At 39.1% G+C, this 72,089-nt stretch overlaps 1 protein-coding gene across 1 annotated transcript; it reads left to right on the top strand.

Moving 5' to 3' along the window:
- The first annotated feature begins 30,152 nt into the window (after nucleotides 1–30,152).
- Nucleotides 30,153–60,587, top strand: ABHD5 (abhydrolase domain containing 5, lysophosphatidic acid acyltransferase). Its single transcript, XM_034991182.1, has 7 exons — nucleotides 30,153–30,289; nucleotides 40,691–40,776; nucleotides 43,744–44,116; nucleotides 52,588–52,742; nucleotides 55,007–55,118; nucleotides 57,588–57,774; nucleotides 58,333–60,587. Exons 1-7 carry the CDS (start codon nucleotides 30,243–30,245, stop codon nucleotides 58,420–58,422), a joined length of 1,050 nt encoding a protein of 349 aa, XP_034847073.1. The 5' UTR covers nucleotides 30,153–30,242; the 3' UTR covers nucleotides 58,423–60,587.
- Nucleotides 60,588–72,089: the final 11,502 nt, after the last annotated feature.

The raw sequence follows: 72,089 nt of genomic DNA, 5'->3' as shown, positions 1-72,089 counted from the left end.
GGAAGCTCTTTATCTCTCCTTCTATTCTGAATGACAACATTGCTGGATAAAGTATTCTTGGTTGCATATTTTTCTCATTTAGCATCCTGAATATATCATGTCAGCCCTTTCTGGCCTGCCAGGTCTCTGTGGATAGGTCTGCTGCCAGCCTTATGTTTCTACCTCTGTAGGTTAAGGACTTCTTGTCCTGAGCTGCTTTCAGGATTTTCCTTTTATCTCTGAAATTTGCAGGTTTCAGTATTTTTTTTTAAAGATTTTATTTATTTATTTATTTGAGAGAGAGAGTGAGAGAGAGAGAGAGCACAAGAGGGGGGAGCAGGAGAGGGAGAAGCAGACTCCCTGCCAAGCAGGGAGCCCGATGCGGGACTCGATCCAGGGACTCCAGGATCATGACCTGAGCCGAAGGCAGTCGCTTAACCAACTGAGCCACCCTGGCACCCAGGTTTCAGTATTATATGTCCAAGTGTTGACCTATTTTTATTGATTCTGAGGGGGGTTCTCTGTGCTTCCTGGGCTTGAATGCCTATTTCCTTCTCCAGATTAGGTAAGTTCTCAGCTACAATTTGCTCCAATATACCTTCTGCCCCTCTCTCTCTTTCCTCTTCCTCTGGGACCCCAATTATTTCTAATATTGTTTTGCTTTATGATATCACTTATCTCTCAAATCCTCCCCTCATGATCCAGTAGTTGTTTATCTCTATTTTCCTCAGTTTCTTTATTCTCCATTGTTTTATCTTCTATGTCACTGATTCTTTCTTCTGTCTTATTTATCCTAGCAGTTAGATCCTCCATTTTTTAAAAATTTATTCATTTGAGAGAGAGAGAGAGAGCACGAGCAGCAGGGACAAGCAGAGGAGGAGGGAGAAGCAGACTCCCTGCTGAGCAGGGAGCCCAGTGCAGGACTTGATCCCAGGACCCAGAGATCATGACCTGAGCCAAAGGCAGATGCTAAACCATCTGAGCCACCCAGGTGCCCCTAGAGCCTCCATTTTTTATTGCATCTCAGTAATACCCTTTTTGATTTTGACCTGAATATAGTTCTTTTATTTCTCCAGAAAGAGATTCTCCAGTGTCTTCTATGCTTTTTGCAAACCCTGCTAGTATCTCTATAATCATTATTCTGAATTCTAGCTCTGTACTAATATCCATATTTATTAAATCTCTGGCAGTTAGTCCTGCCTCTTGTTCCTCCCTCTCTGGCTGAGTTTTTCATCTTGTCATTTTGTCCAAAATAGAATAGATGAACAAGAGAACAAAAATACAAAAAATATCAACCATGACCCCGAGAAAATATACACTAAACAAATCAAAAGAGATCAGACACCAAAAAATAAAACAAAACAAAAAAACGAAAGAAAAAAAAAGTCAGAGAACAGGTGGAAAGAACAGGGTAATATGCTAGGTCCTGTGTATTTTGGCCTGTTTGTTAGAAGAAACTAGACCCCAAAATTATAAAGAAATAAAAACATAGATATATACAAAAATAAAATTGAATACAATGAAAGGAAGCCAAAAATGAAGGACATATATATATAATGTAAATGTAAAAATGAAAATTAAAAAAGGCTTAAAAAGTGCACCTGGGTGGCTCAGTTGGTTAAGTGTCTGCCTTTGGTTGAGGTCATGATCTCAGGGTCCTGGGACCAAGCCCTGCATCAGGCTCTCCTCAGCAAATCTGCATCTCCCTATCACGCTCCCTCTGTGCCCGCTCTCTCTCTCAAATAAATAAAATCTTTAAAAAAAAATTTATATTTTTAAAAAAGGTTTTAAAAAGTTGGTAAAATAAAAAACTAGTTGAAAAGGAAAAAAGAAAAAAAGTAATTTTAAACGGAAAGACTAAAGAATCATGAGAAAAAACCTTGAATTCTATGTATTATTTTTCCCTAGCACTGGAGTTTTTCAGTTTTGTGTGATCTGTATCCTTGCTCTTAGCCTGATGTTCCTGTGGGTCTTCTGAGGGAGAGGCCTATTGCACTGATTTGGAGGTGACTTTGCTCAGGAGGGGTTGCATACCCTTGCCGGGGGACGTGGCTCAGGGTAAGTGGCTCCAGATTGCTCCATGTGGCTTTTGTTCCCTGAATGCTTTCTGAGCCACTTTAGAGGATGAAAATAAAAGTGGTGGCACCCTCTTCTCCAGCCCCGGAGCTGGAAGATCATGGCCCCCACTCTTCAGTGCGCCCTCAGGGAAAAGCAGTCAATCACCTTGTCTCCCTGGTTTCTGTCCCCACTCTTTGTTCACCCAGCCTGTATCCAAGCATTTTTATTTCAGGCACGTGACCCCGTGTTGAGACTCCAAACTTTGCAGACTCCTATGGTGCTCACCCAGGCCACCCAAGTCTCCAAACTCCGTAGACTCCTGCGGCATGCACCCCCTACCACTCAAGTCTCCAAACCCTTCAGATTCCTTTGGCATGCACCCACACCACTCCTCCGACAGAATGAGGAGGGTGTCACCATAGTTCTGCCTCTTGCTGGGCCGCTGCTCAAAGAGCAGTCACCCAACTGTGCTGTGGTTTGTGGTTTTTGGCAACCCTGAACTGAGAGCCCACTCCTGGCCTCGCTGTTTGCAGCCGGCTTCCCCACTCAGATGCCTGGGAACTCTTCCACATTCAGGCACCCCAATCTTCCTGTGACCCTGGAGATCCTGAGACCACACTGTCCCACCTAGGATTTTGCTCTACTTTGCCACCTTTCAGGCATAGATGTCCCCCACCAGAGCAGAACTGTAAAAGTTCTGATTTTGTGCTCCACTGTTATATCACTTTCCAGTGCTGACTTATGGAGGCTCCCTGCCCCCCCCCATTTATCTTCTGATATATCACCTCAGATTCACTTCTCCACACCTCTACCTTGCAAAAAGTGGTCACTTTTCTATTTGTAGAGTTGCAGCAATTCTTTTCTTAGATCCAGGTTGAGTTCACAAGTATTCAGAATGATTTGATAGCTATCTAGCTGAATTCAAGGGACCCGATGAGACTAGGGTCCCCTACTCCTCCACCATCTTCCTCCAAACTCCTCCATTTATCCTTAAACACAAAGTATATAGTACTTACTCCATGTACTGCTATGTGCTAAATCTAAATGTGTATTCTGGAAATTATCTCAGTTCACATTTTCCTTTGTGTTTTTTTGACTGCCTCATCTCTAATTTGTGTATGTACTGCACTTTATTTGCCCAGTGTCCTGTTGGTGAACATTTAGGTTGTTTCTAATGTTTTGCTACTACAGAAAATGTTGAGTTGCATAACCTTGTACAAACTTATGGAGGTGTACTTTCAGCTTCTTAAAAGTGGGGTTGCTGGGTCAAAGGTTAATGCATATGTAATTTTGCCAAATCCCCTTGCATAAGGTTTGTTCCATTTTGTGCTTTCACTCTCAATAGAAAATGTTATCAAACTTTTAGATTCAGCAAAGTTTTAATTTGCCTTTCTCTTATAAGGGAACATGAGCATCATTTCATATGTGTAAGAAGCAACTCATATTTCTTTTTCTCTCTTTTCCCACATTTCTCTCTGGTCATGACTCTTGTCTATATTTCTATCTCCTTTGGGGGCTTCTCCATTTTTAAGGGCTCTCTGTATACTTGCCCTCTTCTGTGAGATAACTTGCAAATGCTCTCTCCAGGTCTGTCATTTGCCTTTTGATTTGGCTTACTAGGGTGTTTTGTTTTGTTTGTTTGATAGTAAATTTTATTAACCTTTCCCCGGTTTTGTTCCTGGATTTTGAAAGGCTTTCTTCACTTCTGTGTTATAAAGTAATTCACGTGCAATACTTCTTTCGTTTCATTTGGATCTCTGATCCATTTGGAGTTTATCTCAATGTGAGGATTAGATTCACTTTTAAACTTTTCCAAGGCGCTATCTATTTGTCCCAACTTTATTTATTAAAAAGCCTATATTTTCCTCAGACAGAAATAACTTGATTGATTTATAGACACTAACTTGTCTAAAAAGACACTTTTACTGTACTGTGGAATAGATCCACTCCCTCACTGTTTGGAACAGAGAGGAACAATGCTCACAATAGTATGTATGCATTGTCCTCCACTGGCTTCTCCAGAGCCATGCTCTGTCCCACCAATGCCACTGTAAAAAGGCCTTCCTAAACCCTTTCCACTTATGCCCTTTTGCCCTCTGAATATGCCCTGTGTGTCTGGCCAGAGCCTGACTGGTGCCAACAGTATCAGAAATAAATACCAGTCTATCAGCAAAAAGGTAGACAGCACGGCTCTACTCTACCATCCCACGTAAAGCCAAAACACAGTCAATGAATTCACACCTCATTTAGAAATCCAGGGTGATATTATTTATCTTGATTAGATTTCTTTTCACACTGCAAAGCTCTGGTCTAATTTGTGATTAGTTTCACAAATTAAGCCCATCCTCAAACGTTTAAGGTTGAACCTCTCTTAGGATGTTAAAGAAAGTGATCTCTGCCTCTGAAGACTAAAAGCATTCCTAAATGTTTTGAGATGGATATTCTCTCTGGGGTGATTGCTTTGAAGTCAGACAGAAGCATGTGCAGGCTCTGGTATGTTTCCTTAAAAAAACCAAAAACCAAAAAACAAAGACAAAAAAACCCTACTCCTGTTGCTTACAGCCAGGCCCTGAGTGCTACTTCCTGGGTACATTTTTTTTACTCGGATATATCTGTACTTAGTATGTAAAAGCCTCTAGCAAAAACTTTCTTAAGTGTCTCTGACTGTTACAAATTGCTTCACTGACCAGCGGAAAACTTCCATGGGAATTTTATTATTCTACTGCTGAGTCATGTTCAAAGTATGACTTAGCTTTGTTTCAGTGAATATTGATCTTGGAAATAAATGCTAACTGCCTCACTATGACATAATATAAAAACAAAATGTTCCAGGAGTTCTGTTCCTCATGCTTGTACAAGGGACACTTCCCAGTCCCTTATTTTGGGCAGAAGTGACAGGGAGGGAGATAGAGCAAACAGTGTACAACTGCCTGGGGCTGTCCTGCTCCTTCCATACTCTCATCTTACAGCCAGTGTCACTTTGATTCTGAATTAGACTTTGAGTTAAAGGATGATTATAACAACATTATGGTGGAAGGGACCTTAGGTCATCTAATCCAGCCCCATATTTTACAGGGAGGGAACTGCAGCCCCAAAAGAACATTTTTCAGAGAGCCATGGTTGTGCTGAGTCACAGGCATCTGCTTTCTTTACATGGACCAGTATGAGTGTTTTCTTCCAGCTTGGCTCTGAAAGACTAACTTGGTGTGGGTCATCCCTGGGGGTACAATGTCTGAAAGGTAGAGACTAGCTTGTTATTAAAGGTGGGAAAGAGGGAAAGCATCTTTCCTTCCCAAAGGAGAAAATTCTCTTCCACCTTCCAACTGTTGTTGATATATCACCTTATATTTGTTGTAAGAACAGGTGTCCTTACAATGGGTGTAAGAATTCTGCCATTAGACCATAATTCTCTCAATTATTGGAGACTGGACTACTCCATATTCAAAGTATTCAAATACCCCCACTGTCTGATTTCAAACTACTTTTTAGCCATATCCCCATGGGCTTTGGAAGGAGACAGTCTGCAGAGTTTTGGCTTCTGATGCAATCACTGACCAGCAGTGTGACATATGCATAGACTTAACTTTTCTGGGTCTTGGTTTCTTCATTTATAAATGAGGATAATCACAGTTCAGAAATCAGAAGTTTATACAGATATTAAAGTATCTTAATCTACAAATAGTAGTAATACACAAACAGTAAAGCTGCCTGAGGTCATTTGCAGCTAACAAGAGATGGACCAAAAAACATGAGGAAAATCTGGAGAACGAGATGCCCAGTAGGGGTTTTGCAAAGCTCTAACACATTCCTGGGAATATAGATGCCACATGCATGCACAGGGAAGTGTGCATCTCTCACCTCTGCTTGAACTTGAGGTTCTGTACAAACAGGAAGTGAAGACTAAGACCAGCTTATAAAGTGTCTGCCCCAACACATACACAAAGCCCCTCAGGAAAAGCTGGGAGACTTATTGGATCCAGGAATATAAGAAAATCAGTAATTATTAGCCTATTACCAAGCTACCCAAGCAGGTACTTTGGGTGCCACATATCACAAAGAATACAGACTTTACAGAATTAGATCAGGAAAGTCATGAAACCAAACAGCAGCAGCAACAGGTGAACAGGAAGAACTATAGCAAATGCTGGGGATGGAGGAAAGCATCTGATTTCCTGAGTTCCCAGGTTATATTACATAAAATGTCCAGTTTTCAACAAAAAATTATGTCATCCAAACACACACACACACACACACACAGGGAAAGTATGATCTATGCACACAAAAAAGAAAAAAAGAAAAGGAGTCAATAGAAACTGTGCCTGAGGAAGCTCAGATGTTGGACTTACTAGACAAAGACTTTAATCCAACTATTACACGTATATTCAAAGAAGTAAAGGAAGCTATGTCTAAAGAAGTAAAGTATAAGAAAGATGTTTCACCAAATAAAAAATGGCAAGAAAGAAATATAAATTACAAAAAAGAATCAAACAGAATTTCTGGAGTTGCAAAGTACAATAACTAAAATGAATAAAATCACTAGATACACTCAAAATGAGTAAAGATGAACAGAGTATCAGAGACCTGAGGGAAAATATCAATCATAACAAAATACATATCATTGAAGTTTCAGAGAGAACAGAGAGGAAGGGGCAGAAAGAATATTTTCTAAAATATGGCCAAAAACATCACAAATTTGATGAAAACATTAATCTGCACAAAGTAACTCAACAAAGTTCAATTACAACAAGCTCAAAGAGGCCCACATATAGAGACATCAGAATCAAACTGTCAAAAGCCAAAGAGAGAATCTTGAAAACAGCAAGAGAGAAGGAACTCATTTACAAGAGGTCTTCAGTAATATTAGTAGTTGACTTCTCATGAGAAACCATGGAAGTCAAAAGGCAGTATGATAATATATTCAAAGTACTAAAAGAAAGACTGCCAATTCTATATCCAGAAAAATTACCTTTAAGAATGAAGGAGAAATAAGACTTTTCCAGATAAACAAAATCAGAGAGAATTAATCATTAGCAAACCTACTTTATAAGAAATGCTAAAGAGAGTCCTCAGGCTGAAATGAAAGGACACTAGGCAGAAACTTGGATCCACATGAAGAAATAAAGAGTACCAGTAAAGTAAATATATATGTAAACATAAAAGATAGTATAAATGTACTTTTGTTTATAACTCCTTTATTTTCCCATCTGATTTAAAAGACAATTGCTGAAGCAATAATTATAAAACTGTGTCAAAGGGCTTATAATGTGTAAAGATGTAATTTGACAACAATAGTACAATGAAGGAGGAGTGAATGGAGCTATTTTGGAACAAAGTTTTGTATACTACTGACATCAAGTTAGTATTAATCCATACAAGATAGTTTTAAGTTCAGTTTTAATTCCCAGGCAATCTCTAAGAAAAATAGCCCCAAAACACAGTAAAAGAAACAAAGGAATTAAAATGATATGCTATAAAATACCTATTTAAGATTAAGAATTCCTTGTATCAGTGAGATCATATGATACATGACTTTCTCTGATTGACTTATTTCGCTTAGCATAATACCCTCTAGTTCCATCCGTGTCATTGTAAATGGCAAGATTTTGGTTTTTTGATGGCTGCATAATATTCCATTTTATATATATACCACATCTTCTTTATCCATTCATCTGTTGATGGACATCTTGGCTCTTTCCATAGTTTGGCTATTGTGGACATTGCTGCCATAAACATTGGGGTGCACATACCCCTTTGGATCACTACTATGGTGAGTGCTGTGAATTGTGTAAGACTGATGAATCAAAGACCTGTACCTCTGAAACAAATAATACATTATATGTTAAAAAAAAAAAAAGAAGAAGATAGTAGGAAGGGAAAAATGAAGGGGGGAAAATCGGAGGGGGAGACAAACCATGAGAGGCTATGGACTCTGAGAAACAAACTGAGAGTTCTAGAGGGGAGGGGTATGGGGGGATGGGTTAGCCTGGTGATGGGTACTAAGGATGGCACGTATTGAATGGAGCACTGGGTGTTATACGCAAACAATGAATCATGGAACACTACATCAAAAACTAATGATGTAATGTATGGTGATTAACATAACATAATAAAATAAAATTAAAAGAAATGTAAGCTACTAGAGGTTAAGAAGTGTCGAAAAAAAAAGAAAATTAAAAAGTAAAGTAACTTCTCAACACACACACACACACAAATACCTATTTAACACAAAAGAAGGTAGTAATGGAGAACAAAAAACACATCAGACATACAGGGAAAAAAACCCAACAAAGTGGCAGATGCAAATCCTACCTTATCAGTAATTGTACTAAGTGCAAATGGAATACACATCCCAATCAAAAGGCACAAAGTGGCAGAATGGATACAAAAATAAGATTCAAGTAGATTGAAAGATACAAGTAGGGGCTAAGGAAAAAGATGAAAAAATATATACTATGCCAACAATACCCAAAAGAGAGCTGATGTAGCTAAACTAATATTAGGCAAATTAGATTTTAAGCCAAAAATTGTTATTAGTGCAAAAGAATGACATTTTATAATGATAAAGGATTCAATCCCTCAGGAAGAGATAATACTTATATATGTAGTTAACAACAGAACCACAAAATACAGAATTGAAGGAAAAAATAGAAAATTTAACAATTGTAATTGGGGATTTCAATATCTCACTTTCAATGATGAATAGATTAACAAAGCAAAAGATTAACAAGGAAATAGAAGACTTGCAGAGCACTACAAACCAATGAAACCTCACAGACATCTATAGAACACTCCACCCAACAACAGTTAATATACTTTCTTCTCAAGTACACATGAAATGTTCTCCAAGGATTAGCATATGTCAGGCCATAAAATAAGCCTCAATACATTTAAAAGAATTTAAAACATATGAAGAATGTTTTCTGATAACAAGTAATAAAATTGGAAATCAATAATAAAAGAAAAATTGGTAAATTCTCAAATATGTGGAAATTAAGCAACACACTCCTAAATAAACAATGGGGAAAAGAAAAAATCACAGGAGAAATGAGAAAATAATTTGACATTAATGAAATGAAAAAACAAGATGGCAAAACTTATGGAATAAAGCTAATGCAGGGGCGCCTGGGTGACTCAGTTGGTTAAGCATCTGCCTTCAGCTCAGGTCGTGATCCCAGGGTCCTGGGATGGAGCCCCACAGAAGCAGGGAGCCTGGTTCTCCCTCTCCCTCTGCCTGCCTGTCTGCCTACTTATGAACTCTCTCTCTCTCTGTGTCAAATAAATAAATAAAATCTTAAAAAAAAAAAGCACTAATGTTCTGACTGAAATTTATAGCTAAAAAAGAAAAAAAATCTTATATTAATAACCCAACTTTCCACTTTAAGAAATTTTAAAAAAAGACAGACTAAACCAGAAGGAAGGAAGGAAATAATAAATATTGGAGAGGAGATAAATAGATAACATAAAAATAACAGAAACTATCAAAGAAACCAAAAGTTGGCTCTTTGAAAAGATCAACAAACTGACAAACGATTACCTAGACTATACAAGAAAAAAGAGAGAAGACTCAAATTACTAATATCAAAAATAAAAGAGGAGTTATCACTGCTGACCTTTCAGAAATCAAAAAGAGAATATGGAATACTATAAATAATTATGTGATGACAAATTAGATAATCTAGATGAAATGAACAAATCACTAGAAAGACAAAAACTGACTCAAGAAGACATTAAAGATATTACTATACATAACAAGTAAAAAGATTGAATTAGTAATTTAAAAAACTTCCCTCAAAGAAAAGCCCATGCCCAGATAGCTTCACTAGTGGATTCTACCAAACCTTTAAAGAAGTTTTAGTACTAGTCCTTTACAAACTCCTCCAAAAAATATGAGCAAGAATAGCTCTCAAATATATGATTATCATGTCACCAGAACAAGACAAATAAAATTACAAGAAAAGTAGACCTCCATCCCTTATGAATGTAGATGTAAAATCCCCCAACAAAATAGTAGTAAGCGAAATGCAGTGACATATAAAAAGAAATATGCACCATTAGCAAGCGGGATTTATCCCAGGAATGCAAAGTTGGTTTAACAAATAAAGTCAATCAATGTAATATATAATATTAATAGATCAAAGAAAAAACTTACATAATCTCAATGGATGCAGAAAAAGCATTTGGCAAAAGCCAAAACCCTTTTCAAATAAAAACACTCCACAAATTAGAAATGCAAAAGGATTTCCTTAACCTGATAAAGAACATCAAAGAAACATTCACAGCTAGTATCACACTTAATGGTGAAACCCTGAATGATTTCACCCTTATCAGGAACAAGACACGGATGTTCACTCTTACAATTGCTAGTTGATACTATATTAGAAGTTCTAACCAAGGCAATTAGGCAAGAAAAAGAAATAAAAGATAACCATATTGAAATTGAGTAAGTAAAACTATCTCTATTCACAGATGACATGACATTGTAAATTGAAAATCTTATAGAATCCACAATAAAACTATTAGAACTCATACTAGTTAGGAGGATACAAGACTAATATACAAAAATCAATTGTATTTCTATACTCTAGCAATGAACAATTTGAAAAGGAAATTAACAAAACAATTCATACACAACTTAATTCAAAAAATAAAATACTTAAAAATTAATTTAATAAAAGAAATTTAATACCTGGACACTACAAACTACAAAATATCATCAAAGGAAATTAAAGACCTAAATAAATGAAACATCCCGTTTTTACATTTTATTCCCTAGATTGATCTCAGATTCAAATAATTCCTAGTAAAATTCCAGCTGCCTTTTTAACTTGTATTTGACCTAAATTTGACTTACACTTATAAGTGATCCTAAAATTCATATGGAAATGCAATGAACCCTAATGAGTCAAAACTACCTTGAAAAAGAACAAAGTTGGAGGACTCACACTTCTGGATTTCCAAACTTATTACAAAGCTATCGTAATCAAGTCAGTGTGGTACTGGCATAAAGATAGATCAATGAAATAGGATTGAGAGTCTAGATATATATACCCTTACACTTATGGCTAATTGATTTTTGGCAAGGGAACTACTGGTGAAAGAGTTGTTTTTTCAATAAATGGTGCAAGGACAACTGGATATCTACCTGCAAAAGAAAGAAGTTGGATCCCTACCTCATACCATATACAAAAATCAACTAAAAATGGATCAAAGATCTAAATACAATGTTTTTAGAAGGAATCATAGGGGTAAAACTTCATGACCTTGGATTAGGCAATAGTTTCTTAAATATGACATCAAAGCACAAGCACGAAGGGGGAAAAATAAATTTGTATTCATAAAAATTTAAGACTTCTTTGCTGCAAATGATACCATCAATAAGGCTCTCACCCAGAAGGGGAGAAAGTATTTGCAAGTCATTCATCTGATAAGAGACTTATATCTAGAATTTATAAATAATTCTTGCAACCCAACATAAAAAGACCAATAACTCAATTAAAAAATAGACAAAAGATTTGAACAGATATTTCTTCACAGAAGATATACAAATAGCTAACAAGCACATGAAAAGATGTTCAATATCATTAGTACTTAGCGAAATGCTAGTCAATACCATGATGAGATACAAGTTCACATGCTATAGGGTAGCTATAATAAAAAAAAAAAAGGACAATAACAAGCGTTTTCAAGGATGTGGTAAAATTGGAACCCTCATACATTACTGATAGGAATGCAAAATGCTGCACCTGCTTTGGAAAGTGTTTTGTTATTTTTCAAAATGTTCAACGTACAGTTGCTATATGACCCCAAAATTCCACTTCTAGGTATATACCCAAGAGAACTGAAAGAATATGTCCACACAAAAATGTGTGTGTGAATGTTAGTAGCAACATTATTCATAATACCTAAAATACTAAAAATTAGAAACAACCCAAATGTCCATCAACTGATAAATGGAAAAATAAAATATGGTATGTCCATGCATTGGAATATTATCTGGTCATAAGAAGGAATCAAGTATAGACACATGATATAATATGGATATGCTAAGTTAAATAAGCCAGATACACAAGACCAAACATTGTGAGATTGCATTTATATGAAGTATCCAGAAGAGGTACATCTATAGAGACAGAAAATAGATTAGTGGTTGTCTAAACCTGGTGAGGGGGAGATGCTAATGTTTTCTTTGGGGGATGATGAAAATGGTCTGAAATTAGATAGTGATAAACTCATGACACTGTGAATATACTAAACACTATTGAAGTGGACACTTTTAAAGGGTGAACTGTATGGCATGTGGATTGTATGTCAATAAATCCACTTTAAAAATGCATTCTCTATGTAAGTGTCCAAAGCTGATGTCTGCCTGTGAGACTAGTCCCTCATCCACTCCACTTTCAGTTAATCATGAACCCTGTCTTGCGTTGTACACACATATACTCTGACAAGTTCCCTCTAATCCACATAGATATACATCATTTGTGCCTTACACACACGTACTTGAGGATAGAGAATTTCACAAGACTTCTGGGGTTCAGAGGTGAGACAGAGGATGAATTCATCCAGTACAGTAGAACCTGGGTTGGAGGCAGGGAGGTGTTAGGGAGGTGTTAGGTAGGTAAAAAGGCCACTTATGGGTGCAAGATAAGAAAAAAAACAGGTAGTTGAAAGGAAACTGCTTTGAAAATTGAGGAAAGCCATGGAATTACTAAGCAAAATCATCAAGGATATTAAGTCTGGTGTCCTTTTTGAATGGTTAGAAAAAGAAGCAACAGGAAATTAAGCTTAAAAAAATAAGTTGCAGTAACTTTTTTTTTTTTTGTAAATCATAGAGAATCACAGAAAAAAATGCAATCAGAAATTATTTTTGCGGAAGTTAAAAACTTCAATAAAAAGCCTGTCATCAAAGAATTTCTGGGTAGGTATTACAGCAGGGCTTAGGGAAGAGTACACATGTAAGAATTAAAGTACTGGATCATTATTTTCTAGGTTTTAGACTGTTTTGAGCATTTCCCCATAGCCCTATATAATTATCTGAAGCCAGCTGTGTTCTGTTTGTGTTAATTCAGCTTCTTTTATTTCCCATCTGACAAATGCTGTGCATTAAGTCGTGTGTATTAACATTAATGTATAAATGAGCAATTTACTATGTCTGAAAGAAGTCAACCGCCTCAAATGCACTCATGGAAGTATATTTATAACAAACACCTGTGTTAATTTCCTTTCACAAGGAGTACAATAGCAACCTCCTTGAGGCAGTGCCTTTGGATAAAGTGAATAATAAAGTGCTCATCACATCATTTATTTCTTGTCCTTCTGATGTGCCAGCAAGCATGTGTTCCTTTCAATTAATATTCTGTTCCTGTACAAAAGCTGTTTGATAGTAAATGTATTTTTGGAGGGCAGTAAATTAGGTGAAATAATGGATGTGAAATCTGGATGAGGTGTAGGGTAAAAACACTATTCATAACATCTTTCAAAGGATTTTGTTCCGTAAAAGGGGCAGTCTTGGCAAAGTTGGTGCAGGCAAGATGATGAATTCCTTGAGAGCAGAGCTTTTCTCTTATTCAGCTTTGTGCGAACAGGTTTATTGAAGTCTTAACCCATTGAGTTATAAATACGAAAAACTTTTTTTTTTTTTTTTTTACTTTTTCCAATCACGCTTCATCCATTTTATGTCTGATCTTCCTTGCCTGACCTTAATAACGTCAGGGGCAGATGATATCTTGTTCCAGTCCCTTTTAGTGATTCATACTTACTCCAACACACTTCAAAACTTACTGTCATATCTTCCCTCTCACAGCACAGCCCAGAGCTGGTTGCTTTAAGATTGCTTCTTCTCTCTCTTCTGGTCCTACTCCTCTGGAGTTGGAAGGGGGCAGGAGTGATAAGGAAGGTGGCATTTCTTAGAAAACAAGCTTTCTTTTTAAAGAAGGTCTATATTTATGGAAAGACATACCATGTTCATGGGTCAGAATATTTAATATTGTTAAGATGGCAATATCCCCAAATTGATCTATAGATTCAGTGTAATCTCAGTCAGAATCCCAGCTGCTGGGTTTTTATTTTATTTTATTTTTCAGAAACTGATAAGCTGATGCTAAAATTCATATGGAAATGCAAGGGATCTATAATAGCCAACTGTCTTGAGAAAGAAGAACAAAGTTGGAAGGCTCACACTTCCTGATTTCCAAACTTCCTGCAAACATACAGTAATCAAGAGAGTGTGGTACTGACAAATAGACAGACATCTCAATCAATGGAACAGAATTGAGAGTCCAGAAATAAACCAATATATTTATAGTCAATTGGTTTTCAACAAGAATGCCAAGACAGTTCAATAGGGAAAGGATAGTCTTTTCAATAAACAATGCTCAGGCAACTGGATAGTCACAAGCAAAAGAATGAAGTTGGACCCCTATCTAAAACCACGTATAAAAATTAATCCAAAATTAATCATATATTTAAATGTAATCATTTTGAGGTGATGAAAATCTTCTATAAGTAGGTAATGGTGATGGTTGTACTACTCCATGAATATACTAAAAACCAATGAATACTACACTTTAAATGGGTGAATTTTATGGTTTGTGAATTATATCTCAATAAAACTACTTAAGAAGCATTAAATAATTGAAAAATATAGTTGGATATTTATGTAATCTAGAGTCAAAGAAGGCCTTTCTAAGCACGTTACCAAAGTAAAAAATATAACAAAAATGATTTATATACTTGATTGTAAATAATTTTTATAATTTCTCTATCAAAAATACTATTAATAAACTTTATTACACCAGAGTGTTAATAATATCCTTAATATATAAAGAGTAGTTAAAATCAGTATGAAAATTATCAATACTTTAACAGAAATGTAGATAAAGAATATGAACAATTCACAAGATAAGAAATAGAACTGGCCAACAAACACATATAAAAATATTAATATTTATTGGTAGTTAAAGAAATGCTAATTAAAACACAATGAAATGTCTCTCTCACCCAGTGGATTGGTGAAGAGTTTTAAAAAGTATAAAACCCATGGGTGTTGAATATGTGGGAAAATAGGATCTTCATACATTTCTGGTGGGAGTGTAACTCGGAATAATGAGGCTGAAAGCAATTTGGCAATATAAAACAAATGCTTAGAAATATGTTACTACTTTGAGCAATCCCCTTTCTGGAATTACATTCCAAGAAATAATGCAAGAGGTATTCAAAAGAATATGTACAGGGTTCTATATCCTTGTGAACTTTTGTGAAAAATTAGAAACAACCTAAGTGCCTAACAGTAAGAGATTAGATCTAGTCATTACAATTAATTGTTTGGGGGGATATTAAAGGGGACATTGCTACCCAGCATCTGTTCTCTCTTCATTCCTACAATCCCATGAAGCCCCAGGATTCAGGAAAAGCTGATGCCCCATCCCCTCAGACAGAATTTGGCTCAATGTGTGATTCATAGATAATCATGACAATACAGGTCAATGAGATGCAAAGAACAGTTTGCCAGGGGCTTGCGTGCAGCTTCTAGAAGTATCAAGTCTTCCCCTGGCTTTGGCACACCTGGATAGGAGCCCAGACCTTTGCAACCATCTCCAATGTCTCTAAAGATGCAGCTGACACCAGGGAAGGGCAGAGAAGAGAGGCTTACAGGAAAATGGAGCCGCCAGAGCCACCAAATTTAGTCAGCTGTGAAGCCCCTCTTCTTCTGGACTTCAATCTGTGACTATAAATTTCATTATCATTTGAGCTGGATTGAGAGGGTTTTTTGGAACTTGCCATCATAGGTCACATGTAGGTTTACTCTACCTCTTCCCCACCCCCCAAAAAGGGAGAGTACCAGTAGCAAAGGGCTTTCCCTTTATTCCCTTTATTCCTCTGTCTTTAAAATACTCGGTTTGGGTCTCCTTTCCCCCCCTGGACAACATCTCGGGCAGACACTGTAGATTTTTGGATGGGGATAGAATTCACAAGGTGTGCAGGCTTAATGGAATGAATCACATTTTTATTTTTACTGACCTCCAACTGCAATTTACCATTACCTACACCAGGAGATGTTGGAATGGTGTTCCCCTGGGTTGAGGTCTCCAACAAACAACAAGTCTTCTCATCAAAGATCTAGCAGGGGATGCTCACTGTCGTGGAAGGTGTGATAGCCAGCCAATGTCAGTTGAGTGAGAACTAGTAACACAAATCATACCAGCCAGGTGAAATATCTTTACCTTCTTCCTTATATTCTTCTCTTCCCCAATTCTGAGTATGGAAGAGCCAGAAGATGGACTGGGGAGGACAGATGATCATGCTCATGGAATTCCCACTGTTGGAACAGGCAGTGACTTCTCGGGATGGATTCCTGCCATAAACACGTGTACTGCACTGACTGAAAAAAACTGGCCTGACCTCTGACCTCACTCCATGGGCATAGCCCTTGGGTTTTTCTTCCTTATGTCACAAATGTTAACAAATACCAGTTCGCTCTAAGCAGAAGAATTAAGTGAATTACAGCCTGAGGCATCAGGGATGATGGATGTTACTTTGGTCACTGACTTTTATATATTTTTTTCAAATTAATTCCATGAGGCATAGTGATCACAGACTCTGTAATGCTCTATTTAAATTAGAAATTCTAACAATCATTTTCCTTTTACCAGGATTCAACGATCACAGAGACATTTTTGTAAATGTCACACAATGATTCCAATAAAAGGAAAGGGTTTTCACTCTTCACAGGTAACAGTTAAAGCTGAAAGGGCAAGGCCTTTCTTTCCATTTTTTTTAATCGATATTTTTGTAAATAAAACCTTAGAAGGGAATATACTCCTCTCCAAAAATAAATGAATCTTTCCATTCTGAGAATGATTTGATGCAACTCACAGAAGTGTGACAATCTGGGTTCCTTCTCCAGTCCTGCTCTTTTCCAAGGAGCTCCACTGACTTTTTGCAACCTTTGGTTTTTATTTTATTTTAATTTTTCAATATCAGGCCAGAGATGCCCAGAAATAAAGTCTAGGAATAGCAATAATCTCAGCAGTCCACCAGCCTGAAGGTGGGGACAATAATGACATAAATTGTCCATTTGCCAAACTGTGTCCATAATGCAGGGACTTCAATCTCCATTGGCCCATTTTGGATCCAAAATGGAAGTTGTGTTGTAGGAGAATACAGTAGATATTATTGGTTTGGGGCTTCTCTGCATCCATTTCTCTTTCCTATCTGCCCCTTAGTTTCCTTCATTATGATTACCCTTCAATCACTGCATAAGGTTTTGGGGGACTATCACTGAAATTCTCCTCCTTCCATGACTCCTCTGCCCAAGCTAAAGGGAAAGTAGTTGACCCACGTCAAAGCAATTCTTTGCTCCCTCCTTGGAATACAAATCTTGAGCTGAAGAATAAAGAGACTGAAAACTAGTTTAAATCCATGTGACTGGTAGCGCTTGCCCAGATTCTTCTTGCTATGAGGTGAGGATCTGTCTTTCCACAGGCTCCGGGACAGCCTCTATGCTGATCTCGTTATCCAGCCTCCCAGGTACCATATTGCCCTTGGGTTCCTTCAGGTTCATTTCTTCCTGTTTGAAATGGCTCAAGGGAGTTACTGTGATTGAAGCCAAAGAACTGAACTGATACAGAGAGCATCAGTCCTCACAAATCCCATTTTCAAAAGTAATTATGTTTTTATTTATTGTGTTGGAACATTTAAAGATTTCAACAAATTACACAGCCCTTAGTTCTTTCCTGTAAGACATGTATCCAATCTGGGCAGTCTGATGTTTCTTTCTAGGGTTATAAATAAGTATTTTGTATTTGTACTTTGAGTTTTCTTCTTTCTCTTTTGCCTACTACTCCTTCCAGGTAAAAGGACACAACTATTGCTATTTAAATAGTCCTTGGAGGGGCGCCTGGGTGGCTCAGTCGTTAAGCATCTGTCTTCAGCTTGGGTCGTGATCCCAGGGTCCTGGGATCGGGCCCCACATCAGGCTCTCTGCTCGGCGGGAAGCCTGCTTCTCCCTCTCCCACTCCCTCTGCTTGTGTTCCCTCTCTTGCTGTGTCTCTCTGTCAAATGAATGGGTAAAATCTTAAAAAATAAATAAATAAATAGTCCTTGGAAATAATATGAAATAATTACAATAGTACAAGTCATTTTGGAAATATTAGCTTTAAAAATTCCCATTTGAGAATTTGAACAATCAAGACTAATATATCTTAAATAAAGGTGTATTTTTAAAGACCATGGGAATGGATTGGTCATCAAGGCACATGAAGGGTTGTAAGCTAATAAACTATTCAAACAGCTCTAAGGTTACAAAGCAAGTCATCGAAGGAAGAGCAGTAGCATAGATCAATACACTGCGAGGTCTTTTGGCAATGGACATGAACATCTATAGGGAATTGCAATCACATGGATGAATGTTCTATGAAAGAAGCCAGACACCAAAGCTCACATTCTTTATGAATCTGTTTACGTAAGTTAAGACCAGACAAAACTAAACTATGGTGTTAGTACTTAAGGGAGCAGTTAACTTTAGAGAATTGAAGTAATGATTGAGTGGCATACGAGGGAGGTTTCAGGGATGTTGAAATGTTCCATTTCTTGACCTGGGTGATAAACACGTTAGTATTCACTTTAAAATAAAGCATTGGGATTGATGTTTGTTTTGTGCACCTTTCTGTATATGTATTTTACTGGAAAAAAAGTTTTAAAATGAAAAGTCAGTATCTTTTTTTTTTGTTCGGTTTTAAAGAAAAATCTTGGCCTTCCAGAATGGTGATTTTTAAGGCAGTTTATTACAGAGAAGTCAGTAAGTTTCTCTTTATTTACTGCTCTACTGCCTCACTTTTCATTTACCTTCCCCTCCATCAACACCTCTCTAAAAACATACTGCTTCTGCTCAGGAACAGAGTATGAGTCACTAGGAAAATCTTTAGGATTTACTATTTGGCCATAGCTCCAATTCTGAGAATTCAATCAACTAGTTTAAAGTTTATTATTTCGTTCAAATCATTATGAGTAGTTGGGTAATGGTCTCTTTGTAAGCAACAGAGGGAACTGATTGCTATATGAAATTTTTACTTTTATATTTCCCAACTTGGGGATGTTTAATTATACAACTATAAAGAGGTTCTAGCACGTGCTTTTAATTTTTTTAAAATTTATTTGGGGGAGAGAGAGAAAGAGAGACACATTGAGAGAACAAGTAGGTGAGGGGCAGAGGGAGAAGCAGACTCCCTGAGGAGCAGGGAGTCCAACGTGGGCAGGCTCCATCCTAGGACCCTGGGATTATGACCTGAGCCCAAGGCAGATGCTTAACCCACTGAGCCACCTAGGCACCCTAGCATGTGCTTTTAGTGTTACATATTTAACTGTGTTTTTTTGTTTTGTTTTGTTTTCAATACATTTAAAAAATTATATTAATGTAATTTTAAGTCATTTGTATTTTAAAGAAAATTTAATTTAAAACAACACTATGTTTCTTTCATAAATTCAGTGTTTTTTGATTCAAATCCTGATTTGTATGCTATTCAAAGTGCAAACACTGGTTTTGAATTAAACCTGTATTTTGAGCACTGAAGAATAATTCAAAAGGAAATATTTAATGTCTCCTTGTTTTCTTTCTTTCAAGAGAAAAAAAAGTGTTCCACTTGAGTAAAGGCTAAACTGCCATGATAATTCAAACAATTAGAAAGGAAAAGATTAAGATTTGCAGTTGTATGGAGATGGAAACATCTCATTCTGGATTTGGAAGATCCAATTGTTAACTAAACTCAGCAATCATTATTCTCTAAGTTGTTAAAATGGTTAAACATTTATATAAGGTACCTAAATTCTTTCTTGCTTTGGATTTCAACTGAGATTCTTTATATTTTATCTAGAGTGATAATTGCTTTCTTTTAATTTGTTTTCAACCAAATAAAGATAATCACAGTTATGCTGACAAGATATTCAGGAAACAAAAAAAAGAGGTTATAACTATATCTCTTTTAGGATTTACTATTTGACCATAACTCCAATTCTGAGAATTCAATCAACTAGTTTAAAGTTATTTTTTTCAAATCATTATGACTTAAAATTACATTAATATAATTTTATATATATATATATCTTTACATCTATGACAGATGGGTATCTGTCATAGGTATTAATCTATTATCTTTCTATCATAATCAAAGCATATTCTTAGTTTATTTTTAATTGAAATTCTGGGCCCTAAATCTGGAGATCATTCCTAGTTTCCTAATAGGTTGGGAGATTTGTGGTTAAGAGCCTAAACTTTTTAGCAGACTTTGGTGGTATTTTTAGATAATGTTTCTATGACTGGACCAACTGGATTTCCAAGTTTTCAGTTAGGGTGAAAAATAATCCATCTGATCCAATCCTCAGAAGTGGAGCTCGGCAAAAAGAGTGGATTCAGCATTCTTATAATTAAATGGCCCATGTAAATGACTGATTTACAAATTTAGTTAATAACTGAGGTCTCAGCGGTTTTGGCAATGGGAACACAGCCTCTCGCTGGTGACAGTTGCTTTATGTCTTTAAATTACACCTTTGGCTGGTAGCTCAGTGGTTACTGCTCCACACTAAGAAGGCCATCAAAACTAGTCTTGTCTAATTCATAGACAGCTATATTACTCTTTTCAACTACCCTGCAATAGATGCAAATCTATCACCATTGCTAGAAACACAACTCCAGGAGAGTGCCTTAGCAACGGGGGTATGTGGTAGGATAGCTTTTTAACAACCCATTACCACCTCATGGGACAGCCAGCACCACCACACTGGGGCTATGATACAAAGAGAGAAAATTACTCTTGGTTCTTGCTACCATTTCTCTGTATAGTTGTTGGTAAGTAATAGAACCTCTCTATTCCCTGATTTCCCATTTGTTTCATTAAAATAATATTAACTGTTAAGAATGATGGAAAGATCGGGCGCCTGGGTGGCTCAGATGGTTAAGCGTCTGCCTTCGGCTCAGGTCATGATCCCAGGGTCCTGGGATCGAGTCCCACATCGGGCTCTCTGCTCCTTGGGAGCCTGCTTCTCCCTCTGCCTCTCTCTGTCTCTCATGAATAAATAAATAAACTCTTTAAAAAAAAAAAAAGAATGATGGAAAGATCAATTGGCTTAATCAGGTAGCATTTTTAATTCCTTGCAGGTGTTACTTACACCTGAGCTGTAACTCAGTCAACAAACAGGGTTTATTTGGTCCTCACAGTGTACAGATTCCAAGATAGTTCTAAGAACTTCTGAGAATTAATAAAGGAAGTAGAGAACACATCTCTATTCTCAACTAATTATTATCCTTCAGGTGAGATAGGACCAACCGCAGTGAAAGTTGGCAGGCAGACTAGCAAAATATAACCAACTGCAGCCACTGACAAGTACTCTGATGTTTCTCCAGTGGTCTGTGACCAGACTCAGATGTGGAGAACTGGAAGCTTTGCTGGACCCCAAGGAAGGAAATCAAGGCTTACAGGATGGGCTCACTACTGAGGGTATAATTATTTTGGTAAATCATTTTAGTGTAATCTCATGCTACAGTATAATTTTTGTTTGAAAGGTTTTATTGTGCAGAATAAATTTTTATGGTAAAAAAGGATAGATTCAATCTAGTAAAACTACATGTTGGTTATCATTAAAATTATCACTTTTGTTAATATACAACTTTCCCCCTCCAAAAAAAAGAATTGCACATATGTATATAAATGATGGTTTAAATGTCTAGCTTTGACAGCAGAGAGCAATGCATATACTGCATATGCTACTGAACTTGAAAGATATTTAATAATAACTCACTTCCTTTACTGCAAGTAAAGATATTAGTCGACCCTTGAATAAATGGAGGTTAGGGGTACTGACCCCCTGCACAGTGAAAATTCATGTATAACTTTGACTCTCCCCCCAATATTTTTTAAAAGATTTTATTTGACACAGAGAGAGAGAGAGAGAGAGAGCACACAAGCAGTGGGAGAGGCAGAGGGAGAAGCAGACTCCCTGCTAAGCAGGGAGCCCAATGTGGGGATAGATCCCAGGACCTTGGGATCATGACCTGAGCCAAAGCCAAAGCATCTGCTTAACCAACTGAGCCACCCAGCACCCCTGCCTCTTCCCAAATTTGACTATGAATAATCTATTGTTGACCAGAAGCCTTACCTATAACAAATGGTCAATTAACATATATTTTGTATGTTATATGGATTACATACTTCATTCCTAGAATAAAGTAAGCTAGAGAAAAGAAAATGTTATTAAGAAAATCATAAGAGAAAATATGTTTACAGCACTATACTGTATTTATAAAAAAAAAAAAAATCCGCATGTAAGTGGGCCCACCCAGTTCAAGCCCGTGTTGCTTAAGGGTCAAGGGTCCACTAAATCAGAGACTATGCTAAGAGGGGAGGATAGCTAAGCAATATCATCAAATCTCAAAGGAGAAATTACCCAGACAAAAACCCTAAACTTAGCTATTAACTGTATCTTCATCAGCACAGCTAAAAAAGTTCTCATAAATTGATTTGCAGCATCTTAATATTAAAACAAAATAAAAATCCAGAGCAGGTTATGTTGTCCAACTGATATTCTTCAAGCTCAAATATCTGTTATGGAGCTGCAAGTAATTTCTTGTGTTGCATGTCTACCTACATTGCCTGCTCCATTACTTTCTTCTAGAGTGTCCCTTCTGCAAAATTTGCTTAATCATCTGGATTGTGCTTATGTGGGGGTTCACTTTGTGGTAATTATTATGATTCATGCTGTATACTTCAACTTAAAAGAAAATAAGTCTTAGTTGAGACTCACTTTCATGAATCCTTACCACACTTGCTTGATCTTATAATCAGATCTCTAGTTTTTAAGTGCTTAAATATGCTTATGCATATCTGTGTACCATTACAGAAAGTTATTATATCCTTGTCATCTGTTTCTTTGTGTATTTTCAGTTTACTTGAGTTTATTCACTTTCTTGTGAAACCTTCATTTCTTTGCTTGCCATCTCCTTCTTTTAAATTTAAAGTTGATTAATTAACATAGAGTGTATTATTAGTTTAGAAGGTAGAGTTTAATGATTCATCAGTTGCATAGAACACCCAGTGCTCATTACATCAAGTGCCCTCCTTAATGCCCATCACCCAGTTAACCCTTCCCCTCACCTACCTCCCCTCCAGCAACCTTCAGCTTATTTCCTAGAGTTAAGAGTCTCTTATGGTTTGTCTCCCTCTCTGATTTTGTCTTATTTTATTTTTCCCTCCCTTCCCCTATGTTCATCTGTTTTGTTTCTTAAATTCCACATGAGTGAAATCATATTGCCATCTTCTTTGTAACTCTCCTACATTAAGGTAGAGTAGGCAATGGTGCGTTGGTTAACCAGATATTAAAAAAAAAAAAAAGCCCAGATTTCAATTGCCAGTTTCTGTGGCATAAATAGTCCCCAATTTCAAAGTTCCAAGGTTTCATATCCAGCTCAAAGATTCCTGAATATTTAACAATTGACTCATGAGCTGATAAGAGCTGGCTCGAACTGTGTAGGTAAACAATAATATTACTCCTAGTTTTGCAGTGACTTAGAACAGCATTTCCACTAACTGCTCATTCACTCATACCACCACAAAATTTTTCCAGCTGCAGGCATAGACAATCAACATATTTCAGTGTGGAATCAATGACGGGTAAAAATTGTTCCCTCTGTGCATCCCTGTAGAGCTAAAGCTAAATAAGCCAATTTGCTGAATTACTTAGAACCAAGTATTTATTGCATCACAAACAGATATTTCCCACTTGTCGGAAAATGTAATAGAGCCAAGATACCAGTTGCTGTTTGTTTTCTGCCATAAGTGCTGACTAAATGGAACGGATATTCAATAAGCTGTATTAAACCTAAGGATGCATTTTCAAAATGGTGAGAGGGCGAATCAAGAGGCAACATTAATGTCAGAGGGAATTATGGGTATGAACACTTTCTGTTACTGTATAAACCTGCCCCTGCTACAAAATGTTCAGGGGCATAAATAATGACTACATAGAAGGGTTTTGCTCTTGGAAGTTCAAACAGAAAGGCAACTGACATTTTCAATGTCAACATTTTGGAGGACATTTTCCTGATTTATGAGGATGCCTGTTAGTTCAGCATGCACTGATAAGAAAAAAAAAAAAAAAAACCAACCAGAAGGAAAATAAAGGTTAAAAGATTTGAAATATGGTAGGGAAAATGTTTTAAGAAACATTGATTCTACTGAAAATAAAAATCCAGGGTTCTTCTACTATAATCAAATGATATGGAAGGTAGAGGAAAGGAACACTGTGAAACTTATCTCCCCAAATCATCATGACTTCAAATTTCCTGGGGGCAGGGGACATGACCAGAAATTGAATGCAAGCCCCTTTACCCTCTCCTCCCTGCCCCCACCTTCAAATGTGGATGGGAGATTTGGCCCTGCTGTACTTCTGGATACTGACCCACACATCTACCTTCCCAGTGTTGGCACCACTACAAGCCATGGTAATAGAAGGGACATCATATTGCAGTTCTCACTCTATTTCACTTGTGATCTTTCTCTTCCTTTTTTTATGCATGCCTGTGCTAATCTTACCACTCATATCTGTCTTCTCCCTACCTTCAGCTTCCTTTCCTCATTTGCAGTGGTGCGTGTTGAGAGTAGACTTTCTGAGGAAAGTTTTCCTGTCATGACTGGCTCCTATAATCATAGCATAAAAACCACCAAGTTATAACCTTTTCACTTGTCAACACCTAAACCAAATGCCATGCTTATTAAATACAAATGAAAACAAGTATCACAGTTTGGCTTCCACAGGAAGCAATCTCTGAAACAGAGCTTAATGTTCAGGGAATGCCCTTGTGATCAACACCCATGGGAAGGAGGGGGTAAGTGGGACTGGGAAGAAGCTGAGCTTCAATGCAGGTTTGACAGCCTCAGCCACGGGGAGTTCTGGAGCCAAAAAGGCTCATCTGAACTGTCCCATTTTGGGTGGAAATGGTTGGTCCTTTGTATTCCTACCTCCAGCCATTATTAGATGAGTTTTCCTCTGAAGGACATGACCTTTGTGAGGTGGCTATTTGTAGGTAAGGTGTTCCCTGAAGGGACGGAAAGCTGTTCCACTGAAACTCTCACGGCAACGATGGGAATAAGTCCTTCCTTGAAGGGGGATTTGAGCACCTCTTCATGTCCACCCCTGCATATCTCCTTATCCTGAAAAATATCTACCATCACTCACACATCTTACTTCCTTCATAAGAGCACAAAAGGCTACTGAGCAATATGTCAAAAACTATTTGTGATTTCAACAAATGGTGCTGGAACAATTAGATAGCCATAGGCAATAAACAAACAACACCCCTGAACCAAACCTCTTACTTCATACAAATATTAACTCAAAATGAATCATGGACTTAATGTAAAACCGTAAAATAATGTAAAACCATAAAACTTTTAGAAAAGGACAAAGGAGAAAATCTTTGGGACCTCAGGTTAGGCAAAGAGGTCTTAGACAACATCAAAGCATAAGCACATTAAAAAATCAATACATTGGATTTCATTAGATTAAAAACTTTGTTCTGCAAAAGCCCATGTGATGAGGATGAGAACACAAGCTGCCTAAGGGAGAAAATATTTTCAGACCATATATCTGACAAAGAACTAGTATCTAGAGAACATAAAAAGTTCTTGAAACTCAACAGTTAGAAAATGGGCAAGAGACATGAACAGACATTTCATTGAAAAGGATATAAGCATGTGAAAAGACGCTCAACATCACTAGTCATCAGGGAAATGCAAATTTCAAAATATAGTGGCTTAAAACAACCACCAATTTTGTTTTTGTTTTCACCAGCCTCTGGGTCAGGAATTTAAGCTCATCTGGACACATACTTTACCTGGTGTCGGTTGATGTCATTTACTCAGCTGCATTCAGTGGAGAGTGGGCTGGAAATCTTAGAAGTCTGGTGCTGCAGTGCTCTCCACATGGCCAGCAGAACTTCCTCACAGCATGGTAGACTCGGGGTAGTCAGACTTTCAAAAGGAATTATAAGAATTGGTAAATATTGAAGCTATCAATCCCTTAAGTTCCAGCGTTGGAAACTGCAGCATCATTTCTGCCACGTTTTAATGGTCAAAACAAATCACAGCTCAGACTGAAGAGGAGAGAAAATAGATTCCAACTTTCAATGTGAGAAGCAGTAAAGAATTTATGACCTTCTTACTCTACCATGGGGGTGATTACTTAATTATTTGAAAAAATACTTCTCTGTGGGAAGTTTTTAAAAAATAAGTTTTTAAAAAATTCAAGCTTTAAAAAATAAATATTGAGTTGTTCAAGTTTCTTATTTTTATCTTGTCAGTTTTTGGCAAATAATGTTCTCTAAATATCTTGTCTATTTTATCTAAGTTGTCAAATTCATGGGCATAAAGCTATTTGTAATATTGCCTCCTTATCATCCTAATGTTGGTAAGATCTGAGGTCACATCCTTTTTCCAAACCTGATAGTCTTCATTCATGCTTTTTTTTTTTTCTTGATTAGTTAGCTAGGAGTTTATCAATTTTATTAATCTCAAAGAACCAACTTTTGGCTCATATTCCATGGATTTTGCTTTATCTACCTATCAGTATGCTCTGGAGAGCTTTCCAAATTAGTGCATATAGATTTACCTCATTTTTATTAATTGCTGTCATGGTATTTCATATTATGGGAGTATTTAATCATGGGCATTCTTATTAATTTTGTTTCTTTTCTTTCCTTCTTTCTGTTAGAGTAACCGAAGGAAACATCCTTTTATATGTCTCTATGTGCACATGAGAAAGGCCTGATACCCAGAAATTAAATTGCTGGGTCAGAGAGTTAATTTTACATTTTCAGACAGGTAACTTCCAAACTGTTTTCCAAATGGCTGTATCAACTGGCACTCCCATGGACTGGGTAGATGTATTCCCCATTGATCCAGGTTCTTGCCAATACTTAGCACCATGAAACTTTTTCATTTATGTCATCATGGTTTGAATTTCCATTTCCTTGATCCCAGGTGAGTATAAGCATCTTGTGCCTGTTTATGGCTTGACAGTTTTCTCTTCTGAGAAGGATTTTTAAACTCTATTTTCTACTTTTTTATTATTTAATTTTTCTTTATATATTGAAGATATTAAACATAGGTCTGTTTCAAATTTTTGCATTGTGTTTTATTATGCCTGTCTTTTTTCACACAGAGATTTGACATTTTGATGTGGTGGTATTACTCACTCCTTTCCTTTAGGGCCTGCTAAAGAATCTTTAGATTCTTGCTAGGGGAGGCCTTTCATCTGCTTCAGAAGAGTTCAACTGATATTCACTGGCTAGTCAGAGTCTCATGTCTCTGGAGGGCAATTCTACCCTGAGTTCTAGAATCCAGCCCTTAAGGGACCACATCCCTCTTCCCCCCACTCCTCTGTCGTAGAGCTCTTAATTCCCAGTTCTTCACTCCAAATTTTAACATCTATAACAACTGCCCTCTCATCAATCTCCTCCTTCCATACACATCTTGAAAACAACTTGGAACCACAGAACACCAGAAGGAATGTAGAGAATCATCCAGTTTCAAACTCTCATTTTCATAGATGAGTATAAGATCTAGACCTTATTGTCCAACATGGTAGCCATTAGCTCCATGTGGATTTTTAAATTTAAGTTAATTAAAATAAAAAATTCAGTCACACTAGACAGATTTCAAATGCTCTATAGCTACATGTAGTTCATGGCTACTTTACTGGACAGTGGGATTTAGACCATTTTCATCACTGCAGAAAGTTCCAGTGGTTGCTCTAGAGCTTCGTTATTTAAAGGGTGGTGTGCAAAACCATAGGCATCACTGGGAGCTGATTAGAAATAATCTCTATTAATTAATAATTAGGCCCCATACCAGACCCACAGAATTGGAATCTGCAATTTAACAATATCTCCAAAAAGTTTGCATGCAGATTAGAGTCTGAGAAGCCCTCATCATGTGATTTTTTCCCCCCAAGGTCATACAGTTGGGTGTCTGGGTTCTTCCCTTGATCCAGGTATCATTTTTCCTTACTATCCCATGTCATTTTTCTTTTTTTTTTTTTTAATTTTATTTATTTATTTATTGTAGAGATTGAGAGAGAGAAAGAGAGTGCCAGCACACACGAGTGGGCAGGCAGGGTGGGGAGAAGGGCAGAGGGAAAGGAAGAAAGAGAATCTCAGGCAGACTCCATGCTGAGAACAGAGCCCAACATGGGGCTTGGTCTCATGACCTGAGATCATGACCTGAGCCAGTATCAAGAGTTGGACACTTAAGCAACTGAGCCACCAAGTGCCCCTATCCCATGTCCTTATTATCTCCCTACTGTACTTACTTTCTCACTTTGTTTAATTACAACACTTTATAAGAATTTATAGGTCAGTCAGGCCACTGAAGCCCTAGAAAACCCTCCATGTCTCAGCCTCATTCTGGTTTACAAGTGCTTGCTTGGCAGACATCGGATAAAGGCCCAGATCCCTACGATGGCGTTTTCCCTAAAAAAAATCCCTGTTGGGATTAAAGCCAACCTTGGAACCAGTGGGGCACCAGGCATCAATCTGTATGGTACACTTAGTTTTGGTGATACAATGGCTGCATTTAGTTTTTTGGACTGCACAGCTCAGGAATAACATGCAGAGCAGGCCATGTACTTGCCTTAAAAGTGTCACAACCTGACTATCCGATTGGAGAGTCAAAGTAAGTGCTGGTGAACTTCCAACATAAGCATTCTCACTCAAGGTAATTGGATAGTAGGTCACCAAAAGGAAGTGGATTTGGAAATAGCACTAGGTTGTCCTAGAACTTTGGGAGATCCATTCTCAGTCCTTTTTAATACATTGTTTTTCTGCTACTAAAACAGAGTGGACTCATAGTAGGCACACAGTACACAAGAATGGATGAATGATAGCGAAGGGAAGGAAAAATTCTTCTCTACCTTCAAGATCTTCCAACTGGACTTAAATTTATATGAGACAGATTAACAGGAGAAAAAAATCCAACGGTTATTACATGTACACAGAGGCCCAATAATGAAATTGAGACCTAAAGAAATGACCAAGGCAGGAAGTTTTTATACTTTTCAGACAGAGAGACAATATATCTGTGAAGAATTGACAGGATATAGAAAAGTTAACTTTGAAAGCTTCAATTAGTAAGGAATTCTAAACAGAATTTGGGCTGGGGTAGTAAATTAGTAAAAAGTAGCTAGGGTTGTTTATAAAGCCTTCTTGGCTCTAAATTTCCCATCTCTGGTGATAAGGCTGTCTCTTTACCTCCTGATGCAGAGAGGGTACCTATCACATGGAAATTTATTTCCTGTTTTCAGGGGACAGAGGAGGGTCTGAGTGTCCTTCCTACATAGATTCTCTTAAATAACTTTTATTTAAAATAATAATTATGCCAAAATGGCACATTTGGGGGCAGCCTGCCTTTGGCCTCTACCGTAGGGAGAGGTGTAATTACAAAACCAGGCAGTATCTGATGGCTAAAAGACTTGAAAACAGGTCAAGAATGTTGACATTTATGTTAGTGAATCCCCCTCAAGAACTCTAAGTACCTAAACACTGACTTTACATCCCTTCAATATATACAGCGAGCGGGGCACACGGGAGTTGCTGGTTCTGGCCACTACTGTAACCCCAGCACGTCAGTGAATATTGACTGAAGAGTCCTGAGTCACCCTTTCCCCTTGGCTACCCACCTGGAGGGACCGGCTGGCGGAAGGCCGGAGTCCCCTCCATTGCTGCAGTTCCATTCACCAATGCAGCGTCTATCGGGATACTATCTTAGCTCTTCCAGCGAAGGTCCCAGGGTACTTCCAGAATGACTGCCTCGTGCCCAGCACTGACAGTTAATATTAGCGTTTGGTGCATTAACACAGTCATCACCGAAACCAGTTACTACCTAACAGGGCCAGGTGAGCCTTACGCGTTCCTCGGTTGACAGCCCCGCCCAGCGCCCATACACGACAGCGCCAGGCATTAGGGCGCACGCGCAGCTGGTAAACGCGGGTGGAGATAGCCGGGCACGCGCTCGCGCGCGGCCGCGCCGCCCCATCGTGCGAGGGGGAGGGCGACGCATGCGCGGGCCGCGGTGGCCTTAAGGGCGGCGGCGGCCCCCGGTGACCCAGTCGGCCTGTCAGCCGGCTTGGAGGCACGGTCCGGGGCTCGCGCAGTGACGGCGGTCATGGCGGCGGAGGAGGAGGAGGTGGGCTCGGCGGACACCTGCGAGAGGTGAGTGCGGCCGGGACTTCGTGGGGTTCGGGATCGCGTCTTCCACGGGTTCAGGTCGGGCCGGGCGACCTCGCCGAGGATTCGTACCCCGCCTGTCCTCTCTGTCGTCCCGCCCGGCGTGAGACCGCGCTGCGCCCCGAGAGACGTCCGGGCCCGGCTCTGTCCCTGCCGGGCGCCCTTTGGCGCCGAGGCGCGGGAAGTGTGTGAATCCTACCCGGCAGCGCCAAGGGGCCGCCGCGATATTGTGTAAGCGTCTCCTCGGGGCCGGCGGCAAGGGTGGCCCGGCACCGACCCCCTGCTCGTCATCCGGGGACTCCTCGGACCCCGCCTGCCCGGGGGCGGCCGGCGGACGGTGGCCGGCCGTCCCCACACCTGCCTCGAGCCGGGGGAAACGGCTCAGTCACTCGTGCACTTCCAAGCGCGGCTTCTGTCTGCAGGTGCGCGCTGTTCTCTCTCGAGGGGGCAAGAACGAATGCGCCGCCTGCGCAGAGCCTCCGGAGCCTGGAGGAAGGGGAGGCGCTTCCCTGGGGCCATAGATGGAGAGCCCAAAATCACCCTGGAAAGTGCAGGAGATTAGGGGGTGTCGGGGGAAGGAGGATCCCAGCGTGAGGGAAAGGGGTCTGAGGGCGTGGGTATATGACTTTGGGTTTCAGAAAGTGTTTAATGTGTACTTCGTGGAAAGAATGGTAACACGATATGGATATCAAGTTGAGAATAATCTTTCAGAGATCTTCCTTTGCTTCTAAGTGTTCTGGTGTTAATGGAGAAGTGTGTGTTTGCGCCTCAGAACACATGTATGTCTAGGAAACTTTATGGAATTCGGAGGACAGATGTCCAACGTGAGAAACTTTTTGATACACAGATATACTAAGTTTAAATTATTCTCTTCCACCTGTAACTAACTTCATGCCCTTGTCAGTAGACAAATAGCAATTAATTAGTGGAAAAATTAAATTACGAATATTATTGCCGTATTTCTCAAGGCTGGTCATTTCTTTTGGAAAGTAAATAAACTTCTGTGTTTCTGTATATATGTTTAGTATTTTGACAATAATTCTACTTCAGATGTCTGGAGAAACTTGCATAGGAAGCATAACCTAAAGGATAGAAGGTAATATGGAATACCATGAAGACAGTTGTATTTGGAAGGATATGGGGTGGAGGAGGTGACAGTTTTGAAATATTAGAAACTAGGTTCTTCCCTTGAAGTTTGTTTACATTATGAATGGGTCCATTGTTTTGGTTTGTTGATGAACTTCCTTGTTGTTGTTGAATGTCCTCTTATGGACATAAGTAGGAATCTAACTGGTAGCTTGTTCCCACCTAGTTTGTCATAACATTTTTTGCTCTTTCTGAAAGTGCTTTTAGGTGGACTTTTTGGTCTCCATATTGTTGTGGGACCTGGGAGTCCAGGGCATGACTGTGAAAGGAATTTGTGGATTGGGTGATGTCCACAGGTCATTGGGGACAGAGTATAAAAAATCTTTAGCAGCTGAGCAGCCATAGTCCCATGACAGAGGTGGGCCTCCTTGGTACTCTTGGCAATATACTTGAGCAATCAATGTCCAGTGTCCATACCAGTGTAGTCTTCTGAACTGTACCAAGCAGACAAGCAAGCCTCCTCCTGCTAGGTGCTGCCTAAATGTGTTTATATTAAATCTAAGATCAACCTGTGTGCATGGTATTACTGTCCATTTTTCATTTGCAACTGCAACTGAAAGGACTACCAGCGCCCTACTAGCAAGTGGCAGTGCTGAATTGGAGTGCCCCAGGTGTCTAGATTTAGTTTAATGTCCTCTCCCATATTTCTGGTGCTTCTCAGTAGGACTGGGATTCATTTGAGATGTTTGGTTCTTGTCTCTTTTGCTTACTCTATTGACACTTTGTTATTTAATCCTTGCATTGATACAGAGCTTATTTGTTTAAAAAAATTTGGTTAATCAACAATGGAACTATGCCAAGAGCCAGTGTAGGTTGTGGGAATACAGGTCTTGAATCAAGTTCTCTATCTTTAAGACATTTCAGGTTTAGTTGGGGAATTGACATTAACAAAGGAAACAATTATAAAATGGTCATAGGAAGGCTTTTTGGTACCTATGATTCTTGTTTTGTGACTTTCTTAGTGAAGACAGGCATGCCTGGAAGCCATTTGGCTTTCAACATCTAACCCTTTTTCATTGCAATACAGTTGAGAAAGCTAAATGTAACAAGAATAGGGAAGACTTCTGTGAATTGCTGAAAGGTTGTCCCAGAGAATGATAGAGTTGAATGATCTGTTGAGTTTAGAGGAAAGCTGTGACAGAATTGCTCAGTTGCAGAGCAAGATAGTAAAATAGGCGGTTTGCAGTGCTGTGTTGGAGTTGGCTTGTACTGTCAACCGTTGCTAAGTTTTCAAGAATTTTGCCAACTTTTGGCAGCTTGAAATCAGCCATGGTGGTAGTATTTACATCATGGAAATCATAAAATGCTACAAGTAAAGGATTTTTTTCTCCCCTTCACCTCCAGTGGCTTTACCAGCCACCTACTGGATTTATATTAGAATTTGACTATAGTCCTTTGCCTTGGAGATAGGATAGTGGGTTTTGCTATTTTTAAAAGACTGCTAAGATAAGTGACTCCTCTCTATTGCCATCTCTCCTTCCCAAATCCTTGCTATCCCAACTTCTTAAAAATCACAGCATTTCTCAATGATACATTCCAATGGGCTTTTATTTTTCTGGGTACTTATCTTTCTTGGGTCTTTTTCAGTGTTTGACACTGTAAAGATAGCTTCTCCTTATTAAAATTCTTATCAGACATTGTAGTTCTTAAGACATTCTGCTTCATGCCTTACTTTATGCCAATAGTCACTTTTATTAGGTTCTATTCTTTTTCTGATTCTTTAAATGTCATAATTCTCCAAGATTCTATCTTCATCTTTCATCTGTGTTTTAATATTTTGTCTTGTTTACTTATACTCCTTGAAGCATTTTTTCTGTGGAGAGAACTGAAATCTCATCCTCATGATGGAGTCCTCTTTAGTACTCTGATGATGTTTCTAATTGTGTGCCAGATGTTTGTACCTTATTCCTCAAATGTAACATGTCCAGACTTGGATGTCATTTTCACCTTTCTTCCCCTGAACTAAACAGTACAAAAAGTCCAGTTCTTCCCCTTGACTTACCTGTTTTCATTAGGGCACTTAGATTCTTCTGGTCATCCAGGTTCAGAACTGTGGCCTGATCTTTTGACTGCCCCCTTCCATCTTCATTGCCCTGAATACCAAATCTACCAAGTCCAGTAGATTCTAAGTACATCATCTTTCTATTTCCAATGTCTCCTGGGAATCACTTGGTTCTGACCCTTCATATACCCTTTTCTGGTTTATAGCAGGCTTTATTTATTTACTTTTAAAAATATTTTATTTATTTATTTGACAGAGAGAGTGAGAGCACGCACCAGAGCACAAGCAGGGGGAGCAGGAGCCGGAGAAGCAGGCTCCCCGCTGCGCAGGGAGCCCAATGTGGGACTAGATGTGGGGCTCGATCCCAGGACCCCGGGATAATGACCTGAGCTGAAGGCAGATGCTTAACCGACTGAGCCACCCAGGCGCCCCTGTAGCAGGCTTTAGTAACCCATTTTGTTCCTGTGCTTTCAACATAGCTTATTTTGTCAGTTACTTTTCTCTCCCCAAGAGGCACAGTCTTGTTTGTAGCAGCCACATGCAGTGACTTTATTATAGGTGCTCAGCCTGACTTAAAGCCCTTTGTAGGCAGCTTGGCTCTTCTCTATCTTTGGAGTCTTATTTCCTCCCTGTGCACTGGGCTCTAGCCAAGCTTTCATTGTTTCCTAAACATGTTCCTTGCTCATCCTATTTCCCCTCATGTCTTGGTTCACATGGTTTTCTCTGAACCAAAACAGATTGTTATCTCTCTTCTCCAAAGGCCTATGGTATTTTCCTAAGCTTTCGTTGTGGCACTTACACCATGTTTTGTAATGTAGTTATTTGTTTGTTTTGTCAGCTCATTGAGGTCAAAGCTTTTGTCTTACTTAAATGTCTGGTAGAGCCTGAAGGGGCTTCATAAATAGTAAACTTCAATAAATGTTTATTGAATTAAACACTTAAATATTGTAAATTTATGCTGACACAACATTAAGATAAAAAATCTAGTTATTGATAATATATTTTGCAGCTTAGTAGCGATGTTTTTTCATCCTAAGATATTCAAAGAACATCAAAAGATATATTCATAAGAAATCAAAGTTTGAATTTGACTAGGACAACAACTAAGATCATAAACTTAAGTTATATTGGGAGGTTGGGAATATGATTCTATTTCTTAATCTTGGGTGAACTAACTCAAGCTTCATTGTTTTGCCTGTTCTTCAAAATGCCAGTCACAGACCAGCAAATGGAGATTTCAGTCCTGTGACAAAGAACTTAACAAACGATTTTAAAGTCCCAGGATGGTCCACTTAATAAAAACAACGCTGGATAATACATTTGAGAATTACAGATGACTCTGAATGGAGTCCTTAAGGATTTGACTTATATTCTTTATGATAGCCATTCAGAAATATTATATTGTTAGGTTTTTAGTCTAACCTCATTGTTCTATAATTCTTCATTCCTGATTGTGAATCATAAAGAATTGTGTGGAAAGATGATTTTATTATTATTTTTAAAAGATTTTATTTATTTATTTGACAGAGAGAGAGAGAGACACAGCGAGAGAGGGAACACAAGTAGGGGGAGTGGGAGAGGGAGAAACAGGCTTCCCGCTGAGCAGGGAACCTAATGCAAGGCTCAGTCCCAGGACCCTGGGATCATGACTTGAGCCGAAGGCAGATGCTTAACGACTGAGCCACCCAGGCGCCCAAGATGATTTTATTATTAAAAATTATTATTCAGTTTGAGACTTGGGATTTTTAGTTTTTATCTAGTAGATAAACTTATTTTAGAAGTTACATGAAATGCCACTTGGATTTGTTAAGCGGTATAAATCTAAAAGTACACCTGTAGTTTTCTTTAAGTATGTTTGATTCTGTGTCTGACTCCAGGATGGTTTGTTTACTGTTTGAGAGAAGGTAGGAAACAATTGGGGAAAAAATATCACCAGGACATGACTTTGTGTAAAATACTGATTCTCCAACTCTGGATCTTTAAGAGTTACAGCTTAGAAATATAGGGGGTAAAAAGTTAAAGAATGTGAATTAATGTGTTAAAATATATTAGAGGGCTCGAGTTATCATTGATCTAATGGTTAGTGATAATTTGAATCATGTGAGTTATTTACTTAAAATGAAAGGGCATGATAGGATTTTCCATTACCCAGGAAAGAAGGCCTTTATTTGCGAAAGTGTTGTAATGTCCAATTTGGAAGTTTTTAATCATTCATTGGTTGAGGAATTATTTCAGAAGAATATGTATATTCACACTTCTAATCAATTTGGATATTTACAAAAGAAGCAAAACCTCATAGTTTCTCTAAATGAGAGAGAATACTGTACTTTTCTCTGTTGACAGTACCAGTATAGAGATGGAGGCTATTTTAAACAAAATTGTAATGTAATGAAATCCTCTTTACTTATAACCTAATTAGAAATGTTATTTAAGTGGCCAACAGTGTGTGGAAATTGGCCAGACTTTTGTATATTTTCTTCAGAAAACTTTGAAACCTGTTTCACAATATTTATAGATTGTGCAATTCAGGTTTGGTAATACTATAGATAGTCAAATGTCTAAGAGAGCAAAACAGGGATTACCAGGAAACTTAAATGTTGATAGCAATAGGGTATAAGTACAATGTTATTTTTTAAAAAAGATTAGTTAGGGATGCCTGGGTGGCTCAGGTCATGATCCTGGGGTCCTGGGATCAAGTCCTGTATTGGGCTCCTTTCTCAGTGGGGAGCCTGCTTCTCACTCTGCCTGCCGCTCCCCCAGCTTGTGCTCTCTCTCTCTCTCTCTGATAAATAAATAAAATCTTAAAAAAAACAAAACAAAACAAAACAGATTAGGGAGAAAGTTAAGGGAAAAAAAATCAGTGTTTTTTTTTTAAATTTTATTATGTTATGTTAGTCACCATACAATACATCATTGGTTTTTGATGTGGTGATCCACAATCCATTGTTTTCGTATAACACCCAGTGCTCCATGCAGTGCGTGCCCTCCTTAATACCCATCACCCGGGCTAACCAATCCCCTCTCCTCCCTCCCTTCTAAAACCCTGTTTGTTTCTCAGAGTCCATAGTCTCTCATGGTTCATCTCTCCCTCCAATTCCCCCCCACCATTTTTCCCTTCCTTCTCCTAATGTCCTCCATGTTATTCCTAATGTTCCACAAATAAGTGAAACCATATGATAATTGACTTTCTCTGCTTGACTTATTTCACTTAGCATAATCTCCTCCAGTCCCATCCATGTTGATGTAAAAGTTGGGTATTCATCTTTTCTGATGGCTGAGTAATATTCCACTGTATATATGGATCACATCTTCTTTATCCATTCACCTGTTGAAGGGCATCTCAGCTCTTTCCACAGTTTGGCTATTGCGGACATTGCTGCTATGAACACTGGGGTGCATATGGCCCTTCTTTTCACTACATCTGTGTCTTTGGGGTAAATACCCAGAGGTGCAATTGCTGGGTCATAGGGTAGCTCTATTTTTAAATTTTTGAGGCACCTCCACACTGTTTTCCAAAGTGGCTGTACCAACTTGCATTAAAAATCAGTGTTTTATCTCTCAAACTCAGGATGCTTAAAATCAGATTCTTAGGTTAATAAACTCTATTAATATGTTAAGCACATCTTTTTTGTCTTTCCTTAGAATGCCACCTTGGGTGTAATCTTTCAAAGTTTTTTTTTTTTTTAACTTGGGAAGTCTGCTCACTAAAAAGATTCTTTCTCTATATTTATTACAGAGTTATAAAGCAAGATTCCTTTTATTGGGTTTTTTGATTGGATGCTTTAGGGCTTATTAGCTCCTCAGCCTTGCTGAGAGGTCAGTGCTCAGCTGATGTGGCTGTGTAGAAAACCCTTTGGTGCACTTTTTGGTAAGTCTTCCTGTTGTCTTAAATAGGTGTAGTCCCTATGGCCAATGTTTTTCTCTTAATATTGCGACTGACCTTTGGGTTGCTTTCCAAGTTAGGGCCTCAGCAGTGGATGATGGTGTTTATTGATTATCTGCTTAAATAAAACAGGGAAGTTGAATTTTGCTTTTCTGTTTATGTTCCAAAGCTATGAGGAGGAAGCCCCGTATCTTGTTTACTGTTTTGTTTTGTTTTCTTATTTACTGTTTTATAGCTGGGCCACTATATCTGAGAAGCTTCAGTCTTGGGTCCTTAGTTTCAGTCTTCCACACACTAAGACTAGAATGTAGAACACTTGAGGACATGGGAAATTTTGTGGAAGGGGCAGAGGGCCTCTTTGAAGGTGAGTTTAATTTACCCCGAAGACAGGTGAGGCTGAATGGGTGTTTTGGAGGGTTGAAGCAATAGATGTTGCAAGCTCAACTGTGGGAAGTCGAGAACAAAGTGTGATTAAGTAAAGGACAGAAAAGATAGACCCCAGCTTTCCTTCCACTCTTTAGAAATGTTCTTTTGAGCCACTTATGTGTGTGAAACTCAATTGTGTAGAGTATTTCTAAGAAAGAAGGAGAAGACGGTCTCTCTAAAACATTTTATCATCTGGTTTAGGCAAAGCTGATTGGACAGAAATATTATCAAGGCTTAGGAGAAGAGCGGTATCTTTACAATTCTATTGAGTGAAAATAAAATATTTTACTATGCTTTGTTAAATATGGATTTTTCAGTTTAAATATACTTCAGAAAAACTCCACTTAAAAACAATTATCTGCTTTGATGAAAAGGTTGCTGTGAAAACCTGAAGAGGGTTAGTGGCTCTTGTGGGTGAAAAGCCCTGATTTTTGGTGTAATGCACTAGACTTGCAAACATAAAAACATTGTTTTGCCTTTTCTCTTTGAGCTAAGCCCATCACTAGGAGGCAAAATGAGTGGACAAGACATCCTATCCTTTGAAAATTGGTTTTGTGGTGAGGGGTAGGCATAATTCCTATTGCAGGCTGTTATATAACATTTTAAACTTGAGGACCTGTACTTAGTAGGTATTCAGAGAATGTAAATTTTTTTTAAAGACTGAAACGAAGATTGCATTTGTGTTTTCTTTGCCCCAACATAATGTCAGTTGGAGCAGTAGTAGACTATAGTTCATTTCACTTTAATTTTTTTTTTTTTTTTGTACTGACCTCTGATTCTCTCTGGCAAAGAATTGTGCTATGATTTGAGGGCTATTTAAGAAAACTGATGAGATTGAGTTGTAAGTAACTTCCTCTTGGTACTAGCTTATATTTTTGTGGCCTAACATAGACTTTCATGACCATTCCTGGTCAAGAACAAAAGAGCTTCAGCTTAATAATGGCTTACTTTTTAAATTTTAAACTCCAAAGATCATGAGATTCTTTTAACTGCTTGTTAACTGTTTTTTTTTCAACAATTGATAAATTGTTGAAGGATTAAAAAACTCATTGCTAAAACCTTGAATTGTTTTTCCTTGATAATTTATAAATAGCTTTATATATTTACAAATAGACTAATAATAATGTTTTCTGTTATGTTTTTACCTTGATAATAAGTTAGATGAAACATTTATGGGGGATGCTTATGGGTCCTATCCTCCTACCCTGTTAATGTAGAAGGTTTGAAACTAGCACAGAGAACATCTGGAGTGGAGCCTGGTTATAATGCAGGCTATTATGTATCTTCTTTTCCGTGCAGGCCAAAGGAATATGACTTTGTCCTGTGGCTTTATCCTGTAGGTCATGACTGCTCCTCACACATTTTAAGGAAGGTAGTCACCGAGGAAAAAGGCCTTTGAAGTCACTCGGATTTGAATTTAAATCTCTACTTGTATCATTTCCTTACTACCTTAATACTCTTGGACCTGGTGCTTAACATTTCTGAACCTTACTTTTCACATCTACAAAATGGGAATAACTTGGATTGAGAATACCCTCTATTGTGAGTGACTTAATCATTCTGCAGAACATTTATTGAGCAGCTGTTCTACATAATGCCAGAGAAATTCTATAGGGCAGGCAAATGTAGAATGAGCCTACAAAGCTTAGAATGGATGTTAGAGCCACCCATCCAAACTTAGCACATTTCTCACACCTATTCTTATTCATGTGTTCTCTGTGGTTATTAGTGGTACCTGACTCAGAAACCTAGGAATCCTCTATTACACCTTCTTTCTATCCAACCAGTTATCAAATCCAGCCTGTTTTACTTTTTTCTTTTTAGCAAAAAAATGCATTATGATGAAATGCTTAAATTTTAAGTGTTCATTTGCTGAATTTTGACATATGCATACATCTGTGTAATCCAGTTAATCACCTATAAAGATAGAGAATGTCACTATCATCCCAGAAAATTCTCTTATCACTCAAGTGATCCACTTGTAATTCATTGTAGCCAGTACATTTCAGATGAAGCAAAAACTTCGTTTATAACATCAGTGTATAATAATATGCATTGATGAACACAGAGTCCTTACCTTTAAAGATCATACAATTGGGTGAGGATATTGGTGAGTAAATAAGGATGTTGTAACACAACTTGAGAAGGAAAAGAATAGAGCTTGAGAATTGGATGCTATCCCGCTACCCTGATGTAATCTGGTTTGAGTGTGTGGGTGAAGGGGGAATGAAATCTAATCTGAGATTGGTGAGAGGTATAATGGATCATGAAAAGAAGGGGAGATGCATATTCCAAGGATATTCAGGGTCAGGAAGCAAGAGAATAGGGAATATTGTATGGCTAGAAAACAGAGAATAAGAAATGACAAAAATGATACTAGAGTGTCAAGTAAAAGGTTGGAACAGGGCTGAGTTTCCTATTGAAGGTCAGCTAGAAGTAGCCTTACCTTTGAGGTAAGGAGTGATGAAAAATGACAATTCTTTGTCTAATTTCTATTTAACCTTAGTTAAAACTCTCATTTTAGGAATTACTAATTAATGTCGCATAATTTTAGTGAATGGTTTTGTTGTCATCAGTATAATGTCAACTACCATTTATTGAATGTTTAAATATTTTATCTTGGAACACACTCCATGCTTCATATTTCTTGTTCTGCCTATTTTTAATTTCTTCTTGATTACTTGGAGTCTGACTATCCATAAATATGGATTTTGATATCTACTTGTAGGTTCACAGGCTGAAGTTGAATGTCTGTTCCCCAGTACTTTACCACAATGCTTTGTATGTATTAGGTGGATTCCTCCAGATGTAGATAGTTTCACCATCATAAAGACAGTAAATTTCCTATTCTGCTTTTCTTCTAATGTAATAGTTGGGAGTTGAGAAGAGCATTAACTTATGTCTTTATATTTTCTTTTTGATGCTCTAGGTCGGGATGGCTAACTGCTTGGCTTCCCACTTGGTGCCCTACATCTACATCACACCTTAAAGAAGCTGAAGAGAAAATTTTAAAATGTAAGGTTTTCTTTTTGTAAGTTGCCTGAGCTGTTTGCTAAAATCACATTGCCCAGAAACTGGAGATAAGATTCTGTGGTGTGTTAGTTTGTTGGCAAAAGTGCTTTTTCCCTTTTCCATGTCATCAACAAGTACAGAAATGTTGGGAGGCAGGGGTTCTCAAACTTTTGGTCTTGGGTCCCTTTTATACTTTTAAATTAGTAAGGACCTTAAGGAGCTTTGTTTATCAGTTATAGCCATCAGTATTTACCAATTAGAAATTAAAACTGAATTGTTTAAAGTATGTTAATTTATTCATTTAAAAATAATAGGAACCCATTATAGGTTAAAATAAATAACACGTTTTCTAAAAATAATAACTACTTACCAAACAGAAATGTAGTGAGAAAAGTAGCATTGTTTGCAAATCTCTTTAATGTCTGGCTTAATATAAGACAGCTGGATTCTCATATCTGCTTCTGCATCAGGCTGTTGGTAATCACATCTAGTGATCTCCAGAAAACTTTGCTGCATACCAATCAAAAAATGAGAGTGAAAAGGTGTCTTAGTTTTGTTATGAAAATAGTTTTGACCTCATAGATCTCCTGAAAGGGTCTCAGGGACTCCCCAAAGGCCCCTGACTACAATCTGGTAATAGGCTCTAGGTGTTCCAGAATACGTAGCCTTGTGGAGTGGAACACATACTGAACTAGAACAAGGTGACCTGGTCCAGGCCCAGATCTGCAATTAGGTGATGTCAGGATCTTGGGTAAGTCACTTTCTCAGTTTCGCATTTGTTATCTGTAAAATGAAGGGGTAGGATGATCCTTAGAGTTCCCTCTGGTTCTAGTTTCTTAGGATTCTTTAATTCTGCATTTTAGTGGTGTGGAAACCTTTTTTAAAAATTTCTTATGAGCACTGAAATTTACCCAAACTTGTACTGTCAGGGCAGTCCTGGTATCTTTGGGTATACTTTTAAGCAATGGTGCTTATTGTGTAATTTTGGTCTGCTGATACAATTACGGGCGGATTCAGAGGAGCAGTTCACATACATGATTATAATGGATGTATGTGCAGATGTTTGCCCATGCCTGCTTTTCATTCTCTCTACCACAAATGAATTTTCTTGTTTGTGCATTTGAATGATTCAGGAGTAAGTGACTGTAACTGAATATATCCATAGGAGGGGACAGTTAGCCATCTTACATGCATTTTTGGCATGAAAATAAATTTCTACTTAGTCTGTATACTTGGATAATCTTGTTCTCTACAAAGCAGAAAAGTTGACGTTGTGGTTTACTAAATTAAAAAAAAAAAATCTTGTCAGGAGATACAAAAGGGTGCTCAATTTATGCATTTACCAAACATACTGATTCCTTACTGCTAGATTCTAGGGATGCAAATAGGAATGAGAATTGGCCCTTGGTTCAGTGTCAGATGTGAAAGCAAGTGACTTGTAATACAGTGGGGTGAGCTATCTAATAGAGGTTACAGATGGTTTCTATGGAAATATGCAGACATCTGTGTTCAAAATGCTTATGTGGTTTGGTTTGGTTCTAATGCTGGGATCATCTTTTCTAAACTGGTATAGCATTTCCCCCCATTTGGAGGCTTGGGCTCTGTTAATATTCTGAATGAATGCTGGGTTTCCTCTTTGCTGCTACTATGTGGTACAAAACCTGAGATTATTTCTTGGTTAAAGGGCGGAAACTCCCAGTTCTCAAGTATTTGTCTTCTGCAGATGAATATGTACAAATAATTAAGTGGTATATATAAAGTGTCTATATTCAGTTGATAATTTAATGTAAAGGAATTTCAAATTGGTTTCATCTTAGTCAACTTGGGGGAGATTTAAAGTATTGAGTCCCACAGCACTGAAGGCAAGTAAAAGTTTTTATCTACAAAATTGTGATTATTTGTATTTTCCAGGGAGATTGTTGGACTTGAACCCACACTACCTGGCACCTCATGCCAGGACTTCCTGCCATACCGTGTCACCTCTTTTCTACTAAACTTTGAAGTGACTCAAGATTTCAGTTACGTGTTTAGTGCAGATACTGCTAGTCCTTCCCTAAACTCGTGGTTACTTTTTAGGGAAAAATGTTTCTTTTGAGTTTGACTTCAGTCTTCAATGATTAATCTTCAAATGTTAGACAAATGCAAGGTATTCTTTTGTTATTGTCTGCAAAGTTAGAGACCTTCAAATAATGGGTCCAGTGAGCACTAAGTTCCTCTCCAGGTCTGAGTGTAAGACCCTCATTTGATAGATAGGAAAAGTCCAAAGAGCTAACATGACTTGTCAAAAGACCTTGGCCACAGGTACTTGAGACTTATCTGAGATAGAACTTCTCACTTAGGAAACAAACTGAGGGTTGCTGGAGTGGTGGGGGGGTGGAAGGGATTGGGTGGCTGGGTGATAGACATTGGGGAGGGTATGTGCTATGGTGAGCATTGTGAATTGTGTAAGACTGTTGAATCACAGAGCTGTACCTCTGAAACAAATAATACGATATATGTTAAAAAAAAAAAAAGATAGTAAGAAGGGAAAAATAAAGGGGGCGGAATCGGAGGGGAAGATGAACCATGAGAGACTATGGACTCTGAGAAACAAGAGGGTTCTAAAGGGGAGGGGGATGGGTTAGCCTGGTGATGGGTATTAAAGAGGGCATGTACTGAATGGAGCCCTGAGTGTTATACGCAAACAATGAGTCATGGAACACTACATCAAAAACTAATGATGTAATGTATGGTGATTGACATAATAAAATTAAAAAAAAAAACTTCCCACTTAGATGTAATATATAGTAATTGAGAATTACTTGCTTCAATAAGATGTATGCTTTTTTTAGGAATGACCTAATAAAGGCTAAAATCATATGAATGGATACCAGATTGTTTCTAGATTATTAATTTCTGATTGCTCGGAGAATACTCCCCTTCTCAGGAGTAGTGAAGCTAAGCAGAATTTCTTTTTTATGTTTTCATTAGGTGTCCCCTGCACATACAAAAAAGAACCTGTTTGTATATCTAATGGAAATAAAATATGGACACTGAAGTTCTCTCATAATATTTCAAATAAGACTCCACTTGTCCTCCTCCATGGTTTTGGAGGCGGTCTTGGACTCTGGGCACTGAATTTTGGAGATCTTTGCACCGATAGACCCGTCTATGCTTTTGACCTATTGGGCTTTGGACGAAGTAGTAGGCCCAGGTTTGACAGTGATGCGGAAGAAGTGGAGAATCAGTTTGTGGAATCCATTGAAGAGTGGAGATGTGCCCTCGGATTGGACAAAGTGATCTTGCTTGGACACAACTTGGGTGGGTTCTTGGCTGCTGCTTACTCACTGAAGTACCCATCAAGGTAAGTGATACTGACAGGAGAGGCACCCAAGTGCTAGTTTCTAGTTCCTGTCCTTGGTGGTTGTTGGTGTCTGAGCCTTAAGGACAGATTCTCTGAAAGGAGACCAAATAACCACAACCAATGGCCGATTTAGTAGCTGAAATAATGATGTCAGGGTTTTCCTGTTACACATGCTACACATTGGTAGAAGGCTTGAGAAAGGACTTTCTATTTGCCAAGCTTAGAATGTCTACAATTTAAACCACAAGTAAAAACTGTTTGGTGGTATTGTTTATCATTATTGTTATCATTAGACCTGTGGATGGAGCAGTCTTTGCCTCACTTTTCCAGGTTATAATAAGCCATAAGACGAACCCAAAGGTGAGAAATTAGAAGCCCTGGGTGCCAGTGCTATCTTTTGGCTTAGAGCAAATCCTTCAACCTTGAAGCTTTCGTTTTCTCACTTGTAAAGTACAGAAAATATATCTGCGAAGTGTATCTGACAGGGTTTTTACTATACTGTGCCCTACCTTTATGGTTACAGAATTATTTTTCAGAGTAATTGAATTAATGACTTCGGAATTTTGCTTCAGAATCTTGTAACATCTCCTCCTATCTTTACCTTATTTTCTCATACTATATCCTATTATTTGTTTCAGCTCTGAGCAGAGGTCACATTTGAGTGCTAATAAAATAGAAGAAAAGCTCTCTCTCTCTCTCTCTTTTTTTTTTTTTTGGCTTAGCATTTTGGAAAGAAAGAAAAAAATCAACGTTTTATGTTGCCAATGTATTTTTCCATTGGACTAATTTTTAAATCCACAACTGCAACCAACTTTGATATTGAGGTCTGTGAATGAGACCTGGGATGATTGTTGTCTTCAGGCTGCATGCATGTACCTGTGAAGCTGCCCCATTGCATAACTCCAGGTGTGCTGTTAACACAGAATTTGAAGTGTAGGGCAGCAGGCCCGTGTACCTGAGGTTTTCTTGCCCTTGAACAACGGACTTTTTCTGTAGAGGTTCTTTATCTCAACTTCAGCATTAACACTTGGTTTTTCTGGAGAGTTTGTAGTCCTGTGTATGGTAGATGGTGTAATCTTGTCAATTGGCAGACCCTTCTTTCAAAAGAAATCCAGATTTTCTAGTTGGCTTTTAAGGTTTACTCTCTTTTATTGTGTTCTACTCTCAGTGGAAAATAAGAGAAGGAAATGGATACTTTTCTGGCATAAGACAACAGGGCTTTTGGAGGGGGGTTTGGCTTCTTTTGTTTCTTATCAGGAGTTTATTATGTCTATCATCTTGTATTTATTCCTTGGCAATGTGATACGGGACTATGTGGGGTAAACTCTGGCCATGAAATCCCTAAGTCTTAGAATACTGACCCTCCGTGGCTTTCTGTTATTTAAGTCAGTTGGTGAGGTTTTCATTTGCAGTTATGAAGTGCTCTGAAGAAATCAGTGATTCAGAAGAGAATGAACACTTTAAAACCATCTTATGAAAGAGAATAGCAACATAGTTTAAATGACATGGTGGGCAGAACAAGTATCTAAAACAAATCCAGTGATCCCTGCATTGAACTGACTACATTTTAGAAAATGGTTTTTGAATGCTTGTGCCTAGTGCTAGAAATAAAACTAAAGTTGTATGTCAGGACCAAGAATCACTAAGTATTAGTAAATAGATGAATTTGAGAATGCTTGAAATAATTAGCATGTTTAAATTGGCTGATTTTTGAGTAGAACTCTATAGACCATGTTGGATATTGAAGCCTGTATTCTTCACTGCATAACTTACATTATTAAACACAAGTTCATTTCAAAATAGTGAGGTTCTCTGGATTTTTAGTTACCCAAATCCTGAATGAAATTCAGTCAGACCACTGTGGTTGGCACATAGTGGGTGCCCAGTGTTAAATGAATGAAACAAGGAAGCCCATCAGACTGAGGTGGCTCTAATGCTCTGGTGGCCTACCTAGGCAAACCAAAATCTAAGCCTATAAGTACCTCAGGGTTATGAAATTAAAACCTAAGAACAACCAATCACAAATAGCCTACTGGGCTTTAAGCCAATCAGATGATTGCTTCCACACCTTTTCTAGATAAGTCTTTACTCAGCTCCTCTTGGTGGAGCACACCTAACCACTCAGGTTTGACACTGCTACGTTCAAATTGATTTTTGCTCAAATAAACTCTTAAAATTTTCAGTATGCCTAGTTTATCTTTTAACAGTATTAACTGAGGATGGAGTTACGTACTCTAAATGTCTCTTACCTAGCTCGCTTGATCCAGCTTTTTAAAAAAACTTTTTTTTTTTTTTTAAGAACAGTTTTAGGTTTACAACAAAATTGAGAGGGAGGTACAGACATTTCCCATATAATTCCTGCCTCCACATGTGCATAGCCTTCCCCACTGGGACCATTTTTATTGTGCTGTCATGAGATTAAAATAAATCTTTGCTTTTCCGAAAGATTTTGCAGGGAGAGGGATAAGAAGAGGGAAGAAATGGTCTAATAGAGCTCAAATGAGATTCATTTAATTCCTTCACTCACTGTGCCTTGTCTCTCTTTTTTTCTCCTAATGGACTTTGAGACAGTTTTTTCTTTGCCTCCTCAGGTATAACAAATACAATCTTTCCTTTTTTTTCTTTCTGAAGTAATCCAATTTCCTCTTAATTCTTTAATTCTCCTTAATTTCTGTTTCTATGCATGCAGGAAAAAAAACACAAAGACAACATTTTGCTTGTCTTAGTCCAAAGCTATTTCCACCCTCATGTTTTATGAGCAGCTCCATTCTTTTATTCCTTATTTATTTTTTTTAAGATTTGTTTTTATTTTTTTAAGATTTATTTATTTGAGAGAGAGAGAGAAAGTACGAGAGTGCATGGGAATGAGGGGAGGGGCAAAGGAAGAGGGAGAGAGAATCTCAAGTACAACTCCCTACTGAGTGTGGAGCCTGATACCAGGGTTGATCTCACGACCCTGAGATCATGACCTGAGCCAAAGTCAAGAGTCGGAGGCTTAACCAACTAAGCCACCCAGGCGCCCCTTCTCCGTGTTTGTTTTTATAGGACAGTTTGAGGAGAAGAATGAAGGTGCCTAGTTTACTAGTTTAATGTACTTGTTTAGGAAGCATTCTTGGCTAGAGAACATAAAACCCAATACATTTTTTTTCTAATTTTTCGTACACTAGGGCAGCTTGGGTGCTTCATCTCTATGAGCAGCAGAGTGCCTCTGTCCATAGAAGTTGTTTTATGGCCTAACTTGTGGCAGTGGTCACATATTTTCCCGATTCTTGATACTGATTGGAAACTGAGCATTCAGCAATTGTGATGCTTTATGTAAAAGCACCTGGATGATTCCTCCATTGAAATATTTGTGATGACTGAAACACTAGAACATTATATTCCAGCAGGTTGGTTCTGTTTAAAGAATGTCGAGTGACTGTATGTGTTTAGAAGGCTTAGGATGTGCTGGGGAAGAGACACAACCACAGGAGCAGGAAGCTGCTGAGGGTTGTGAAGGGTAGTGGACAGGTCTGTGAGAACTCTTGATGAGAACCTGGCCCAGTGTGGTGCCCTAAAGAAGTGCAATGTAAGCTGAGGTTGAGTCTCAAAGAGGAGTAGCAGGAGAGCATTCTATGCAGTGGGGACAGAAATTGCTAGGTGGACACCTGGGCCATTCAGGAAAGGCCATGTGGCTGGTGAGCAGAGAAGTTAGGAACTGGTTTGTAGTTGGGTCCCAGCCCAATTCCCATGTTCCATCCCCCAAAATGACCTTCGTTCATCTCAGTTCTCTTACCATGATGTGTAATAATTAGAGATGCCATCATAGTTTCACTTGTAAATTAATGTGCTGTGTCACAAGCAGTAGGGCCACTCGTGGTGTGAGGTGTCGTGGGCTGCCATTCTGCCAAGCCTTCTTCATTAGGCCATGTCTGATGCCCTAAAGGTGGGCATGGAGAGACAGTAGAGTAAGCCAGAAGTAATAGCCAAACATGCCATCTCCTTTCTTTCGTCTGTGCACTCACTTTTTGCTGTTAATTTTCCTTTCCTTCTGGACCCTGCTGTCTAGGACACCATAAACACTGTGTTAAAAACTAAGGAAAAGGAGACTATAGAAACTTTTATTAACTTAGAAAGTGTTTAGCAAAGAGAATAGATACACTAGAAGAGGTTACAAACTGGTCTTTACTTCTGCACTCAATGGCTTTCAGATCATCTGACCTTGCAACCTTGCCTGGCTCTGTCTCCTGACCGTACAGAGCTGGGCTGAGCATTTCCTGTCCTCCTCTCTTGAGAAGAAAGGCTGCTCTACTTGGCCTCAAGCTGGAGATCTTTAGTTTCTTGTTCTCTGGGCCTGCTGCATTCTACCCTCAGAGGCTTGGAGCCAATGGGAAATACCTGGGGCTAACTTCATTTTGAGAATGCCTTGCTTATACCCTGACTAGAGTTCTTCCTGTTCCTTTTCCTTGTTCCTTTCCTTGTTCTGTAAGTGTGTCCTGTCGATTCCCTTGTGCATTTTGGATCTGGGTCTGAGTGTTCTTGTTGTATTATTTCTGCCTGGTGGCTGACTTTAAAGCTCATGAAAGTCAGGTTTATATAATATACCCTTGTTAGCATTCAGACTCAGCTATCCCAGCCTGTTGGAGCAGATGTTAGCTACTGCTTTGCCCTTTAGGCTGTAATCTGCTCACCATCTTCAAATTCTAGGCCTACTCTGATGACTAACCTGAAGAAGTATGCCTCTCTAAATGTTTTGAAACTGACAGGCTGTTTTCTTGTTCCTGCTCTGCCAGTTCTTTGTTTTTCCTGTAGTTTGAATCAGTCTCTTGATTCTTGACAAAGATGTCTGATTGGATGACTCAAGTGTGCCGTCTGGCTAGACCCATTCCTTACTCCTGGATATGAACTAACAATCCCGTCAGGCTATCCTCTATGGAATATTAGAGGGTTGGGTCCAGATTACTATAATAGTTTAGATATACATTGAAACCAAATACCATCTATCAGATGAGGAGATAATCTTTTCACTAGAAGAGTGGTGAGAAGATAGCTTGGGAACTTGGTCTGGTGCAACATAAACCTGTGAGCCAAAACCTGTGCTCAGGCTTTCCTGAAGAATAACTCATTGCTCACATGGTTTCAGCTCCATGTGAGTCTTCCCATGCTCCCTGAAAAAAGTCTTCTCTAGTCGTCTTCCTAGTTTTGCTACTATAACTAGCTAACATTTACTAGATATTTATTATTCAATAGCCACAACCTAAGTGCTCCACATGGTCTATCTTTTAAATGAGTCTTAGAACCAAAAATAAGCAATAGTTATTTTCTGAGGCCTTTTACATGTAGTGATACAGATGATATATAACTCTAGTTTAGACAATTTTGCAAAGCTTTTAAGAAATTGTTTTCAGGAATGCCTGGGTGGCTCAGTCGTTAAGCGTCTGCCTTCGGCTCGGGTCCTGGGATCAAGTTCCACGTCGGGCTCCTTGCTCAGCAGGGAGCCTGCTTCTTCCTCTACCCTCCCCCTGCTTGTGCGCTCTCTCTCTCTGACAAATAAATAAATAAAATTTAAAAAAAAATTGTTTTCAAACTTTTTTGACTATAACCCCTCAATAAGAATTACATATGTGTGTGTCTGAAATAAGTTTCATGGAATGATACTCAGGCTTGTTACAAATTTTTCTATTCCAAATTATATAATTAAAAAGACCACAGACTGACTCTGACTCTCTAAGTAGATTTTACTACCCACTGATGGGTAGTGACCTGCAAGATTCCTATAAGAAATAACAGTGTTCATCTGGGAGACCAGAAAAATCCTGATTGGACTAACTCCTAGCTTATTCTACGAGTATAGTTTATTTATTTATTTATTTATTTTAATTTGAGAGAGTGCGTGAGTGAGCAGGTGGAGGGGCAGAGGGACAAGCAAACTCCCCACTGAGTGAGGAGCCTGACATGGGGCTGGATCCCAAGACCCTGAGATCATGACCTGAGCTGAAGTCTGACGCTTAACCGACTGAGCCACCCAGGCGCCCCTATGAATATCATTTATAAAATTTGCATATTATTATAGATAAGGACCAAAAGGAAACATGGAAAAACATAATACTCCAAATGTTTACTGAACATCCACTATGTGCTAAGCACCATGCTAAGCTGAAGACACAAGATCGAACAATTGTTGGGTCAGTTCACTCCCTTAAAAAAAAAAAAAGGTCATCTTCTCTAGTATATATACTTTGCATTATTTGTTAAACTGGCATTTTTATCTAGGGACACTATTTCGAAGATCCATATTAAACAAGGCAAGCCAAAACTAAGGTGGAAACAAAGCAATCACTTAGCTAGAGATAGATGAGACTTGACCTCCCTCACGTTTTCCTTTGTCCTCCCCCTTCTTGGGTTAGCAGATAAGAGCCGAGAGCAGACTGGGCAGAATACCAAAATAAATTCATAGCAAAATTTAATCATCTTTTAGGGTAAAGTATGTTTTGATAAAGAGTTCATTTTTCTTTTTAGGAGCTAAGTGAATAGTGAATAATACTAGTTGTTTCCTAAGGGGAATCTCTGCTGCTTTCAACTAAGTGACTATTTCATTAATTCCACCCATACCTCTGGCATGCCCTCCTTTCCCCCTCCTTCCCATCTCACTGTGGACTGTAGTGAGAGGAATTTAGGGGGAAGTCAATATCAGTTAGTCTCAGCCATTAAAAAATAAAACAAACTCCTTTCCATCCCCCTTCCCATACACTATTAGAAAATAGTCTCCTAAAACTTTTAAGAGTGGGGGCGCCTGGGTGGCTCAGTTGGTTAAGCGACTGCCTTCAGCTCAGGTCATGATCCTGGAGTCCCGGGATTGAGTCCCACATCGGGCTCCCTGCTCAGCAGGGAGTCTGCTTCTCCCTCTGACCCTCGCCCCTCTCATGCTCTCTCTCTATCTCATTCTCTCTCAAATAAATAAATAAAATCTTTAAAAAGAAAAAAAAAAACTTTTAAGAGTGAAGGCACTCTTAAGTATATGAAAACTCACTTATGTGTATCTCCACACAGATTGGTAGTTACATTCTATAAATGCTCTGAAATCTAGAGTATAGGGTTAGGATTGGCCTAGAGTTGATAAAAGTTAAGCTTTACTTTTACTGATATGTTATCTTATGTTATGGTCTATTCTTAGGAGAGAGCCTTCTACCCAGTGACTTGTTGGCATCGGTTAATATACTGGAGTCAGGAAACGGGTTTTAGCCCTACTTCTACATGTCTTGGAGCAGGTCACATAGTGCATCTCAGCTTCCTTCTCACCTATGAGATGAAAAATTGGGCTGAGTATTCTCCAAAGGCCCTTGGAGCTCTATGCACTGGGTCTGTGCTCTAGAGCTTTCTGTTTGAGAAAATGCAGTCAAAGCAAAGGACTCATTACTAACTCATCCTTATCTGTGGTGGCAAAAAATAATAAAACATTTTATATTGAGAATAATAATATATTGAGAATAAACCATGTTCTGGTTTCAGTTATGACTTAGGAAAGGGACGTTAGAATCATTGTCTGTTCATCTTTGGGAAGTTTTTCCTGGCATTTGTTGGCTGTTTTGGTTATAGTTGAATATCATTTGTGTCATGAGGACCTTTATGCTTTATTTAGGATCTTTATGACATATAATACCCATGATGCAGGCACATGGAAGTATTGCTGATAGTTTTGGTTTTCCCTCAGCAGGAAGAGGTTTTCATAAGATGGAAAAATTAAAACTATTAGTGATACAAAACAATTTTATATGAGATTTGGCTGAAATTTTTCTCTCTCTTTGGTCAGTAAAGAAGAAAATTAGGAAAGGGTTGGGAACAGAATCTGAGGTCAGTATATCATGATATCGTGGGTAGCCCTACCTGTATGCTCATGTTCACTAAACTAGGGGAAATTTCCGCCCACATTATTACATATCTCTGTGTTTGTGGAAAGTTCATTTAAAAGTCCTTCTGAACCCACCTAAAGTGCTAATGCCTCTTACATTTTTAGAATATTAGGAGATAACTGTTGTTGGTGTCTGAAGCTATTTTATAAGTGTAATATTAATCTTCAGTCATTTCTGCAGTGTCAGCCTTGTGCTGCTGGGTAGCTGCTGTTAGCATTCAGACTCAGCTTTTTTGAGTGATCATTGATCTGTATCATCCGCCAGAGGGTAGCCTCAATAACGAATACCATTTCTCAAGAGTAGCCACACAGTTATGTGCCCTTCCACATGCCCTTTATTATCCACATTTACATATATGAAAAAGGAAGCTCTAATCCTACCATATACCTCTCAAGTCCTACCAAATCTGATAGTTTTCATGTCATAAGAACATGATATAACTGGTCAGCCATTAGTCTTCTCTTTAATGTGAAGGTTTTGGAAGGTGTTTTTTTTCTACCTTTGCTTTATAAATCGTGTTAATTCTTTAGAGTTCTAGGGTGAGTTTGCCAAATGAAATTATATCTGTTCTTCCTCCAACAGGGTTAATCATCTCATTTTAGTGGAGCCTTGGGGTTTTCCTGAGCGACCGGACCTTGCTGATCAAGACAGACCAATCCCAGTGTGGATCAGAGCCTTGGGAGCAGCGCTGACTCCCTTTAATCCTTTAGCTGGCCTCAGGATTGCAGGACCCTTTGGTGAGTGCTTATATCTGTGTCCTAGGAAAGCAAAATGTTTATAGACTGGCAGTACAGGAGTACTTACTGATCGCCATTGTTAGCCAGAATCTTAAAAAACAAACTGAATCTTTTTCTCCTCCTCCTCTGAATTACTAAATTACTTTTTTTCCTCCTCCAAAAAGTACCAGTCCATGCCTAAAAATAATGAAACCAGGATCATCTCAAAGAGGAGTCTTTATATTGTAAATATTACAGGTAATTGGCAAAACTGAGAAGGTGGGAAATGCTGCCCATGGGGTTAGTCAGCCCAGGGCATGGGGAGAAGAAGTGCAGCATGTTGACCTGCTGGTGACATTAGAGAGCCTTTGGCTAGTTGACAATACCCAGCTGGCAGATCACAGAGCCTGACTTGATTGCCCTTCTTGCCCCATAATGTCAGAGTGTTAAGAAGATAAAATCATCCTTTTCCACAGAGATTTGTGTTTCTGGTCATATTTTGAAGTACCAGTGTTTAGTCTCTGATTTAATTTCATTTGACTCTCAGCTCCTCTTTCTCCACTCCAAAGCCAAGGGAGTCTCGAGACCTTCCCTCATTGTCACCAGTGATGGTGGTCTGGACCTGTGCTTTCCTTATAACTTGTATCAGTGAGGAGTGCTTTTAGCTGCAAGTAGCTGAATCACCTAAGTGGTGTAAACCATAGGGCCTTTCATTATTTCCTTAGCAAGCAGGCTTGTGGTTTTAGCATTTGTTCTAGTAGCTGGCTCATTGACGTTGGGGTTTGGGCCTGCAACTGTGATTCTCTTGACCTCTTTCCTCATGGTGTTTGATGGCTGCTATGGCAGGAAGCCCCATCCCACAAAGCAGCACCCTGAGCAAGAAGAAAGGAAAGAATGGAAAATGGTCTTCTCTCCATAATGCTCTGTCAGGGAAGAAAGTCTTCCTTGGAAGGCCCCAGCAGGCCTCCCCTTATGTCTCTGCCCACCCCTAGTTCTTCCACTAGCAAAGAAGAATACTTTTGTGTTGCTGATCAATCATGATTTGTTTCCAGGGGCTGGAGTGAGGGGCCCACTTTCCTGAGCATGTTGCTGCCTAACTGATAGACAAGAGTCAGGTTCTGTTAGTGAGATGAGAAGAGAGGCATTGGGGTGTGGAGGGTGTGGAATTCTGCTCCCCTCTGCCCAGGCCTGGTCCCTCTTTGTCCTACTGCCTCCATTTGGGTTGGGGAGGGCCATGGGACTGCACAGGGATTGGTTGGCGACCACACCACACTCCTCGGTGCTCTGACAGATAGCCTTTCTTTCCCACCCCCAACCCCTCCCCCTTCCTGAGTAGAGCCACTCCTCTTAGGTGCCTGGTCCTCCTTTGATGGACTACTTAAGGACTTCATTTAGTCTGTACAGTCCTGAAATATAAATGGATTATGTTTGATTACAGTTACATAGGGAGCAATTATGGGAAGAGTTAAGTATGAAAAGAAACTAGGAGGCAATGGTTGGGGAGGGAGGATGCCTAGGAGCAGCCCTCTCACGCCATGCCCTTTGTCTACTACTATTGCTTATGTGTGGTCAAGGTGGGACATGATTTAGAATATCAACCACATCATAAGAATTCTCCATGGAGCTGTACAATTCCTTCAGAGGCAGGAAGGAGGGCCAGGAAAGAAGTAAGACCTTGCTAGAATAATGGGCAGTAATAGCAGAAAGGGAAACTGGCAAGCCCCTGGGGCCCCAGAAGGGAAAATAGTGACCAGATGGAGGCTTCTACTCTTCATCCTTTTTCCTCTAGGGAAAGGATACCCCTACCTCTCACCTCAGGAGTGGATGGCCTTAGCCGGCAGGATTGGCAATGTCCCTAGCAGAAACCCTGGATTTATTTTTCCACAGAAAGACTTGTATATTCCAGTTTACTTTATTTAGATACTAATGTGTTATAATTATGGGAGAAATACAAATTAATAAGTTACCTTGAGCTGCTCTACTCACCTGCCATGTTTAATAGAATTTATTTTCCTACAAAAACAAGTCTTAGAAAATTAACTTGTATGTCGTGGGCTCCTGAAGCACTTCTGTAAGGCAATATGGAATACTCCTTACCTCTCATTTTAATTCTTAGGGAACTTGAGGAGAGCAGCTTCTAGGATCTCTACTCTTTTCCACCTAAAATATACACTTGAATACATGTAGATTTGTATGCATATAACACATATTCTATAAGCAGACATAAAACCTTTCTCTATTAATCAGTTAACTATAATTTAAAACATTGGTTTCCTGTTACGTAGGCTTAAGTCTAGTGCAGCGTTTAAGGCCTGATTTCAAACGAAAGTATTCGTCAATGTTTGAAGATGACACCGTGACAGAGTACATCTACCACTGTAATGTGCAGACTCCAAGGTAAGGGTTAGGATTCTAAATTTACTGTGTTGGTGTTTTACACTTTTCTTCTTTGAAAACGTGAATAGTCTAGGAGATTTTTATCAGTAGTTAACTAATACTTCTTAATTTACTCATGTATTCATGGAGTGCCTAGTATGTAAAACATTGTACTGGATGCCGATGAGAGACTAATAAGCAGGATGTACTGTCTTCCCCAAAAGTGCTTATGGATAAGTTGAGGAAGTTTTGGTCCTGGGTACCTCTAGAAGGTAGCTGGAGTTGAGAGATAAAGAAGAATTTCAAATAAAACAGCATTTCCAAACTGAGTATGCATGCTCTACAAAAAAAGGGCAACTGGATTAAACAAAAGTAAATGGTTTCCTGTACCATGTATCTTCTTAGAAACTTTTGCTATGCCAAAGGGTATTAAGTCTTCCAACTGCATGGGAGATGCCAGTCAGCATGGTTCCGGTTCACATGATGACTGCACCCCTCTTTTGCTGAGCACTTTTTAATGACCCTAGATCAGCATGACAAACACTAGTGTAGTGGGTAAAGAGTAAGTGAGGGCTGGAAGATGGGGAGGGGGGTTTTGCAGGTATTTTGACAGTGATGAGAAGAGGGAAGAAAGAGGGAGGGAGGGAGGAAGAGCCTGTGAGCATGGTAGCCACAGGGAGCAAGAGGGCCAAACAAAGGTGTTTCCTATTTTTTAAAATACATGATTTATGGACATTAAGTATAAGACAGCAGTGGAGAAAACAGCCTGAAGATAGTGGGGAGCTAGAAGGAGCCTGGAAGACAAGACCCTGGAGTTGCTAGGGAGAGGGTCAGGCACCAGTTCTCCAGTTCTCATGCTTCATGGTGTACCAGAATTATTGGAGGAGCTTGTCAAAGATAGGATTCTTGAGCCCTGTTTCTAAGACTGATTCAGTGATCCTGGGCTGCATGTTTAACAAGTGCTTCAGATGACTCCAGTGTAGGTGGGCCATGGGCCATACTGCAGAACCTGGAGGCGGTACCTCAGCCTTTCCAAGGTGGAGACTTGGGTGCAAGGCCAAGAGGCGAGGTACAGAGCCAGCCTCCCTCACTTTTGGCAGAGAACACACACGCCTGCTTTATTAAAGTGCCGAGGCTGTGGCAGCTATTGGGGTGGATCGATAGCCTTAGTCTTTTTAATAAAGTAGGTTAGAGGTCCTCTGCCGAGAGTGAGGGAGGCTGGAAAGGTTTGGAGTCCTGAAGAGATTGACGTTTTGTGACTCACTAGGCCATTGGGTCTGGTGGATTAGGACTTCACACTCCACTGACTTGTTCCCACAGTTTTTAGTGGTCCCTTCCAGGTACATCATCTGTTTTCCTGCTTGGTCTCCATGCTTTGTTCTTCACTTACATTTCAGGATTACGTGTGCCTGTGTAGTGCTAGTTTGTTGTCTTTCTTGTGGTAGAACTTGAATTCTTCATAGCAGGCAATTCAGAGTTGTGCCGAGTACTGCAAGGAAACAGAAGTGACAGCACAGTGGATCTATCCTGGGAGTTTGCAAAGTGTTCTGTGTTCTTTTGTGTCATGATCCGTCAGGTGTGGGCACAGGAGAAGACACAGAGGCTCAAGAAAGCAAAGTTTATTATACTCACAAGTCCTAGAGAGAGGGGGGTCACTGAGTGCCATGAACGGTTACAGGGAAGCACCAGATTGTGGTCAGGTGACAGAAAACACAGTGAAGGGAAAGTTGAGGCCAGAACTTTTATTGGGTTCTTCAGGAAAGGGAAGGCAGGGGCACGGCAGACAGTTCAGGATTGGGTAGTTGAATAATTTCTGTGGGCTCTAAGATATAGGGGTGGTCTGTCATTGCCTGGTACCTGGCCCTGGGATGATTAAGGCAGAGGAACATTGCCTCCTGGATGTGTGGGCAGTACAGAAGAGGCATGGCTCTGGATTGGTTAGTTGGCATATGACAGGCATGTTTCCAGTTGAATCCTTTGCTGTCTCTAAGAATGGATTAGCTTCAGGAGGCACAGTCTCTCCCTAGCCAGAAAGGTTTTTTTAAACATTAAATGTCTTTATATGCAGAAAATAAAACATGTAAATATACAATCTGCATTTCTTCTTATCTTGGTATTGGTTTTTTACTATTCCAGGTAAAAAGCTGGTGCCATGCACATGTTGAAAAGTACCTTCTACATTGGAAACAAGTTACAGTGAAAAACATTTTAACTCTCCCCACAGGGAATTTAATAATGATAGAGTTGCATATTTGATTTAGAAGAGGGTGACTTTTAATCCACTAGAGTTTAGAGCATCCTTGTTTATCTAACAAAAGTATCTATCTTCTGTGGGGGTTGTTTCTTATACTTTCTAGTATATTTTCTGTTTAAACTGAGATTTTTCTTAAATGGGGGAGAAGCTAAATATGAGTATTTTTCATGAAGGTGGGGGTGCAGTACATACTCATCCCCAGAAGTCATATGTGTGTTGTTTTCCTTTTCCTTAAGTGGCGAGACAGCATTCAAAAATATGACTATTCCTTATGGATGGGCAAAAAGGCCAATGCTCCAGCGAATTGGTAAAATGCACCCTGACATTCCAGTTTCGGTGATCTATGGCGCCCGATCCTGCATAGATGGCAATTCTGGCAACAGCATCCAGTCTTTACGACCACATTCATATGTGAAGACAATAGTAAGTGTGTGGCTTAGTTTGGGTTTTCAGTTGTAGGTGAAACCTGCTGTATTATGTTTGCCTTCAGTGAGGTTTCACTTAGTCCCTGTGCTTTCAGATCTGAGCTAGACCTCCAGCCTCCATCAGGACCTGATGTCACTTGTGATGAGGGACAGGGTTTGACCCACACACATTTTCATGTCCAGACTGGCCGTGCCTGTCCTTAGAGCCGTGGCATCTCCGAGGTGGGAGAGGGATATTCCGGTGGCACCTGACCAACTCCCACCTCACAAGGCAACATGCTCTCACTTGGTTCATTTGATCTGCTGGCCCTGACATTATTGGTCAGTTTAGAATGTTTTTTTGCATATAAAATTTTAGTAAGGTCCAATAGATTTTTCTCTTTATTCTCAGATTATTTGATGGAAATACATAAAAGTTACTACAGATCAGTGTTTCTTGTTCTTTTATATTTTATTTCTGTATAGCTGTTCTTGCTTTCACTGCTAAATGTCTTTGCTTATGTGTTTTATTAAATGCTTTTGTTCACTGACCTTCCAACTCCTTTTCCTTTCCCAGGCCATTCTTGGGGCAGGGCATTATGTGTATGCAGATCAACCAGAAGACTTCAACCAGAAAGTAAAGGAGATCTGTGACACTGTGGACTGAGCACACTGAAGAGGATGTGGGAGAGCCTGCTGACTAATAGAGTTCCTCAGTAATACTGTGCAGTCTCCCGTGCAGAGTAAGGAATACAACAAAAGAACCAGCAGTCTTCCTGACTGTACTTCGTACGTATTTTCTTTATGAAGTTGCTTGCACATTTAAACCAGCTAGTGCCTTCTAGAAGAATGGCTTTCCTTTCTCCTACACAAAATCAAAATATTCAAGAGTCTCCAAATCTAATAGCTTTAATAAAAGGTTATTTGCCCCTCTGCTGTACTGAAAAATTATAATTTTTCAACTGAAATTTTTTCATTTCTATCTAACTTTGCTATGTCAGGTACTTTTTATATTTCAGTCTGTATTGCCAATTTAAAAGGTGGTTACTGGGTCTATAATTTTATATACTGTAACAGTGCACTTTATTTTCTTTGCCTGTATTTACCATGTCTAATAACTGATACAGTTAATCACAGTTTTGTGTGTTTTTATGTAAAAAGTTATCACTTGTTTAGAATCTTTCACTTCATTTTTGAAATGGAGTGATGAGATAGCATTTTGGCTAAAAAGATGGGAGTTGATCACTAGCATTAATTTTTCTGATTTTCCTCTGTTCTCTATTTAAGCCATGTTCAACATTTTAAATGTGGTCTATCCTGATGTATCTGCAACCACATAATTCCTTGAGATCTTTTATATGTGATATAAATCTATACTTCCAGGGAAACATGACATTAGTATTGAAGTGATTTAAGTACTGAAAAGCCTTAACTAAAAGTCTGTCCTTTCTCCCCCCCTCCCCCCAATTAATACTATTCTTTTCCATGAGCCAGGGTGCAGCATAAGGAACAGATGTCCTTCTGAGGGGATATTAAGACTGCTACCTTCCAGTAAGCTGATCATATATTGTCATTAACCTCTAACTCCTGTAGATGGGTGCTAAAACTGGATTCCATTTTTAACCACTAAAACAGAACAATAGGTGGTACTGTTGCGTCTCATGGCACCAGAAATGGGATAGCACTTGGTTGTTGGGTTTTTGTTTTTGAGGTTTGTGTTGATTAAATAATACACATACTTGAAGTTATATTATAAAAGCTATATAAGGTTGATTGAACTATTTGACAATAACTACCATCAAGTGTAACACCTTCTTGCTGTTTTAAAATGAAGAAAACTTCTTTGAAACTGTGAAAATTGCCATGTGATAACTGGCTGCTGAGAAGACCCCCCCCAAAAAAAATTGAGTAAGATTGTCATCAACAAGGCATCTTTGCCTTACGTTTTGCTAACATTGCTTCTCTAGGAGAAAGGTGGTTATGTAAATAAAAACAGAGAACTGTTTATATGCAAATAAAGGTTTAATGGTTTTGACTGTTGCGTTTTTAAAATGGTTAATTAGGAAATCTGTAGTTAGGAAATGTAAGGTTGTATCACTGTGGATTAACTGCCAGAAACATCGAACATTCTATTTTCAACATTGTCTTCCCTACAAAGGAAAAGGCAAATTATACTGAAGCACAACAGATAGCTTCCCAGCAGTTTGTCTTACTTGGCACCTTAACTATGTTACTGCAAAAGGTAACATGAGAGCCAAGACACGTTCAGATCTCTCTACCTAACAAACAGAAGTAGCCTGTACTTTTTATTTAGTATCTTAGAAGGCTAGCTCCAAACCTTTAAGTGGTACAAATAATTTGGGTAACATTTTTGTATTTTTGACACACTCCCAGTCTCTCTTAATTGGGTAAATGACAGTTTTCATTTGTACAGGAAGGTTTCCGCAAAGGAAATTTGGTCTCAGCCCTTGGAGGGAAGTTACTAGTTCACTTAGTAAATGGAGTTTCTGACCACAGGTGTGCCAAGTGATTCAGGAGAAAGTTGTACCCAAATGTCAAGTGGAACTTACTTTCCTACCAACTGATTTTGCTTTATTTGAAAAATATTGTCGTAATTCATTTTAAAAGTTAAATTTTCCCTTGGGTTATAGAATATGTAATTTTGTGAATATTGAGCTAGCAGAGAAAGTCACAATCCGCAAATTCCTAAAAATACAGTGGGTGCTAAATGTTTTCTTAAAAAAATCCTATTACAGTATTAGATCTTTGCTAAATTATACACATGTACTTCAACTTTATTTTACAGAATAAATTTTACTGTGATAGTTGCAACAAGCCAGCTGCTGTATATTTTCTTGAGTTTTTGGTACGGCCCAGTCTGTACGAGTTACTGTAGGACCGTGGATCCAGTGGGCGCAGCAACACTTGCTGGCATTGGGAGGGAAGGCTGCTCTGCACTGCACTGACCTCCACACATTGGCTGTTTTGTGTTCACGCAGCCCTTACTGTGACATCGTTGTCCTTCTAAAACTCCTTTTCAAAAAAAGTTTGCCTAGAGTTGATTTCAGAGTATTATTTAGAAAACACTTTTGATGTGTCTCTGTTTATATAGATGTATATTATATGTGTACATAGTTATATACATTAGATTTATATATATTTATTCTACATGTACATATATATGTGTGTGTATATATATGTATAAAGGGCATACCAGATCCCAATAAAACAAGTTTTTTCCTGTATAAAGGTATTGGAAAAAATAACTAGCCAGAAGAGCCCTAGAAAAGAACTGTGGGGAAGAAGGGATAACCCTACTGGATATTATAACATTACTAAGAACAATATGAAATCCAGGAATTTAGTATATGATAATGGAAGCATCTTATTGATGGAGGAGAAGACTTAATGGTGTTGAGACAAATGTGGTTAACTATATGGAAGAAAACAAAGTTGAATCCATTTCTCACACTGCACAAGGATAAAATCTGAATGGATTAGACACCCAGCTGTGAAAATGAAGCCTAAATAACTACAAGAAGATATGTATGAACTCCTTTATAATCTGAGAGGAAGGAAAACTTTCCTATAACTGAAAATCCAGAAGCAATAAATGGAAAAGTTTGCATCTTTAACTGAAAGAGTTTTGGATGGCCAAAAAAAGCAAAGTTAAAAAGTAAACTGGCAAAAATATTTGCACTGTTTGTTACAGAAGGCACACATAGCTCTAATATATGAGAATTTTTAAACTTTGAGAAGAAACTGCAAGAAGACTAGGCAAAAAGATATGAACAGATAGTTCACAGAAAATAGAATGCAAATAGCCCTTAAACACAGGAGGGTATGCCTACTAAGGGAAGGGCAAATTTAAACTACCGAGACACCATTTCTTACCTCATCAGGTGGGGGAAAATCCAAGTTACACAATACACTGTTGTTGCTGACACAGCGGGGAACAGGCACTCTGAAAAGTATAAATTCCTGTGGATGGAATTTGTTAATAACTAGCAAAATTAAGTATGAGTTTGTTCCTTATCTGGGCAGTCTCACTTCTAAGAATCTGAGACACACTGGCAAAAATCTGAAATGGGGTATGCACAAAGATCTTTATTACAAGATTGGAGGCCACCTAAATCTCCACTGAGGGGATTGATGGAAGAATCTTTGGTACATCCGTACAATGGAATACTACACAGCTGTGAAAGGAAATGACTATTTCTGTAGACTGTTCTGGAGTTCTCTCTAGAGGAAGTGAAGAATGGGATCTGTGGTATGCTACCTATTGTATAGGAATGGAGGGGACAAATGAAAAAACAAATATGCATGCTTCTTTTGTTTTTAGTGCAATGGAAAGTGTGTTATACTGATAACTAATAAATCAGTTCCCTTTGTAGTGGTGGTAGGGAGCTAGACAGGGGTAGCACCTGGATCTGTATCTTGTTTTATACTTTTTACTTTGGGATCTTTTCAGTGTTTTCTATAACTAAAAAAAAAACAAAAAACAAAAAAACAACTCTTACAACTAAGACAAAGTGTATCAAGGTGGAGGTAAAACCACATACAGAATTTCAAGTGACTTTAAAATCCAGCATTTTGTCTGCAGTTTCCTAATGAAATATATCCTACAGACCAAAAAATCACAAATCTTAAACTGCATTCAATATTTTTATTTTTAGCAATGATATTTGTGTTATCATTTTGAAACTGTATATTTATAGATGATAGAGCACATATTTATTATGTCATTGGAATTACAAACCAAGATTTTCAGCACAAAAGAGACACAAGACTCAAGTAAAAACCCTGAGATTGTATATTTCAATTGGAAATACCAGTAAAATACTGTGATTTCTTTTTTTTTCTCTGAAAAACACCTACCACATAGTTTTGTCCCCTGAAAGGTCTTGAAGCAATTAGAACCCAGCAGTGAGGCCCAGCCTAGCACCAAGACTGTCCCACTAAAGGGGCAGGGAAAGGATAAGATGAGGCTGGACCATCTTGTGTCTGAAAGCAAGGAAGCAATCAGAATAAGGTCATGTCAGAAGGACTCAGGAGCCAACTTAAAGGCTCCTGTTGGCCAAAGATGGAGTACTTTGAGCATCAGAAAGGATAGTACATTGAAATACAAAATATATAAATATCCACAAAGTCATAATAATAGTTGAAAACTATGAGTCACCTTTGGAGGTTACTAGAGCACCAACCCATTATTTTGAAAATGGCTAACGGGAAAAATGAAGCAATTATCCTGACCTCTTTGTGTATCAGGTTAACTTGATAAGGGAAAGTTCTTCACTTGATAATCATAGCTAAATGCCAGAGAAATGATGGGATTAAGAAATTCACTTCTAGTGAAATGGATCTAGGCTGCTAAAAGTGTTAGGTGAAAAGTTGATGGAAAACATTTTGTTGAATGGCTCAGGTTGATAACCTGCAAACCTAGTGATCAATCTTAGTGTTACTAAAAAAAGGAACAGCCAGAGGTTAATATCTCCAATGTGTTCCAATAGCAAGGACCCAACACCAGCTGTGATTAATTATTGGCCAAAACAAACAAAACTGAACCTGAATGGAAATCAAGCCTCCACAGCGATGATCAGTTTGTAAACACATGGGATATTGAACATGTTAAATAGCACACCAAATCCAGAACGTGGGACATTCCATAGGACAAATAACCCAGTTTCTTCAAATTGAAGGTGTAAAATAAAGACAATGGATGGTGAGACTTAAAGACTGGGGGAGCTTAAAGAACTTGTTTGGATCCTGATTTGAACAAATCCATTTTAGACTTTTTTTGAGACAGAAAAATTTAAGATGGATTGGATATCAGGTGATATTAAAGAATTACTAATTTTGTTGGGTGAAGTAATGGTATAGTGACTACGTTTGTTGTTTTTTAAAAGCCCTGTCTATTAGAGATACACACTAAAGTATTTGTGGTTGAAATTATGACTGGTATTTACCTGAAAATATTCTAGGAAAAAGAGGGACAGGAAATAAATAAAATGAGCAGAATGTTATGTTGAAGCTGAGGGACAGATACATGGAGGCTTAGGTAAGGGTTTGTTATTCTATTTTTATGCACGCTTAAGAATTTATATAATAGGAATTTAAGGATGGAAGAGAATGGAGAGAGATTGGAGACTGCCAGTATAGACAACATTTTTTTTTAGGAGACAAGAAAGAGCAGACGAGTGGCTAATAGCTGGAGGGGGAACCTGATGAATAACCTAGCAGAGATGGGGGGAAGATGGGTGCCTTAGGAGAGAATGGTTGGGGTGATGTATTAGCAAAGCTAAGGGCAAATAGGAACTCTCATATACTATTGGTAGGACTGTAAATAGCTATTACCTTTGACCAGTAATTTATATGGTAAAATTATAAATGCCACCTGACACAGCAATTTTGTTTCCAGTTTTCAATCTCACAAATACACCAGCACCAATGTGCAAAAACATCTACAAGATTTTCATTGCAACATTGTAATATTAGAAAGTCTGGAGCCCAATCAATATATGATTAAATTCTAGGACATCCATACACTAGCATATTATGCAGCCTTAAAAATGAGGTGGATCTCAATATATAGGTGTATCAAATCATCACGTTGTATACCTTAAACTTACTTAAATGCCAATACTAATGAAGCTGAAAAAACATGAGGTAGACCTGTAAGTAGATCTATAAATGACAATGGAAAATTTTCAAAGTAACTAATAAAAAATGAAAAAATTCAGAATAATGTGTGTATATACTCTACATATATATTACATAAATATATTTGCACACATATAAATATACACAAACATACAGAATAGTGTGTATCTCTGAAGTCACATAAAGATATACTTTCATTATATAAATGGACATTTTGGAGAGGATAAATATGTACATGAGTTTGTTAGAAGTGGTTAGCTTTGAAGAAGAACAAGTCTGTTTTATATGTTCTTATAAATTTTGGATCCTTGTGCATTCATTATGTTTTGGTAAAAATATATAAATAGAAGAAAGAAAAACCTTAGTTAATACCAAATAGGTAAGAAAATAACTAAAGGGGCTTACCAGTTGTGGTATTATCTGTGAGGATGTGCAGACCCAGACTGGGGGGAAAAGGGACAGGTATTGGAGTTTGGAAGGCTGTAAGCCTCAGTAATTTAATTATCAAAAATTGAGCTATAAAGTCATAATTGGTCTGTCTCTGTTCTAAAATAGAAACACAGTCCCAACATGAAACTGTTCTCTTCATTTGTTTAATTTTTGGTTAAACTTGTTACAAGGGGCACCTGAATTAGAATATCTCTTTATCTCTATATCTGTATGTCTGTTAAGCTCCACCTTTCTCTCTCTCTCCCCACCTCATATGCACCACCATATCTCTCCTGCTATTTTCATGTTAAATTAGAAGTGATTAAAATGTATTTGTCTGTTTTCTGGCTATTGCCTGGCTTTAGGATCACTTAATTAGATCAGGTCCCAGATTTAAAATTGAAAAACATTCTTAGCAAGTAGTTTTCTAAATGAATGGGTAAGGAATTTTATTCCACTATATATTTTAATCCTAAAAACAATTCTGGGGGCGCCTGGGTGGCTTAGTCAGTTGAGCATCTGCCTTTGGCTCAGGTCATGATCATGGGGTCCTGGGATCGATTGAGCCCCCGTATGGGGCTTCCTGCTCAGCGGGGAGCCTGCTTCTCCCTCTGCCTCTGCCCCTCCTCCCCTCCCATGCTCTTTCTCTCGCTCACTCTCTCAAATTAATGAATAAAATCTTTTAAAAAAATTCTGTATGCTCACTTAAGGCTTAAAAGGTCTCCATGAAGTGCCCGTTAACTGAAAATTTAGAATAACCCACTTTTTCTTTATTAAAGAGAAAGCATTCATCTTGACAGAGGGGTCGAGGCTGACAGATGTGAAGGTTGAGAGTTCCAAGTCAGGTTTAGCACATCATATGACACTGGACACTTGTGGAGACAGGTATGGAGAGCTAAATGACGGGGCCCATTTTCTCCTTGGTAAGATCACACATGTTAGTCATAATGACCAGGTGGGGGGATAAGTGCCTTGTAAACATTGCTGCTGTGTTTGTCATGTTGATAATGAGATGCTTCTTAGTTTTTATCTGTGAATGGTTTAAACTGGAATGTACGGCAATGGAAACAATGAAATGTGGAGACCAGGATGCCCGACACGAATGACTGGTATTTCACCTTCCTGTGCCAAGCAGCTTGCTATCTGTCTGCTGATTTGTGAAAACCCCAGCAGATCTTTAACATGTATCTCTTCAAGACTTGAAAAAGCTTCTTTCTGCGAAGTGGGCGGGGCGGGGGGCACCAGAGTTAGGGGATCTGGAGAGTGAAAGATGGCAGAGGAAGGAGGCCTTGTGCTGACGTGCAGGAGACGGCTGATGGACTCTGTGGCCCTCTTCAACAGCAAAAAGTTTTCACTGATGATCTTAAGGGTGAAGCATCTCCTCTGTGCTTCCAAATGACCTCTCAGCTTCATGTGGCCAGCACCAAAGATGTAGACAGCTGACACATCTTCCTTGGCAGCCAAAGAGACACTGTACCCTCTGTGCAGCCTGTCTTGGCAGAATCTGAGCATGAGATGTGGACTAGGCCAGCTCTCAGAGCAGCGAGGCTCAAACTCCTGTGCCTGAGTCATCAAGGCTGCTTGTTACAAATGCGGAGTTGAGGCACCTCAGCTGAGAGATCCTGATTCTGCAGATCTGTGGGTAGGGCCTGGGAATCTACATTTTCAACAGCCCCCTCCTCCCTTCCCTCCTCAACCCTTCTCTTCAATGCATCTGACAGAGAAATGTCAATTTTTTGTTTGGTTCATCAGGCAGTTAATTTGGTTGGACTCAAACTGCAAATGCTATGTCTTGGTGGCAGCTGAGGTCTCAGTTCAATTATTTTCTCCTTAGCTGTAGTCTGCCAGAAATTGGGGCAGAGATTATATTCAGACTTTGAGGCACCCTTCTCTGGCTCTCTCCTTTCCAGGACTCTCCCCTCATTTTGCCATGGCTGTGCTTGCCCTGAGCTCTGTCCTCCCATTCTTGTAGCCAGAAGGACTCCTGGTTTTCTACCAGAGTTCTGGGCCCCTCCCTACCTCGTGGCCCTGAGTTACTGCCTTCTCGAAGGCTAAGAACTGTGAAAAAGCTGTTCTCCACTCCTAGGATCAAGTCCCTTCCTAAATCTGCTTGCTTTTGTTCATTCTCCAGGGCTTTCATGTGGTATTTGCTTTATACTGTCCCATGGATAGTTGCTGTCAGCAGGTGGGCTGGGCCCCGGTAGGATCTTCCCCAGCTGTCCGGGAAGCGGGACTCCTGTTTTCCAGTGTTCTTTTTGTACAAGGTTGAGACTTGGCTAGGTGGAGGCTTGTTTTCCTCTAAGACACACTCACATGTTATTTCTGTACTTCCTTTACTTACCATCAGCCTATTGTGGCCACATACAGCAATCTGTGGATGTTTCACTTTACTGGAAAAATGTAAATAAGAATTAGCCAAGGCAGGAAAAGTGGTGTGGTATTTGCACTGCTTTTAGAGAATGAGGCCCCACACTTAGCTGAGATGAAAACCAAATATAGTTTGCAGTCAATATCCCGTCTGGAAACCACCATTTCTGTCTCATCTCTCTAAAGCTCTCTCTCTCTCTTTTTTTTCCTGGCCCATCTATCTTTAGCTTTGACTGGCCTCACAGGCCTTGCTCAACCTGCCCACCAATGGCTCCAGAAACTTGCAACACTTCCCTGGTGCATCGTTCCTGAGGCCTCTGCCCTCTCTGGGATTTATTTCTCGTATTTACGGTTGGAGCCATGCTGGTTCTTTGTAATCTAATAGCCCTAGTGCTGTAAATTTTTACTAAGCCAACAAAAGCAAAATGGTTAAATGCTTGAGAAATGCCAAATCCTCATAAATCAGGAAGGTTCCAACAACTTCAGTTGGTAAAGCACTGCATTACTCGGAATCCCTATCTAACTCTAGAATAAGATTAGTGAAGTCTCATTATTCTGGAAATCAGCAAAAATCTTGAGGGATGAATGCTTTTCAACTTCCACATTGCTGATGGAAACTTCATGATTCCCTAAAACTAACCCGTAAAAACCCTAAGAGGTGATGCTCCTGACACATTCCCTCCATATGTCCACTGTCCAGTGCTGATAACAAAGGAATTTGAAAATAACGGTCTAAACTAATAAGGTGTTTATTTACTACGCTGACACTGAGGAAGTGGGGTCTGGAATCCTGACAATCACAGTCCTGTGATCTATGAACTGGTGCTCTGACAGCTACCTCATCATTCATTAATCTTTGGCCTGTGGGAACAGGAGCCAGCCATGAAGTCAGGCATCACACACATACCTCTCTTCCACTATTGGAGACACTGCTGAGAACCCAGGAAGAGCAATAAGGCCTGAGCACTCAAAACAGCCACCACTGAGCCTTGCACATGAAGACCCTCTTTCAACATTCAAGCCGCTGGCATTCTCACCACAGTTCCAAATTGCTCTTTTTAATCTGCTGGGTGGCCATATTTCATGTAAAGGCAAGGGTTTCTTTGTTCCTGGGAGAGAGCCTGAGCAGCAGGGAGCAGCAAGGAAGAAGCTGGTACCTATTTTGTCCTTACTACCTGTTCTGTGTCTCTCATGAACGCTTAGGTTTCATCCTAAGGACAATACGCAGATGTGGACGCGTATATAAAGAGGGTGGGGAACGGGGCAAGGTACACGTGGAAGGTATCTCCAAAAACCATTCCCACTTTACAAAGGTGGAAAATGAAGCTCAGAGAGGTTAAGTGACTTGCCCAAGATCACATAGTGAGTGGTCAGCTGGGACACTGGAATCAAAATAGTCTCATCCCCTTTAGAGTTCTTTTCATTCAGTCTTCCTTCTACAAAGTTAGCCAAATATTATAAATGATAGTGTAGGGTTGGTCTGCCATTCTGTAGAGTGGGCAGGATCTTTCCAGAAAATTACAGACATGACAAAGGTGGTACCTTCATTGTCTAGGTAAGGTTTGATCCAGATCTCACAAAGCTGCCAGCGCCTTAGCAAGGCAGAAATAGCCTTTTTCAGAATGATTACAAGCTGCTCTATGATAGAAGATGCTCAAATGGATGTCATAACAGTACAGGCCGACTCTGTATTCAATGCCTCAGAGACTTCAGTCAAGAAAATGAGTAAGGGGTGGACTCTTCCCCACGGGGTCATAGCTGTTTGGGAGTCCGTTGTTTCTTTGTGTGCTTCTGTCAATTATACTGTAAGGTAAACGCATTGTTGCAAAGAGAGGAGCTGCCGCTGGGCTGGGGGTTGGATCAGGAAAGTTGAAGCAGGCAAGGCATTTGAAATGAAATGTTAAGAAGCTGGTGTTTAATTACTATTCATCTTTCATAAGAACAAACATTTATGGAACACTAATTGTGTGCTATGAGCTTTGCAACATTATTTAATTCTTGCAACAGTTCTGTGGGAAGGTATACTTATTTTACGGAGAGTTTACTTGTTGGAGCAGATGTTGTTGGTGACATGCCCCTGGGGCCTTTGCTGGACTAGCTGCTGCTGCTGTTGGTGCCAGTGGTTCACACTGACCTTTCTCTGGGGACTGCTCTTGGCTGGCAGAAGAAGCCTTACCTGGAGATGTAACTTGGAAGGCAGAGTCAAGGAAACTTCCTGACAAAGAGACAACATAGGAGAAACAACTGATGAGAGACATGAATGTTGGATTTTCCAGATCTATCTTCCATCTAACTGACATTCCAGAAAGAGAGACCTTTTAAAATTTTTTATTTTAACAGGGAATAGAAAATAGTCCTTTTTTTTTTCTTTTTTTTATTCTTATGTTAATCCCCATACATTACATCATTAGTTTTAGATGAAGTGTTCCATGATTCATTGTTTGTGCATAACACCCAGTGCTCCATGCAGAATGTGCCCTCCTCAATACCCACCACCAGGCTAACCCATCCTCCCACCCCCCTCCCCTCTAGAACCCTGTTTGTTTTTCAGAGTCCATCGTCTCTCATGGTTCGTCCACCCCTCCTATTTCCCCCGCTTCATTCTTCCCCTCCCACTACCTTCTTCTTCTTCTTCTTCTTTTTTCTTAACATAGATTGCATTATTTGTTTCAGAGGTACAGATCTGAGATTCAACAGTCTTGCACAATTCACAGCGCTTACCAGAGCACATACCCTCCCCAGTGTCTATCACCCAGTCACCCCATCCCTCCCACCCCACCCCCCACTCCAACAACACTCAGTTTGTTTCCTGTGATTAAGAATTCCTCATATCAGTGAGATCATATGATACATGTCTTTCTCTGTTTGACTTATTTCACTCAACATAATACCCTCCAGTTCCATCCACGTCGTTGCAAATGGCAAGATCTCATTCCTTTTGATGGCTGCATAATATTTCATGGTATATATATACCACATCTTCCTTATCCAGTCATCTGTCGATGGACATCTTGGCTCTTTCCACAGTTTGGCTATTGTGGACATTGCTGCTATAAACATCAGGGTGCACGTACCCCTTCGGATCCCTACTTTTGTATCTTTGGGGTAAATACCCAGTAGTGCAATTGCCGGATCATATGGTAGCTCGAAAATAGTCCATTTTTGACGTGAATTTCCTTGAGGTGTCCTCAGGTGGCAAGAAGCAATAGTGGGGGAAAAAATCACATATAGACATCACCTAGTGAAATTTCAAACTCTTAAAGATGCCAAGGATCCTTGGCTAAGGATAAGGAGAGAATTCTTCAAGTTTCCAGAGGGAGATAATACACAAACAGTTTCAACAGACTGGCACCCAATTGTTCATCTTCAAAGTGTGAGCTATCTACAAAGTTCTGAAGGAAAATGACTTTGAACCTAGAATTCTACACCCAGTTTACTATCATTTGGAGTGAAAGCAAAAGGGGCACCTGGGTGGCTCAGTCGGTTAAGCGTCTGCCTTCGGCTCAGGTCGGGATCCCAGGGTCCTGGGATCGAGCTCTGCGTCAGGGCCTCTGCTCAGCAGGGAGCCCACTTCTCCTTCTCCTGCTTCCCCTGCTTGTGCTCTCTCTCTGTCAAATAAAATCTTTTTTTTTTTTTAAAGTGAAAGCAAAATAACAGAGCTCTTGAACATGCAAAAACCCAGATAAGACTGGATGTATGATTTGTGGGGCTCAGTGCAAAATAAAAATGTGGAGTCTGTAGTTAAAAAATATATTAAGAATTTTAGGATGGCAACAATGGCAGAAGAGTCAGAGTCATCGTGATGCAATGAGAGCAAGACTTGACCAGCCATTGCTGGCTTGGCTTTGAAGATGAAAGGGAACCCAAGTCATGGAAGGTTCTAGAAGCTGGGAATGGCAAAGAAATGGATTCTCACCTAGAGCAGCTGGAAGGAACACACTTTGATTTTTGCCCAGTGAGACCAATTTTGGACTTTGGACTTCCAGAACTGTAAGATAATAAACCTGTGCTATTTTAAACCACTGACTTTGTGGTAATTTGTTATACTAGCAATAGGAAATTATTTTAGTTAAAAAGACAGATCTCAAATAATATAAAATCAAAACTAAGATTAAACAAATACTCTAAACAATGGGGTTTAAATTCAGTTATCTGCAATTTACAAGAGAAAAAACTAAACAAATTGTGAATCTTCATTCATTCAAAAGTAAGTGTTGTGCATTTATGTGTGCCAGGCCATGAGCTAAATAAAAGTGAACAGAATGGATGAACTCCTTGCCCTCATGGTGCTTAAAGTTGGGGAGGGGAGCAGCTTAAAAGGCATTGGTTTGGATATATGTAAATAATTACAATTCGTAGGAGCACTGTGATGGTGTACACAGTGTGCTGAGATTGAGGCTCCACGGCTGGTGTCTGGGCACGTGTTGAAGAGTGGGGTTTAAGTTGAGAGGAGTGGCTCCAGGAAGTGGCCTCATTTCTCAGAAAAGGGTGAGGTGACCATGGAAAGTGCTGCTCGGAGCTTCTGCTTTGGGTAAAGATGGGCTGATAGCCCCAGAGGCCACCCCTCCAGACCCACCTCTGTGTTCCCCTCAAGGCCACACCTATCCCAGGCAGCCCCAGCCGATGACTGAGCATGTGGCACTCAGGAGCCAGGTGTCCTTGCCTGATGCAGGGCTCCCTCAGTGGTCACTCCCTGGCCACTGCCAGCAACTTTCCTGGAGCTGCACTGCTGTCTGTGACCTTCTTGCCCAACATCTTTCTTCTTCCTCTCCTTTCACACGGGTCAGCCCCACCCTGCTGCCTCCAGCTCTCTCCCTTCTGTAGGCATTTTCCTCAGGAAATGCCTTGCACACCTACTGCTGTGTGACAAATTACCAC

The sequence above is a fragment of the Mirounga leonina genome, unplaced genomic scaffold, assembly GCF_011800145.1.
Source record: "Mirounga leonina isolate KUSES-001 unplaced genomic scaffold, KU_Mleo_1.0 Mir_115, whole genome shotgun sequence".
NCBI classification, from domain to species: domain Eukaryota; kingdom Metazoa; phylum Chordata; class Mammalia; order Carnivora; family Phocidae; genus Mirounga; species Mirounga leonina.
The sequence above is the reverse complement of the archived record's forward strand: the minus strand, read 5'-3'. Positions and strand labels throughout refer to the sequence as shown.

What these genes read in the sequence shown, in the direction of transcription:
- ABHD5 (XM_034991182.1), top strand. Translation starts at nt 30,243, where the DNA reads ATGGCGGCGGAGGAGGAGGAGGTGGGCTCGGCGGACACCTGCGAGAG. An exon ending in TGAAGAGAAAATTTTAAAAT is followed by an intron (nt 40,777 to 43,743) that starts GTAAGGTTTTCT and finishes TGTTTTCATTAG; the next exon opens with GTGTCCCCTGCACATACAAA. An exon ending in TGTAATGTGCAGACTCCAAG is followed by an intron (nt 55,119 to 57,587) that starts GTAAGGGTTAGG and finishes CTTTTCCTTAAG; the next exon opens with TGGCGAGACAGCATTCAAAA.